The following is a 72,089-nucleotide window of genomic DNA, read 5'->3' as shown; positions in this document are numbered from 1 at the left end:
GGTCATATGAGTAGAAAGCATCTTCTTCAAGTGGTCAGAAAATATCCAGCACGTGGCAACCATCGCTGTAAATAACAATCAGTGTCTTAAAGAAACCCACCACTGTTCTGGCAAGAGCATCTAAAGATCATAAATATTGATAGGGGTCAGGTCTGTGCTGGAGGCAGTTCAGTACAATAGGTTGTTAAAATCACAGCTAGTTCCAGCTCTTCATGGCCACACAACTCTCTGTACACACTTCCCTGCCTGCACTTAAGCTGCGAGGGGTCCTCATGCCACAGGCTCCTTGCCTATTTTCTAGTCTTGGCAAGTTCCTGAAGCCTGAGGTGGGTGCATCCTTCTCCATACCACAGCTTCTGAAGAATCCTGAAGTCCACCTGGTCTCCGTCCACACACCTGCATCAGCACTGAAATAAGCTCCCCAAGTTAACTGTGCTGACCTCAGGCCACCCAAGGAAGAGCCCCCAACTTCTGCTAGATAGTGTATGGATCTGCTGATACTATCCCAGTATCAGCATCATCACAGTAGGATGCACACTCATCTGAAACCACCACAGGACTCCTGCCATACCCACCAAGAGGTAAGCACACCTCCAAGTCACCTAGTCCATGTATTCATCCCACCACTCCATCATACCCACAGCCACACAGCCTATACCTTGCCCTACCTGTTGATATCCAGGGACCACTGCACTAGCATATGCTGCAACTTAATTCTTCCCAACACCTTCACCCACACACCCCCAAAACATTTACTGGCCTCCTGACAGAGGAGCCCAGGGCCTTGAATTTTATGTACCTGAAAACTCAAACTCTGATGTACCCTCATGTAGGGCCATCCAAATAAACACAGCTCTTGCGACCCCAATCTTACAACACTACTCGTTAGTCAGACACATTTCAGAGGTGAAGACTTAGCTAAGGTAAGTTAATGGGACTTAGCTGCTGTTTTACTCCTCAACATCATAAGCTTTAGTCAAGTGGATGCATTGCCATTTCAAGAGGCTTTCTTTCAGGCACAGGAACACAAGGTTGTTTCTAGTGATAGGATAGTCAATAAAACAGGTAAATCTGGGGACAGAGTAAACTCAGAAGCTTACATATGCTGAGAAATAACTAGCCATGTTCTGGACTCAAAGTACATGGGCAGCTGATACAACAGAAAATTTATCCACTTAGTATTTATTAAAACAGCACTTGATGACATCCATGTGTTCAGCTTAATGGATAACTTGCCATACCTTTCCTCATTCTGGCCTCGATCCAGTACTACTCCCCACATCTTCTGCTAGTCATTTCCAGCTGTGGCCTAATTAGGATGAACCCAACATGCTTGATTTATATTTCCCTCTCTTATCTTTTTCATTCATGTTTTTGCCCTAATCAAAGTGTTGCTATCATTTGGAGACTCATAATCAAATCTTGACTTCTTAAAGACCACCTAAAGTGGTCTGTAGCTCTGCACATCACAATGACTTCAAAGGCAGTCTTTTCAGGGTGTATATCATTTGCACTGTCCATTGAGTCTTGTCAGCTAAATGCTTACAAGAAAGATGAAAATCTTCAGTTTCCTTTAGGAAAAGGGATATTAAGGTACAGGATATAAGACCTCCATGAGTGCTTATGTATGTGTCTGCCTGTAAATGAATGAAATGATGATAAAATACCTTTAGCAGCTGCTTTACTCCCCCTAGAGCCCTTCCTTATGTGCCAGAAAAATAGGAGATTCCTTTTCAACACTTTGCTGATCCCTAGCAAGGCTAATAATAAACCTTGTAGCAGGTGCTGATTATGATAATAAATGACATGAAATGATGCATATAGTATAGCGGAAAGCCATCAGTATTACTGCTAGTGGAAATAGTGGTCCTTCCCATGTTCTAAGCAAAAGCAATTCCCATTGCCTGGGACTAAAAACTATCTTACTGCATTAGCTTTCTTTTACCTGTGCTTATTCCTTTCTTTTCCTTTCCTTCCTCCCCACTTTCCAGCATATCAATATGCACTGCCACCTTCTTCTTTTCCATATCCTAAGCTCCCCAAAGCTTGGTATGAGCATAATTTATTTCAATTCCCAAACACTCTCAGCAAGCAGATAACAATACAAGGGAGTTACTGCACAGAGGCTGAAGGACAGAAAACCCCTCCATCATGCCACACTGTACACACAGAACAGAATGACAGTTAAACATGAATAGTAAAGAGACTTTTTTCCTTCTGCTATTCTTGCACAATACAATGAAAACCACCAAGAAATGGGGAGTAGAAATACATAGTTAACTCTACTTTGGAGCATCTCTATTACTAAAAGTTACCCAGGCAACATTTTTGCATAATAATCAGAAGCACAAACATCGGTTTGGCCACCATACTATGCCCTTTGTCTTATCCAAGGCCAAGGTCACCTTTTTCTTCTTTTTAGTCCTTCAATACTTGACTTGCAGCATTTCCGAGTAGCTTAAGGACACAAAAAAACTTCTCATACAGAAATATTTAAACTGCTGTAAGGCTAAACTGTGTTGGTGCCTGGTTTGTCAACAGATGCCAGAAAACACGAAGTTACTGGTATATAGGGCACTAAGTTCAAGTGACCTGCAAATGCCTCTTCTGTTAGAGCACCTGTAATTCTCACGCATGTTCAAGTCTGGCAAAACAGGCAGATACAAGGGGACCTGATCCCAACACAAGGAGCAGCACCTCTGTGGGGGAAGGGGCAGCAGGTTGAGGGGAAAGGTGGGGATGGATAGGTCTTGTCTCTTCACAAATTTTCTAACAGAAACAACTGATGTGAAGTATTTAATGTAACAACTCAACCTGCCAAATCACCACCAGCTTTATAAAGGAAAAGCAGTGTAAGAGGCACTTGTTCTGCATTCTTCCATGATGATCATTTATGAGAAGGTCATTCATTTCCAAATGAAAAGAATAAAAGGCCAACATCACAAAAGAAGACATGACATCATGAAAGGACTGACCAGCATCAAAACTGAATCCCTGATTCAAATATGTGAGACTTGTGAAAATGAATTGTTACTTGTTCCCAATATTGCTATTTCTTAAAATAGCCACGCACAAAACCAAAGAAAAAAGTGTCTGGGTGTGCCAGCTGTGTATGTCCAAGAAACAGAAAACAGACACTCCTGTGGGGACTTCTAACAATGAATACCTAATACCAAAAGGAAAAATTAAGGTGTATAAATTCAGAGCATAAACAATTTGCAGCCCTTATGTTATTCCCCTAACTGCTCCATATTCAGAATACCTCTACCCTCCGACATGTGGATTAAATCAGTAGGAATTCTTCAAGTGTAAAACAGGGTATTCACTGCTAATCCCACTGAGATGAACATGCAACATGACATCACTAATCTGTGGGGGAAACAAAGCAGCCACTGTATTAAGCAACTGAGGGAGTGCAGAAATTGTTTATTTAGCAGACATGGCTTTCTAATAACCGTAAAGCCAAACTGTACTTAATCTGTTTCGTGTGACCTTTAAAATACAAAGTTGTCTAAGAGTGGTCTATTGCACAGATTTCATTGCAATTAAAATTTTGTAAATCACTGGGAATGCAGAAAAATATAACTGCTATACAAAGTCAATGTATCGAATTCTCTTGTACTATAAATCACATTATATTTTACATTTATGTGACATATTTCATTCCTCAGCTATATCATGAGCCTATGAGAGTCTTTCCATTAAATTAATGCTGTATGTCTCCTCTACCATGATGTGTCTGATTAAAATGCCACTGTATTTTTTTTTTTCCTTAAAGGCCTAATCCCATAATACTTTATAAAGAACTTATTATGTAGAGATTGAGCTCTTTTTTCCCCAAAAACCTTTCATCTTATTCAGTTTGATTAGGGTCATGGGGCCAGGTTCATCCCAAGTATAATTCCACTATAGTCAAGTGCTACACCACTGATCATACTAAACCACATAAGCAAACATTTGGTGCCCTACATTTGGCAATACAAAAGGATAAAGTCATATTCATTCCATTTTCAGTCTGAACCATACTTTGATATATCATTCAAGATGCTAATGAGTCAAACAGACATTTACAAGAGTAAATACTCCAAATGTAACACACTACTCAAATTAATTCCCTGTTCTTCATACTTTGTCCAAATCTTCCAACCATTTCAGTAAACACTTTGGATGTGATGTGCTGCTTAAGCTCTCAGGATGGAAATTGTCTCAAGCAAGTTATTTTAACCAATCCATCTGAGACAGAATTGCTGGAAACTCCCTGTCTGCTTAATAGTCAGAATTCACCAGTATCATCTTGAAGACCTTTATCTTCCTACCAACCATGCAGTAACTTTACTGTAAATTACAACTAGTTAAAAATGCCTAGTTCTACATGTACTGACCTTTATTACATCTCATTTGACATAATATCATCTAAGGACTAAAACCACTGAACTATGAAAGATCAACAATTATTTTTTTATCTTCCTGCCCAATAAATTCCCAGAGTGCTGTAAATTCTTCCTTGTTCAACAAGTATTCATTGTACACAGGGACTGCACCAATTAATCCACAGCTCTTACTCATTTGAATGAAAATTTTAAAAGTGGAAGCTTAATGGACGAAGAAATAAGAAAACTGTGACAGTCCTTGGAGCCACACTGTTTCTGAACTGCAAATACCTGTAATCTTTATATCATCATATAAAACTTGGACTTTGAGATCCATTCTATTTAACATCCACTTCTAGGAGGTCGATAGTCCCCATTCAGTTCACATTCTCCACATTTATTCCTTTCTCATTCTGTTGATAATAAAAAGGTGCCACAGATAATTAAAAACAAACTCAGTCCCAGCATTCATTAAGGAAGAAAATATGATCTTCTGAAAAGCTGTCACATATAATAAAGCAGTGTTATCTGTCCAGAGTTACAGTGATTTCAAATGGATGTCTAGAGGAAGAAATCCACCAAAATGCAGTTAAATTAATTGCTATTTTACAAGGGGAAGCTTAAAAATGCAGTAATTAATTGACCTACTGTTTGAGACAATTTCCCTATAGTTAACAATCACTCTTGCAAAAGATGAAAAAGACAGCTTGCTCTCATTGAAAAAAGGCTAATGAAATCTGCAAACTAACATCGCTAGTCTTTCCAGTATACATTAAGTATAAAGGAAAAAACCAAATAATATCCATGGAATGGGATAAACTCTGAACTAATTTTTATGTGCAACTTCACTGCACCTAACAGTATTATTTCAAATTAGGACTGGGGTTCTCCCAGTACCCTGACATTTTGAATGTTTAGCCCAAGGCCCATAGTTACCTGGGTGGAGAACAGTGTAATTTGAAACTAATTGAAAAAGTCCTTTTAGGGGATTCAGAAAAATATATGGGTTTATTCACTATAAGAACATTTTACTTACTTGTTCATAACTCTGAAACAGATTGTTCAAAATACCTTGAAACACAGTTTATTAACCTATCTGCAATTGGCTTGTTATGTGTATAATTCCTAATATTTTTCATTGTTTCTCAAAAAAAATAAAAGAAATTGCACACACATTCCAAAGATCACTAAAGCCTGCAAATGGGATAAATGCTGCCACTACTGCTTGCACAACAAACAAAATTCACAGGCACAACATGAACATAGATTCATTGGGATCTGAAAGAAGAAACACAGGCATGATAGTGCCCCATGGAAGGGGCCTCACTCTCACAAGAACAGAATAGTGTCAAATTATGCAAAGAGTACATACAGAAGGGACCATTGCATTCCTAAATGTCACTATTTCAATGACAATGCAGATTTTGGAAAATGGGAACTACACAGACTACACAAGATGCGAGCACGCTGAGTTTTATGCAATGGCAATATGGTGCCCTCTATCTTACTTCTCTTCTTGAGGATGACTGACATTTAGTCGGTATTTCTGGCTGCCACTGAATACTGACACAATGATTTCAGAAAACTGTCAGTGACTACAATGTATCCCTTTCTAAACAGCAATTGTTCAGTATCAAGCATAATTTAGACAATTTTCCTCTAGATGCATTACCCAAACTCATATACACTGAAGTTCATCAGCTACCTTTCTGCCTGCTCAGTTCTGTGAGGTCCTCTGGAGTTTCTGGCCATTAACATAGTATTTCATGACTCAAAGGAGTTTCATGCCATCTGCAAAATTGGAGATTTCAGTGTTCACTTCAGTCTGCAGATCATCAGCTTGCATAAAATCAGCATAAGTCTCTAGCAGCAGCGACTGACACTTCTTGAACCAAGAAATGACCATTACGATCACTGATTCTTCTAAGTTAAGGATAACTGATTTTTAATTTTTTTTTTTCCTTTGGTGTGTAATCTTCTAAAGAACTTTTTAAAAATGCAAATATGTTATATGCCCACTGAATCCTTTATATGCTCATACTTTATTGTTATCTTCATGCAGCTCCAGCAGACATATGATTACCCTCAAGATCTTGTCCTAACAGACCAAATTTATCCATCTGCTTAGTGATTTTATTCTTTAGATGAATTCTTCCATCTCACCATGGACAAAACTTGTGCTTATCTGTCCACAGTCCTCTCTAGCACTCCACATAGAGCCTATCTTGCAGCTTCAATGTACATTTCAAAAATATTAGAACTGGAATCAACATGGATGGAAATTCTGATTTTGAGCCAGTCTTGATAGAAAACTTACAAAATGCAGGCTTTGCAAAACGCCTCCTGTTATTGAAAAAGACGGTATGAGAAAACTAACATTTGTTTAGTGTAATTTTTCTTACAGTTTATAAGCACCTAAAGATTTCAGATCAAAAGTAGACCCTAATGAAGAATGCAAATTTCACAGCTCACAGCTGTGAGAAAAATACCAAGTGTGAACAGCTTTTAAATTTTAGGGAAGTTCTCTAGAGGCTGTGGTTTTCTCCCCTAAAAATGGCCCTACATCTACCCACAAGAGGACATACACTAAAAAAATTATCACAGTTTCCATGATGCTTTTTAGAGCTATGCTAAGTATTTTTATAATAGCCTGATTCAGTGTTCAAGAAAGACCAATGTACATTATTTTGCAGTTTAATCCCATAAATTTAGACATTATTGACCTATTAATATCAAATGTCATAAAATCCTCTTAAAAAAAATGTAATTTAGTTTTTTGGTAGGTGCTGGGGGTGTGTGTGGTGGTGTTTATTTTGATTATTTTTTTTGTTTAAGTCAATATACATACCCAAACAAAAAAAAAAAAAAAAAACAAAACTGAGTTGAGGCAAACGCCAATACACTAGACTTGCATTTTCATGTTTAAATATTCTATTATTCATTACCCCCCTCCACACACAGTACACATTTAAGAAATTATGTCAATGGGTTTCACTTTAGCAGATTTATTAAAATATGTATATAACTGTTAATGTCTTTTTGGTGGGAAATAGCTGTGGTATATGCACTACCGGATCAGATCGTTTAACCAAACAAAAAACCGTCAGAGATTGTTCCAGCTAAGGATTAATTGAGCCAACTTAAGTCAGACAAAATATATTTTGGCATTGCTTCTGACAGATGAAATTAAAACAAACATTAGGGATCAGCTTGCAGCTAACAATATGCAAAATTAAAGAATATAAAAATTTAAACTTTTATGGGAGTGCTGATTAGCTTTTGTTCTAAAAACTGCAAAGAGACTTTGCTGTTAATCTTGTTTCACATCCACTTAGCAAACAGAAACAAGGATCCTTAAAAACCCTGCTATTCAAACAAGATAATAGACACTGAATGAATACTATGTATTAGTGGCCTATGCAAAAATGTCTTTTTTTTTTTAATTGGGCAGAAGTAAAACAGCAAAAAACTCAATTTATCTCTAAAGTCATGTATGACTGTGTAAGCTGATTATAATAAAGTATAAGGCCTATGCATTTTTCATTTGAAGGTTAAATTCTCGATTAATTTTTCACCGTGATGCCATCTCTGCTGAGTGCAGTTGCTAATTGCAGTAAAACAATAGCTTTCGCTGTTTGAATTCACACGTTGAATTCAAGACAGTCAGAGATGCAGTAGGCTCAAGAGTACTGAAGCCCAAACTAGAATTATTGCATAAAACCAAAATCCAAACATCAGTCTGAGTTTTCAGACTTTTTTAAATTCTTGTAAAAGAAAAAAGGCATGTTATTCTTGATTATGTTTATTTCACATTTTTCAGACACATTTTTCTTTTTCATAAAAGCAAAAGCTGACATCTGAAATACTCTTCAATAAAATGCATGAAGAATAAACAGAATGTATGTAGAAATATTTTGAAGTTGAGTACCTGAATGAACTTTGTCTACAAATAATAGGCTTAAAAATATAATCTATTGTAAAACCAGAACTAACTAGCATCCTATCGATGAAGAATATTTCAGAATACACTTTTCTTTGTTAAAAGCCATTTCTTGGTACTTTGGCGGGCACAGGTCTGAAAATGACTAATCAGAAACTGTTAGACTGAGTTATGTGCACACTCTCTCTTAGCAGTCTGGCTCCTCAGTGCCTCACAACAGCGCTGACAAAAGAGGTACCTATCACACCTTTCATGGTGTTTAGCCAACAAGCATCCCAAACTGCTTGTCTTGTGTTGTTATTAAAAAAAACCCCAAGTACCTATACAAATATCTAGATTCTCCCTCCTTCTCACCCTACATTTCGCCTAGGGCAGATACAGCTCCTGACCAGGAGAACTTCACTATGTTGCCTGTCCCTCTCTGTTTTTGCTAAGCTAGTCTAAACACACTGTTTTATAAATGACAAACAAGATCTTGCATTCAATAACACTTGCATGAAAGCAGCTTTAAAATAGATGCAGATTCTATGAAGAAAGATTAAGTTTGAGAAAGCACAAATTCTGAATTAAGCCTTCTGCTCAAGGTTGAAGCCCAGAAGAAATAAAAGTTTCTAACATATTACAAAAAGAGTAAATAGCATTTTCATGGTAGTTTATACAGTAGCATAACTAAATTATTTCATGGACTACAGTTACAAGCGAGGCAGCTTGAAATTTTGTCTTTTATCAGACAGTCAGGGGGAAAAAAAAGAAAAAGTGACAGGTTCAGGCCTAAGAATACTATAGCAACACCTACCACCACCCAGGTGAGCACACTGCTGCCTAGCCCCAAGATCCCCACCCAGCCTCCTGGAGCTTTCAGCTCCCCTGCTCAGAATGATGCTCAGTGATGAAGACACCCTCATCTTCAGAGTAAAATGATGTATGCAGAGTACTGTTGGAGTACAGTTCATTAAATTGACTATTTGACCAGTTTTAAGTAAAATTATAGATGAACACCTAACAGCCTTCAGTAACAGTTGGACTGTTACTGTACAAAACACATCATATTTTAATATATTTAAAACTTGTAAATTTATACCAGAGCATGAGAGCAACTATTACTTATCTCACAAAGATATTATGCAAGTAGATAAAAACAGAGAAACTGAGGTGCAGAATACCTTAAGTGATTTGTGGCTGATCAAAATGGAAACCTCTGCCTGAGCAAAGACATACATGTGGTTCTTTCAAGTTGCAATTCATCGTTCCAGTCCACAAACAGTCCTGTCCATCTTGCTGTGAACTAAGTCATCCTCACAGATTAATCTTGTCGACCACAGTTCAGATGCCAGGGGACATATAGAAGTTACAACAGAAGAAAAAAAAGCAATAAACGGAGTGTGTACTGGGCTGTTAATTAACATAGGCCCCCCTCAGCTAGGCCAGGTTTTTGGGTGGGGGGTTTGGGTTTTTTTCTGGTTGTTAAGTACATAATTTCCTTCTGTTTAGACAATGAAAGTCAAATTCTACTGCTAACTCCCCAGCGTTAACGAGGGAAGACATTCTCACTTTTTTTGAAGCTGACATCCTTATTATCCTCTTACACTCTGTTTACACAAATACAGTGATGAGGCAAAAAAATCACAAGTGAAGAGTATGAAAGAGGGAAGAAAAATCTAGGACATAAGAAACATTAATAAGATTCCAAGGCAGTAATGGTAGAAAAAAATACTTAAAAACAGTATCACGTGAGATAGGTTTTATGTCCAAAGGGGGATTATAATTTTGGATTTTACATCACTTAAAGGTATAGCTTGCTTCTACAGTCTACCTGCTTTCCTGTACAGCTACAGAAAGGCTCCTTAATGTCAGACCATTAATCTTATGACCCTTAAAACATTTCTTTGGTTAAAATTACAAAGAAAGACCTTCACTCAAGCACAGTCGCAATCAATGGAAAAAATATTAATCACTTGAGACGTGGTGTTTTGAGACTCATGAAACTGAAATGAATCACAATATGAAAAATGCAATTATTTTTAAGGGCTTTGTTTTGTTAACATTCAGTCACTCAGTCTGCTCTCTTTGCTTATGTGTTCTTTGAGGCGGGAGAAAAGTGTTTAACTGTTGTTTTGGTGCTAAGTACATCCTCTCTCCATCCCTGGGTCTGCTTCCCCCCTTGTCCCACCACTGGCTGCCTTAGGCACACCTCACCTAAACTGAAACAAAAAAATGCAGCCTTCACAACATCATGACAGTGGTCTCACTCCCATTGTTCCCTTCCAACCCAGCACCTCAGTTCAATTCCAAACACAAAGCCTGAATTTCCCTGTGGCATGACAGTACAATTATGTGCCCTTCTACATTGTGGGGTTTTGTTTGTTTGTTTGAAAAGACTCTGCTTTCATCAGAGGCCTACTAAGACATGCACTCAACCTTGTAGTAAGGGAGAAATTTAGTGCTGACTGTTGACCTATTATTTTTGAAAGGCCCATTTATCTAATAGGTCTGGATCCTGCAAACAGTAAATTGTTCAGAGCAATGTGTCAATGAACCAGTTTGCAAGTACAGTTTGGGACAAGAATAAAACCCAGCTGATGATGGATCACTTCTGATGGTTAGATGTCTCAGTGGGTAAGGAATTGGCTGGATGGCCACACTCAAAGAGCTGCAGTCAACATCTCAGCGTCCAAGCAGAGAGCAGTGACAAGTGCTGTTCCTCAGGTGTTGGTACAGGGACCAGTGCTGGTTCACATCTTTGTTGGCGACATGGACAGTGGGATCGAGGCACCCTCAGCCAGTTTGCAAACAACACCAAGCTGTGTGGTGCAGTCAGCACGCTGGAGCGAAGGGACGTGCAATACAGATGCCTGAGAGGTGGGCCTGTGCAAACCTCATGGGGTTCAACAAGGCCAAGTGCAAGGTCCTGCACATGGGTCGGGGCAATCCCCAGCACAAACCCAGGCTGGGCGAGGAGTGGATTGAGAGCAGCCCTGCGGAGAAGGTCCTGGGGGTATGAGCGGATGGAAAAATGACTGTGAGCCAGCAGTGTGTGCTCACAGCCCAGAAAGCCAACCGTGTCCTGGGCTGCATCAAGAGCAGTGTGGGCAGCAGGGCGAGGGAGGGGGGGGATTCTCTGCCTCTACTCAGCTCTGGTGAGACCCCACTTGCAGTGCTGTGTCCAGCTCTGGGGGCACCAACATAAGAAGGACATGGACCTGCTCAAGCAGGTCCAGTGGGATGGGATTGCACCCTTAGCAAGTTCACTGATGTCACCAAGCCATGTGGTGAAGCCAGCAGGCTGAAGGGAAGGAAGATGCTCAGGGGGCTGGAGCAGCTCCCCTGTGAGGACAGGCTGAGAGAGTTGGGGGTGTTCAGCCTGGAGAAGAGAAGGCTCCAGGGAGACCTTATATCAGCCTTCCAGTGCTTAAAGGGGGCTACAGGCAAAATGGGGAGGGTCTCTTTATCAGGGAATGCACGGATAAGACGAGGGGTAACAGTTCTAAACTGAAAGAGGATAGATTTAGGACAGATAGAAGGAAGAAATCCTTTACTGTGCAGGTGGTGAGACACTGGCAGAGGTTTCCCAGAGCAGCTGTGGCTGCCCCCTCCCTGGCAGTGTTCAAGGCCAGGCTGGACGGGGCTTTAAGCAACCTGGGCTGGTGGAAGGTGTCCCTGCCCAGGGCAGGGGGTTGGAGCTAGATGATCTTTAAGATCCCTCCCAACTCAAACCATTCTATGATTCCAGTAACTCATCTTCCCTGAAAAAGGTGGCTTGGATGAGGTAGAAAATCAAGATGCACACATTGACTTCTCAACTGCTTGACCAGTCTATCATATGTGATATCAGTTAAATATATTAAAGAGTCTACTTGGACAAATGTGATGTTATCAGAGCTACAGAAACATGATCTCGATGACAGACATATTTGAAAACCATTTTAAGAAATCACATTTACTTATACTAAACAACAGAAAAGTTTTACACAAAATGAAAAATCAACTCTTTTGTATAAACTGTTGTTTTATGTTCCAGTAAGCCACGAACTGGTTGGCAAAGTGGTCCAAGAAGCGTGTTGGGTTTTGTCTAATGCAGAAACATTAGGTTGTAGTCAGGAAGAACTTCAGTTTTCTATCGTGATGGTGATTTTCCTTGCAAGAGAAGATGACTACCTGACTGCCTTTCCTCACAGAAAACAAGATCAAAAGCATTCCTGACAGACCCAGGCTTTCCTTTTAAGCAATACCAAGGCTCTGGGGTCTTTTCTAGGTGGCAGAAGATTTGCCAGAGATTCTTAACATCAGAGAGGATTTCAACGGACAGAGCCTGTCTCTACTGAATTTGAAGGGAGTTTCACCACACAAGCAAAGAACAAGTGCTTTGCCCACAAGTACCTACAGAGATATCCTACAACACAAGTATATCTCAATAACTCTTTCAGGAACAGTCCTATTAATTTCTTTGAGACACGCTGTGTGAACAATAAACTCTGCCTGTGTTAAAGGATTACAGTCTATTTCCTAATAAAGAAAAATAGCCCTATCAGAAAAAAATATGTAGATTTCTAATATAGATTGAGCAAATGATGCCCTCAGCTGGATGCACTAAAGCCTGCTTTATAGCACAGTGGTAACGAATTAAATAATACAATGACTTTAGCTACAGGTAGCTAGATACAGGCAGCTCTCATCAGAGACCTAAGCTTTCAGAGGATGCTAATTCATCAGAGTGCTGTAGTAACTGACTATTAAAAAAAAAAAAAAAAAACCAAAAAAAACCAGAACAACCAGCCACACAACAACAAACTTTAACCTTCATGATTTATGCAAGAAAAAGAATGGGAAATAAAGTGCCACCTCCATAACCCTCCACTTCCATTTGCCTTTTTGTGCTCAGAGAACACCGCTAAAGACAGGTCTTTGGGTTTTGTAAGTCTTAACGGTTAGACCAGAATCAAAACCTGTTGAAACTAAGGCCAAATATAATTTGCCTTGTGACATGAGACAACTGCTAACATTTTGACCACCAATGAGCAGTGATACAAACCCATGACTGCAGGCTGTTGGCACTGCTGGGTGTTGCAGGGGCCTTAGGAAGGGTGTACGCTGGTATCTGTGTGTGGAGGACATGCACGAGGCAAAGAAGATTCAAAGTTACTCTAACAGTCAGATGTCTTCACAGTCACTCCTCCTCCAAAGTGGAAAGACTGTTACGTTAGACTGCCCACAGACCTGGGATAACCTAAATGCTTCAGGAAGACAAAAGATCTTCAGAATAAGATGAAAAAGTCAGTAGCTGCCAGCAAGAAAATTGTGGTGACACCATCAAGTCTAGAAACCATTTCACAATGTAGGACACAGAAGTTGTGATGAAAGGTGGGTTGGTATTTTTATTTTTCCTCTTCCACTATAAGACTTAAAGCTGATAGCTTGAAAAGAAATATAAGTAGCTTAAATTTTATAGCCAGAAATGGAGACTAACAGAAGTAATGAGCTCATTAAGGATAAATTGAGAGGAATGCTCTTTCCTATCTAGTAGAGAATTTGAGCTTTTGATGACAAATAATAAAAGCACATTGTAATGTAACAAAATTTAGTAACTTGGTGCTTTTAAAATCTTTAAAAAAGACTTTTCATGTACATGAAAAGTTCATTTACCTGAAGAACCCACGTCCTATACAGAAGGACCATTTCAATGAAAAAGTAAAAATACAATTTTTTTAAGTTCTGTTCCTGGCAAGGCCTTCTACCATATAATGCTTGTATTTAACCTCTGCTACAAGCTTAATCAAACAAACTTAAGATGAACCCTATAGTCCTTTCTTTTACTAATCTTCTCTGTGAGCTTGCCTAATGACTCAAACTCCAGTGTGCCAATCTGAAACTTCCCTCTCTAAACACCTGTAATTAACAGTACAGAAATCTGACTGCAAACTCTAAATACACAGCACCTGCTCTGCCATAGATGTTTTCAACTGATGTTTTTGAATTCCATTAATTTCAATATATTTAGATTTCATTTCTCTGGAAGAGGCATATCCACACACATGCAGCTATATAAGTATTTTTGTTATTGAGATCAAAGGAATCTTTGCAAAATAATGTACATTTGTCCCTCATTTTTTGATAAACATACTTTTTTTATATAGTGTTCAATAAATTCTTACTCTCCTGTGACTGTACCGCAGAACCCTCCCTTTTATTTAACAGCTCAGTATACAGAATTTAGGATTTTTCACTCTTTTGCTGTCAGAGCTTACAATCGATTTATAAAAGACCATATGACATTGCTACAAAGCTGCATTTTCTAATTTCACTTACACATCAAAAAGTCCCACATGCTAAAGAGCATCACAGCTAACTAGAGGCCAAATACGGTCACTCAACTAAATGTTTATCTTTTGCTAATTATTTTCAAATTACATTTAATCCAAATAATTTATTTGTTGGCCTACTTTTGTCTCATTAGCAACACATGTAATTTCGATTAGGTTAATTAACTAAATTCCACCAAGCAGGCAATATCAGATTTTCCTTTCTTTGACAAGTCAAACAAAGGTTTTGTTTGAAGCAAGTTTGCTGGTGATGGGGGAGGAGCTTTAGGTGGGGGATGGTAACAATAAAGATTGTTTTGTTATTTGTTGATTTGATAAAGCCTGGTGGTGCCAATTCAGTGTACCAGTCATCAAGTACAAAATGCAACTGAGAAGAAGGAAAAGTTGCCATGAGGTGTAAATAGAAAAAATCCACAGGGGAAGAACTGATGCAAGGGGATCACTGATGAGAGAAAATTTGATCATGGTGTGCTTTGCTGTGTAAAGGATGCTGTTGCTTAGATAAGCTGCAAACTCAAGTTTAGCAAGACATTTTGCTTTATAAGTAGATTGAGGGCAGTGTGGAACTTGTAGCACAAACAATTTCAACTCAGACTTTAAAAAAAAAAAATCTTCATTTGTTTCACTTTTTCTCTGCATAATTTATAGTACCTAGCATGTAGATGTGTTGTCCTCTGGATTTGTTATTCAAAGTCACAGTTTTTAAGAATTGCTTTCTGCATGTGAATACACCAACGATCAGGTCAGAAGAGAAGCAATGGGCTGCTTTTATCTGCAAGTTTTTAACCTCAACTATAAACCAGAAATGAACATCTTACTTCTTTCTGCAAGGCTGTGTGAAGCTCAGCATCACTCTGGTATGTGATATTAATCTACATACACATAGTAAGAAACAAGCACAGAAAATAGCAATAATACTTAGCTAGTGAGTAGATACTTTGAGATTTTTCTTTCAGACTAATACTTTGTACAACTGGGATTTGCTATACATTTTATCTAAGACACATTCAAATAGGGATTTAGACAGAGAAGTATATTTGTGTTCATCTCTATAATGACTAGACAGCAGCAGTTTATGTATTCTGGTGTTATACTTTCATACTGGAAACCCTAATACAGATCTGAGAATCATGTGATTAAAGCATGATAATAATCATTTAAAGAATAATAGCCTGTTCACTACTCTGTGTGAGTGCACAAAATTTAGGCTAGAACACAAGCCCTGTACGCTATACAGAAGCCCTGACTGAAGATACTAAAGGCCTAAAGTGTATTTCAATAACTCTTAGTTGACTGGGTTCCACAATACATCCAATTGTGTACAGCTCTGCACAAATATATCTAAATCAAAGTTTACTTTTGAAAGAAAACGTTACAACAAAGTAGCATTTATTTCTTTGGCTTTTTTCTTTCACTTTGAATGATGTAGCCACACGAGCATTCAGCTGCCTTTACTTTTAACAACCACTTACATGGGGGCAACTTAGTACCGTTAAGATTATTCAGCAAGCTCTTGAAACAGACGGTAGCTTTATGCCTACTTGAACATTGCTAAATACTCTTCTTAATACTGTTCTTAATTCTAGTTGCTATTTTAATACTAACCAGGTAAATCTGCATAACACCTGAATTAATTATACTCTACTCAATGACAAGCTGCCAGGCCAGCACTCTGCTATTTTTTTTCTTGTAGTTTTTATTAATTTCTAACTTGAATAACTTCCATTGAAGACTAACTTTATCTAAGACCTGGATCATTTCACAAAATAATAGTAAGTAGTATTTAATCTTAGCAGCTCCTGAAATTTTTCTAAACATTATTAGGATGAAAGGCAAATTCCATTTTTATCACCTAGTCTTGAAGTATAACAGCATCATGGATGCAACTTCTTGCTTTCTTGATGTTAGTTTCTTTTCTGTAACATGCAGAAGAAAGGGCAGTTGGGTGTTTGGGGCCATGCCTGGAAAGTATTAAACAGTGTTTAGGTAAATTCAGACACTCAGCAATATGGAACTTAAAATCATGAGGAAAAGTCAGTTTGAAAGCTTTGGTGAAGGGGGAGTCTTCTGGAAACATGCCGTGCTCTACATGTAGTCTGATCACTCTGTATGCATCTTAACAGAAAAGGATATTACTGGATAATCCTTTGTTTGGGATCCATTCCAAATTTACAATATCAAGTAACTCAAGTTGGTGCAAAACTGTAGCCTTGGGGATTATCTCAAGAGATTTGATTGAAATTCACTTTTGTAGAGAAACTTCTTAGCACAACAGCCTGGAAATCAAATATAACCCAGCCTTATTTTTAACATCTCTCACCTTGAATTTCTCCATGCTCCTAACAGTCTCACATTAAATGGTCTACAAAGTAGGAATAGTAACCTATACATGTGATCTTTAACTTTGCTAATCCTGTTACGGCCCAAAAGACCAAAAATGCCTTATTTGATGCCACTGTATCTTTGTTGAGCTTTTTCAAGTAGTGTGTGCCACAGTATATCCTGGACTTCCAGCAGATTTTTTAGTGATGAAGTAAATAGCAGGATTTCTCCACCACGTTTTGTGGAAAACAATATTCTAGCATGGGGGGTAGAAGAATATTTCTTTCTCCTCCTCCTTGTTTCAGTGCACTAAAATGTTACTACGCAACACAGTATGGTATCATTTTATGATGCATGGGTGAAATTCTATAATGAATTAATTCATTTTACTGCATTTCCACAAATGCGGACAAGCCATTTAATAAAACAATAATATGCCAACACTTATTAAAAATATAACTACTTGTTGTATCAACAAATAAGTACTAGAAAAAAAAAAAAAAAAACAAGTAAAAAGAAATCTGGAACGATCTGAATCAAAAAGAGTGAGATCTCTACATACATGGCCATACCAGCACAGGATGATAACTCAAAACTATAACGGATCATTTAAACTATTATTACTGCTAATTAATTATAAATGTAATATATTAAAGCAATAGCTTCTAAGAACATTATTCTCTCCTGAAAACTTATACGAAGCAGCATCATTTCTTCATTTCAGAGTCATCCTAACCTAGACTACAAATGCTCACAATAAGTATGAAGTGAGATTTTTTCACTAAACCGATAGTGACTAGTTCAGCAGAGTCTTAAATCTGATAAACATCTCAAAAGAAGTTAGACCCTACAAAAGCTTGTATCAGTTAATATACATGTAGATAAACAGATACACACAAAGAAATATACAAACAAGTAAACACCGATCCTCAATTCAAAAGCTCCAGCAATATTTTAATGTCTCCTTTAGCTATAAATTTAGATCTTTAACTTTGTAATTCTTCTTCTTTCACTCATGCTTTACTGTCCCTTCCTTTCAAGAGTAGATATCTCCAATAGAAGACACTACTGATATAACTAACTCCTGTTGTCAAGAATAAACTTGCTTACTTGACCTAATGGTGCAAGTTCTCCAGAATGACCATATGAAAAAAATCATTTGACTGGTCTTTATCAAATGGTCTGGAATCTGCATACGAACAGAGCTTAAACAACATCTTTCTCTAACCCATGTGATTGAAATACTAAGCCATTTTTCCACCTAGTTACAAAATGTTAATTATTGATATAATACTCCAACCAGAGATACTCTTCTAGATGCCTCAGGGCTGATTCATTCAGTATCCCTTTCAGTGAGAAATCTTTCAGAAGAATTCTTCATATGACAGGAATTTTAATTATTCTAATTGTGAATTTTATTTCAATTGAATGGCAGCTGAACGAAGTGGGTCTGAATTTTAGTTATATGTGTTAGTTGTAAAAGGTCTAATTCTTATGCCAGTAGGCTTAAAACTTTCCCATTAGCTAGTATTCCTACACTAAACTTCCAAAAAATGTTAAATGATTGTAACAATGTCAAATAAATGCATCTTCACAAAAATATACACAAAAGCAGTAATTTTCAATGGCATTATTATGTAGAAACATCACACTACTCATCAACAACATTTTAAGAGCTCATTGAAATAATAAAGTGGCTACAGTTATTTCCATTAGAAGGTTTATAAATAATATCTGCTGTTTGGTACATTAAGAGAGCACAACTATGTAATAATTGAAATGTCAATACATCTTCCCTGTAAAATTTTCTACTTCTAAAAGGCGGCATCTGGCTTACTGTAGCAAGAATGCGCCATTCCCACCTCCTCCTTCTGCCTCAACATTTGAACTGTGGAGCAAAATAGCGTTTGCCATTCCTATTCAATTGTCCCTCCAACATTAAATAAAACCATATTGGAAAAAAAATATATATTATTACACACTTACTCGTGTAAATACAGTCTCTTAAAAAAAAAAAAAAAACCACACACAAACCTACTGCCTTCTGGCTTATTTTTCTTCACTTTTTCATTTTGAATCAACAGCAATCTAAAAAAGGAGAGAAACAAACAAGGGAAAGTATAATTCAGATAACTGTCAAAGTCTGGTAAAACAGCCACTCCAACAGCATAATAAGAAATCATGAAGTATCTAGTCCATCACCTCTATTGTTGTGAGGAGTTCTTTATTATGCTGAAATCTTACTTATGAAGAGTTTTCATTTATATAACCAGATTTTTCCTGAACAATTTGGAAGATGGTATTCTGGGGGAAAATAAGAGCTTTCAGATACTGGTGTCTCTAGCTATTTTACTGATACGTCTTATCATTTTAATACTAGCAGATACTCCTTCAGAGCCACCTTGACATTGCATAGAATCTTACTGTTCTTTAGTTCAGGTTATAGACAAAGAAGAACCTTGGGCTGAAATTTTCCACAGCAAATCTGAGTCACTAGCAAAGAAAAATTTTAATCCCACAAAACAGGCTTTCATTGCTATCCCAGTACCCACTCTTCAGTAGACTTCAGTATCCTTCTGCACCCAGATGAATAGTGGAGATTTTTATGGTAAAAATATATTGACCTTCATCCTCCTCAGCTCTTCGACTTTGCCCAACTGACACAAGGTACTGTGTACTACAGTTTATTACTGACAAGTCTACGTGTTCCTATTATTTACCCCCTTCTTCTCAAGCCAAACCTCTCAGGTTCCAGATTAGTCAGAGGATAAATGGAAGGAAAGCCAGTGGGATTTTTTACTATGAAAACCAGGTCTGACTGAAGTCGTCTTCAGTCTCAGATATGAGACTGAGCAGATAAGGGCATTTTTTCACTGAAAACTGATGAGATTTTTACAAATATGCCAAAATGAAGTACTCTGTATTTTTGCGATACCTAATCAAAGTCCCACATCAAAGTTTGTGAAGGAGAGAAATACATAGGATGAAAAAGAGGGCTCATTGTTTAGCAGTGTTCTGGCATGATATGAAAGTCTGTGAAGTGCTGTCAGACAGTTTTAAAAATAAGATCTTATGTGGCTGATGTCCTACTCAAAATTTCAGAATAACATTTAAAAAAGAATGTCTGCAACAGCGCAATATGAAGATCACACAGGTATATATTTTTGCTATCTCACCAGTATTACTACTGTACTCTGTAGGCCTATTCTCCAAATGTGAATCAAAACAGGAGAGGTCACAACAGAAAAATTTATCATAACCCAGCATACTATTGTGAGTCCAGTTTTCAGTTCTGTTAAACCACTTTTATTAATCAGACAAAAATTTGGTTTAAAGTATTCTTATACAAATTTCATCTGCATGAAAGAATTTTCAATTAATGTAAATTTGGCATTGTTATCGGTGCAAGTGGTCAGAAATGGATCTTCCCCACCTAGAAGTCAGATGGCACCACAATGGCACAAGTTGTAATGGAAAAGAAAGAAAAATGACAAGAAAACAAAACAGAATTTGGCAGAGAATTGGTGATTCAATGACAGGCAGAAGCTATCGGTAAGCAGAGAGATGCCCAAGCTTGCTGTTTGATGCTAAGCCATGGTAAAGCACTGAATTTATGCTGCATCACAATCCCAGAACCGAGACTACAAAAGAGCTGCTTACAGATGCTCGTACATACATTTTACACATCTTCAGCTACAGCCAATACATCCTTTATCACACACCTCATTTGACTGTGCTTCAAGGCTTCCAGTAGGACTGCAAGGGATCACAGGGCCAGTGCTCACACACAGCAATAACTTCAGGCTGCAATAGACCTTGGGCAGGTCACAAAGGCTAACACTTGCAAAAATACCATCTCCTTAAAGCTAAGTATTCAGGAACCAGGTTTTATATCACCTGGCACATCGGTTTGGATGTATCCTAAAAAGTATTTCCTGATTCACACTGACACTTTCTTTGCAACCATACAAACCGAGAAGGTTGCTAACAGAGAGAGCTGTATCCAGTTCTGAACAAAATTTTAATTAGTCTGATGGCTTTATATAACTACAACCAAAAATGTTAAGGCTATCAGTGAAACAATATTCCCGATTTTTGAGAAAGGAATAATATTTATTCATCTTCCAAACTAATTAGGCTGATAGTTCAGACTGCAAAATACAGCTGTTTTCTTGACACCTTTAAGTTCAGCTAACTCTGAACTCCGTTTCATTGAACCCTTTCCACACTTGTTTCAATGGCAACAGACTGCAAACACAGAAAAATACCCACTTTAATTAACTTTTACTCCTTTCCAGGGGGTGTTAAAAGAAAACCAAGAGCTATTACAGAGACAAAGTGAATGAGCCTTCCAGGCAGTGAAGGCTATTACATTCAATTGTTTGGCAACACTTCTATTCAAGACTAACAATTTCAGAGACTTATGTTCTTAATAGAGCAGACTAAAACTCTTCTGATTAACAATTTTCCATCAGAAACTGCTGATTTTCTGGATCAAAACGTTCTATGGGAATGTTTATTCCACTAAAACTTCTGAAGGAAACCAGGCAGGGCTGGCATATCAGCTTGGAAGCCTGCCTACTAGCCAGCCAGGCTGGCAGGAAAGCAGGCAGGCTGGCTGCCCAGCATGTCCTCTGCCCAGTTTGCTAGTCCCCCTCCTCCAAGAGGTCAGGCAGATTATGTATTATAATTATATTTATTATTAAATTAGTCAACATTTATAAGAAAAAACCACAATATTTCAACCTTATTAAACAAATACTCCAGTAAGGTTGGCATGAATAGATGTTCCATTTTTTTCAGAATGTAGTTTAGAAATATTCTTGTGTGAAGAATATTTGAGGAATTTTTGTTCCAATTCAAAACAATAAGAAAAAAAAGCAAGTGAAACACTGAAGTTTCTGCAGAGTAGGAGCTTCAGGTTTGAACCATGTTGAGCCATATCCAAACTCCATGTCCCAAGACAGCAGCCATGTAAAGCTATGGCATTTTTACAGTAACAGACAGAATTTGAAGACAGTTATTGCACAATATTACTTTTACTTTTCCAGTAATCTAAAGAATTTTTAAATTTGACTGAGTTTAAGGACTTATGAAAACAGTTACTCTCTTTTCTTATTAATTCTGAACGGATATATTTTTTAAAAAGTGAATCGTTATCTTTATAACTACCACAGGTTACACTGGCAGAACTTGAAAAACACAAATTCAGATCAGAGATTGTTTCTAGTATCCCCCAAGAGCAGCTGGGATACTTATTCACATGACCAGGAGCACACATCTGGCAATTAAACACAACCACCAATTGTCACCACATACACAAACACAATGATCCATCTGACAAGAGTGAATTTTGCATATCATTTCTTGACAGAAGTTACGGTTCTGGTGACCAGCATGAGTGGAAAAGTAAACCAGCATGAGCGGACAATACATATGTTGGTTATGTGACATGAACATCTAGGATGTGCAGACTCTACATCCCTACAAGAGACATCCCTACTACCTGGCAAAGTGCTAGATATCACTGTGTTTAACTTAATAATATCCTTTATTTAATTATACTGGAAGAAACAAACTCCTATAGTAAAAAATCCCGATCGCACTTAAAACTACAAGAATTATAACCTGAATTCCTGAAAACCTTGTAGAAATTGTCACAGAATAACTGCACCTAAAAATTCTCATGATGAACAAAGAGACGTTACATCACTATGGCTTACTTTGCAAACTTTCAGGGAAAGTCTGCATTTTATTCATTTACTTTTATGGCACTGGAGCCGTACTGTTATGGAGGTTTTGGACATTCTCTTATATGAGATCTATTTCAGCTTTATTATGTTGTACAGGTGAGAGCCATGAATAAACTGAACATAACCAAAAGCATTCACAGATATGCTACCCAAGATATCTTGCACCACTGTTAAAGTATTTGTGCCAGAAATATAATGTCTTTTACCAGTTTGATACCACCATTATGATCATTTCTACAAACATACATCAGCAGCAGTAGTAGCCTGCATTTAAAGAACTAAAAGTTGACTTAGAATTCGCAAAAATCTGCTGTGTTGGGTTTTTTTTTTCCTCTGCTGAAAAACCCTTGTTTCTGTAATCTTCAGGAGTCAATGCTATCTATGTTCCCAGCATTTAAAAATAACTTTGTACTTACCACATCTAGCATTTTTACTCCCTGCACTGCAAATACTATATATAGCATGCATGAACTCACGTTGGAAAGTAAAGGTGACACAAGCACAGTGACGCAAACAGGACATATAGATTAGGGAGCAGTTATAGACTGCAAAAAAAAATACCTTGCCAATATTGCTTGACCCATGAGGCAAGGACAAAACTGAAATTTCTTTGCTTACATATTACATATACAGATCAACTGAAATATATTCTACCTCTACAGTACCCAACCACCACAGAAAAACCCAAAATATACTACTAATATGATGGTGCTGTGTGCCACATATCAAGAAGATCTGGAATAATAGAGAAAATACCTACTTGAAAGTACTGACATTGCAAGTAGTAGTGATTCCACATGGAATATTCACACAGTTCAAAACTTAGAGCTCTATAAATTGCAACAGAAAGAACTCCTAAATTAGGTATTTAAAACCTGCAGCTAGAAACGTAAATACTTCCCTCTAAGTGGCACCTTCCTCTGAGTCAATATTGATTCAAGCTTCCTATCACAACTGTATTATTTTTATAAAATAAAGCTAACTCTGGAGTTAATCACAAACAGGCTTCCGGAACCTTAAGAATAAATCTCGTGAACATTTGAAATATTAAGAGATTCCATAAAACTGAGTTTGTACTGGGTTTATATCATTTAGTTAACCTTCAGTTCTCAGTATGAACTAATGTATAACTTTATTGTATGCTACTCAACAGCTTCCACTAGATGCGAATACTAAATCTCAAGTCACTGTTTTCAGCTGGAACATCAGGGCAGCAGGATGCTCAGGTCATTCCCCCTTGTTACCAGTTGTATGAACCTTGCACAGAAGATGAATACCAGCTTCACCCCAGCAGAGGAGCTCCAGAAGGTGCTCATGAGCCCCACCATGGCTGCCTGGGCAGACAAAGAACAAGTTACTCTTCAGGAAACCAAACCCAGCCAAGTTGTTCTGAAAAACTTTGAGTGAAGCGTGTTACATTGCTAATAATCTGCTTTGTAAATGAAGTTGAACCAAAGTTACAGGGTGAAGTCTCAATCTTTCTTTAGTGAGAGGTTTTGCTTTGTTTTTAATCACTTAAGTACAGAAATAAGGCACGATAGAGAAGATGACTTGCCTTCTTACTTGCAAGGTCTTTAGATAAGGCAGATATAGTTTGTCCAAAGTAGAAGGCGGCCAAATAGCTCTTTCTTCACCCATGTGAGTGAAGTCATGACATTTGCGATAGTTTGTGACTACACAAAGCAGAATTTACCCAGAACTACCCACTTCAAAAGCTGTTTAGCTATTAAGATTTTTTTCCTCTCCAATCCATTCCCCAGTACCTTCCTTCACCCAGAGATCTTAAGTCATCTGCAGCAGATCCTCAGCTGATGTAAATGACCATAGTCCATATAAACTAATGGGATTTTGGCAGTTTATATCAAGTGAAGATCTGCCATAAAATTCACCTCAGATTTAAATCCTGCACTGTCAAACCCAGGAACCATCTGGAAAAGTTTGTAAGATCAAGGCCTCTAACAATGGTCCGTAAGTTTAAAAGTCTATACTTCTCCAACAAATTTCCAAGCGTAAGTCAATTTTGACAATTAACTTCGGTAAAAAGAGTTCATGATAACTCAATTGGTTTTGTTACCCAAAAGATTACATCACTTGCTGCTTTAAAAACTGTGTCTGATTTCTGCTCTGGTACATTATTAAAGTGCTACAGAGTGTTTAACTGTTGGGCATGACATGAAGGAAAGAAAATCAATCAGGTTTAGCACCCAAGACAGTCCACAATGCAGTGCCAGTTATCTGAACAGAAACAGTAGAATTTTGTGACTAGAATTTTACTGATTAAGCTGCACAGGGAGCTTTTGTGGGTTTCTGTCTTTTCTTAATCCAATATAAAAGTTTTACTGGCTCATTACTGCCAATTAAGAAAGACTTGACTTTAAAAATTTACTGAATGCTGATGAACAACATGAACTCTTATGAAGCGCAATATTAATTAGATGTCAGACTCTAAGTAAACTCAGATAATGCATAAACAAGAGTAAACATTCAAGTTTTTCATAAACTGTTATAGCATCATAGCAACAACACGCTTTGCTTACGACTGAGGAAGCATTTTATTTAACCCACGGCTTCAAGGCTCTTACCTGAACATATTTCAGTATGAAGAAAGGAACACATGAAGACTTAAAGCTCTACTGCATTGCTGGAGTCATCCACTTTTAAAATCAACCTCTAATCAAACCCAGACCAAGAGTGACAAGCAGGACTTACTAACTGCTGTTCTGTGGCCCAGGTGAACTCAATAAATATTTTCAGACCAAGGTCTTAAAAGACTATTACAGAACAACCAAGACAGCAGGTGCTAACAAGAACTCTTGCAGAGGCTGTTAAAAACACAGAGGTCCGTGACTGAATAAGCAGAAACAACCTTCCTTGTCCCACTGCCCTTTGTGAGTTTCATCTTGCCACATCTTGTGCCACACCTGATCTATAGTTTAGATGACATTACCAATCCTTAAGACTCAGAGAGTCATAATTTATTTTAAAGATTTCCACCTGAGTTGAATCATCCTATATTTCCTCATGCATATAACATGAAATTGGGGAACTACGTAATTAGTAGTCCTTAGGTTTGTCTGGCATAGTATGTTTTCCTGATTTTAGATGGCTTGCTTCCCCTGCCATAATTCAAAATGCATTTACTTAAAACAAAACTAAAATACTTATAACCTTAAAATTACTTAAAGGCATTTTTTCTTCTTTTATAATCACCTGAACAAGCTTCAACAGCACACTAGCCGTATTGTTTCATTTTCTAATGATGTCGTTTCCATGGAGGTTTTTTGTTGCTGTTGGGTTTTGGTTTAGGTTTGTTTTTTAAAGGAGCTCAACAAAAAAACACCCAGATACAGTTATGACTAAGTATCAGTAAACCAGTCTTGTATCTGGCATTTAAAGTGTGTGGGTTAACGTAAAGTATGTGGAAGTGCATTACATTTGGAGAAGGACGACCAATGTTCACAACTCTGTCTTTTAACACAGCAATTCTCAAACCCTACACAGAATTGTTTTATTTACTCATCAACTAAAATGCATATTTGGCATATTAGACAGGATTTTGTTACTCTCTAATGTCCATAAATAAAGACAATTAATCAGTTAGTTCATAGCTAACTGGAAAAAAAGCTCTTTTTTTTTTCCCCCCACCTGAACACCTGTTAATTCTCCCATACCTTCCCACTCCATGATCTTTAAGAAGTCTTATTAAATGGAATTGCTCAGGAACTTCCTGATAAACTATGTTCTGGGGTTGTGGAGGGAGGGGGAGAAATATTAGCAAAAACAAGATTTGTAAAAAAGCTGTCATAGAAATGTAGTATCTGTAAAATTCTTCAGGCTCAAAGGGAATTTCTAGTCAAAATCAAAGTCTAAAATAACCAGCAACCCAGCAGTTAGGTTATGATATGACCACGCTTCCTGGCAGGAATTAGCATCAGCATGTCTAACATTTGAAGCGTATGTCTCAATCAGCGGGTGTATTGACTTTCTGTGGCTTTTACTATCTGCCTTTTCACTGACAGATAAATAAAATTAAAGGCTTATTTTATTTTGATGTAGAATAAAAACAATTTAGAACTCATCAGAAATCTTGTTTTCCAGCCACCTAGTATTCACTGGATTAGACGCTGACAGAATGGTGTGAATATTACTTATTATCTATACACTTTTTAATGTTACCCCTTTCTACACAGATATTGAGTAGTATGTAAATTCATGTAATTCTCTACTGATGGAAGACTATTTTTAAAAATTAAGAAAATTGGCCCCAAAATATTTCATTTTTTCCTTAGAGTATGGGTCCAAGAAAAAAAGAAAAAATCAAAATAAAAAAAAAAAAACCATATGTATGCTAAATTTGCACACTCGCATCCATCCCCAAATCCTTACTGGAAAACAAAAAAACAGAAGATCTTACTAACTTAGAAAAGTAGTCCCAATAAAGTTAATGAACAAGAACCAAATGTGTATGAGGGCCGTTTGCAAAATCATATCCATGTACTGGTCTGTAGTAAGAAGCTTCTTTTCTTCTTACAATGTCATCCTCTGAATATTAGTGACAACTAATATAAAGTTTTCTGGCTACAATAAAGGGCTTCTCAAAAGCAGACAACAATTTATAATAAAATTAAGCATAGATTTGGAGTGCATATAGAGTGCAAATGCAAATGTGGATCTTTCGAATGTCACATATTTCAGTTTGTAGCACCATCTCATAAATTAGCTATACAACACAAACACTGCGTGCTCATGAAAATGAAGCAGCAGAATCTCCTAAGTCTCTTATTTGTGTTCTATCATGAAGCCAGCAACATTTGTAAAATCCCCAGAAGCACAGCTACTAAGATATATTTATCAGGTAGCGTTATCTGTTCCATAATTTAACACTGAAGCTAGATTTCTAACAGTAAACCCAATTTTTGCAGTGGTTGCCTCCTCCACCACAGCTTCCTCTAAAAAGGAATCTGTTTCTCTGAAGTGTCACATGCCACATCACAATCAGGATAAAAACTTCCATGACATGCTTTGGAAAAAAAGAAAAAAGGAAAGAAATATTTAAATATCCCTACATAAAGATTTCTCATCTACATAAAAAAAAAAAACAAACCATGACCTGAAAAACCTTATGTGTATATACAAATCCTTACGTACAACTTTAGTCCTGACAGGCACACAAGGTCTCCAAGGAAAAGACTTTTTAATATTGGAACATTAATGTAGAGAATGTCAGGGGCTGAACAAACAGGCTGTAAAGCATAGGCATTAAAAGTGACCCCAAATGCAGGCAGTGGGGAAAGGCTGCTTACCTTGACCATTTCTAGGTTTTCACTATTTTTTTCTTCTGTTTAAAGCAATGACTCTTTATCGTGCAGGTAGCTGGAAATTCTAAAAGTACATCAGAAACAAAGCTCTGAGCACTGTCTATAGGAACATCCAAGTTCTGGCTGCAGAGGCAGTTGTCCCCACACATTCCCTGAAACTTGTCCTCAGAGGTTCTGTAGAGGCTGTAAATAGCAAAAGCAATATTGTCCTCCAAACCAATTTTAGCTTCAGGATTTTCCACAGCTCCCTGGCTACTTTCTGCCTAATCTGCACCCTGTGTCAAACTGGTGATCAATTCATACTTCCTAGGGTACTGGAAAAAAATCCTCTTGTAAAATCACCGATGGATATACATTTCTAAGGAGTTTCATATTAAAAAGGAAAAAACTGTCATCCCTTAAACCATCCTTTGATCAATTTATTCTCCAAGGACTTTGAGTAAATTTATCTGACCTTCTCATTAATTTTGTCAAACAATAATTTTGTATGACAATGGCTTTGCTGCTCTTATTTCATCCTCTGGAGTCAAATCTTGTGATCTCCATGCAGAAGAGTCCAATATGGGATTCTGAGAATGTTTGTCCATACATTCCAGAATTTTACCCAAAGTAAAAGAAAAAGCACCATAATAAACATTACCATAGAAACAAACTTCCACAGACATAGCTATTAAGGAGAACAAAAAGGAAAAGCTAATTTATAAAGAAAACTCAGAGTCTTCAGTCTGTTTAACAGATACAATGCTAACAGAATAGAAACAGATTGTATTAAGCACTGAACAAACGATCAAAATAATATTACTATGCCCTTTATTTAAACAGGCGTAACTATAATTGATAGGAAGATCAAATAAAGAGCCTGATTCTGCAACCATCATAGACCTTCAGTAACATCCTCCTGCTTAAATTCATCACATCATTTCATATCAGCCTCTGATTTCCTTCTGCCTGACTGTACTACAATTTTCTCCATGGCATCCCCTCCATACACTGAAGGTGAAAATGTGATCCCAATAAGTCACTAGGGCTAGGGGCAACAGACCTTATCTAGAAGTTATTTTTCAATAACGCAACACTGTGCTCTCTTTGTTTTAATCTCCCTTTATATATAAAAAAATACTACTTTCCTCAAGAAAGAGAAACAACTCTTACAACATAATTGTCTCAGATATAGACGTGTCTAAATTAAGGACACAGTTATGGTGATGAAGGTTTGTCCTTCCCTCTTGCAGCTTGTTAGTCCCATATGCAGCTTCACAGAAAAAAAAAAAATAGCTCAAAGTAAGAACTATAAGGAAGATCCTGACTAAATTCCACTCACTTCATATTGTGCACTGCCTTGAACGCTTCAGGATTCCATAAATTCATCCTAATAATGAACTTGTCAGCCTTTCTGCAAATTCTAGAAGGCTACACACTACAGTCTTTACTATTTTTCCCTCAGTGTCCTGTTGTTGACCTTGATACACATGTGCTGATAAGTTATTTCCAAACCTATTAGATGATGAATTTTTTCTTATAGTTGGGCCTTGAAAACTTGAATTTTCACATTAAACTATTATTTTGGTGAGACTAGGATTGCATATTTAAAAAAAAAAAAAAAAAAAAAAAAAAAAAAAAAACCACAAAGAAATAGCAAAAAAGCCCACAAAACAAACCCAAGACAGAGAAATGTTTTACATCTACTCTTATTTGCACCGATGAAGACAATTTTAACTCTGGAATGAACTCTGGAATTTTAAAGATCCTTTAACTGGTCAAGGAAGTTCAGTTGTGGACTGTATTTCTCTGAATGCATTCTATAGATTTACCATGTCTTAAGTATCAAATCACTTCAAATACTTGGCAAAAAACATTCAACCTCTCAATAACAGCAGAACTAAAAATACAAATCTCACTGATTTAGCAACTCTGGTGGACCAAATCGTCCTGTTTTCCTCCCACTGCTGAACATCTGTATGTATTCTAAAGTTTTATCACTAGATAAAGGGAAAAAAAAATACAAAGAAACCAAGGAGAAAAGAAATATGCATTATTCTCTGCTTTTGAAAAAGGTAATACTTAAATCTTGATACATAGGCCCTATTTTTAAATAAGGCAGTGCTTATACACAACAGTTAGCCATGAACTGTGTAGAATCATAAGTAACTGAATGTTTTGAAATAGACACACTTTGTTTATATTTTTAAAAAATTCATTTATACATTTTTGTTTGAGATTTTGTACACTTACTATATGCATTTGCACTTAAACTTTTCCTATAAAAGATTCTTTTCAAATAATACCTGTTTGGTACAAGTAACTTACAAAGTAAGGGTAACATGAAGACTTGCTTATACTGGCTCCAATTTAATTCTAACAACAGATTCTTTCAATATGTAATTTCTCAAACACTGTGATTTCAATACTCTCATAACTTAACTGGGAGAGCTACAAGCATTTTCAGTCTATAGACCATTTGGATTATATTCAAGAAATAAGAAAAGCTAAAGGAAGACCTTTAAAATACATATACAAATAAATGGAGATTAAGAAAATGGGTTCATATTCTTGCTGTCAGTCCTCCCATCACACCCTTCCACATACTGCTTGCCTTTCACTCCCATGTTTTAGATCTGCAGTCTTCTCTTCCTAGGCAGAAGCAGTATTGATCCCATTCAGATGTAGCTTCCTCACCTTTGGGAGAGAACTTCAGGCCATGCTCTTGCTACAGCCTTGGACACTGTATTCAAGACGCTGAAATCCCAGTCATCTATTGACTGAAGTGCAAGAGACTAGAAGGGGTTTTAGGTATAAATCTTGCACACTATCATCTCCATTAAAGTGATGAGGGGAGAGGACAAGCTTTTAACAGTTTTCCTCTCCCCAGCCCCTGTCTGATCATCACTGTACTGTAAGACAACACCCAATAAAACACATTTTCCTTTTGGCAGGCTGCAAGTTCAGGTCTTTCTGGAAAATGAGAGATCACAATTATTCCTCTTTATAGGTAACTGAGGCCTTGATTCTTCATATAGCTTTCTGCCTCTTTTAGTACCTCATGCTACCTGCAGTTATAAGAGATGAGAATTGCCCAAGCCTTTTATGTAGCAACACTTCCACAATAATTTAAAAAAAAAAAAAATCAAAAAAACCCCCGAAAATAAAACACAGATGTGTGACACTCAAATTCTTGTATGGTCTTAAACTGCCTGAGAATTAAATTTTTATTGCTCTCCATAAGACCTTGTACAAAGTTGCTGGTTTCTGCAAAGGACCTGGTTAGATCTTTCATCCACTCATGCTGAGAGAACACAGCAATTGAAATCACAAGGACTGCAACAGATAACTGCAATGCCCAAACCTTGCTTTCAGCTGCACAGTCATCTACCTTAACATCAAGTCTCCAATGCTGAAAAAATATACAGAAAAAATACACGTATGAAGAATGAAAACACAATAAAAGGTGATGATTTTGTGATGAAACACTCATGTACATACATGTCATATATATGTAACAGTACTGAATAATGATTATTTCAAACCGATGAACAATTGGATAGTTAAAAAAGATCAGTATTCACTGCACAATAAAAGTTGTTAGATCTTTGCGTATGCTTGAATTACAGCAAACAAAATACTGTGCAGATACTGGTCATCTGACATAGTAAACTGCTCATTGACATGGTAATTTTTTAGGTAATTATAGCAGGGGTTACCAAGATCTTACACATGCTGTGTTAAATCCCAGTCTTGACAGATGGGCTATAGACTGCTCTCTTCTGAAGCTGAAATGGCCAGTTCTGGGCTCCTTGCTGGTGACAGCTCTGCCCTCTTCCAAGACTGTGATGTGGCAGTGCTGCATGAAGCACTGAATAGGCAGTGCGGGACCACAACACTGGCTCCACTTGAGGAGGGCAAACAGACAGGGGTGGAGAGGAAGAGACATGTTTGAGACCAAAAATTAAACCAGCTATGAAGAACAGATAAAAATATAAGTATCAATTTCAAGGCCCGCTCTTCATAAACTAGACAGTCCTCCAATATAACTATGCTAGTTATGCTTCAACTCCCACTGAAGTCAACAGTTCAGACAGCACTGCTTTCTACATTTCACATACTTTCTGTTAAAAAAAGAAAGTGGAGAAAGTGAACATGAAAAAAGCAGTTTACTGATTCCTCAACATACTGCTGATGAATTTTTAATGAATAAATTTTGAGTTTGTTCTCTATGCTGCAGAGCTCTCCCCATACTCACGGTTTTAAAAAACAGGAAAACAGAATGATATTACTATTTCCTAAGACTTTAAATTATAGAAGAAACCTCTTTCACTTCAAAGTTTTACAAATCCATATTATATTTTGAACAAAATCCTCAGATTTTATACCATTCCTTCTCATTTATGTTGTCAGATGCACCGTGGCATTAGGCTTAAAAGCTAGACAGCAGTACTGCTCCAAAGGCAGCATAGGAAACAAGAAAAACAATTAAATTTGTATGTTTACAAGTGAAAGTCTGCTGTAAATAACCATGTCAAGTAGATCTTGCTGTGGGAAGGTGGGATCAGAATATCGATAAGAACTGTGAGAAGGAAGGAATAGTGATCAGCAACAGACTACAGAAGGCAGAGCTGAAACAGGAGAGAAAACTAGATTTAGCCAAGATATGGGATAAAGAAAAATAAACAAAACAAACAAAAAAAAATAAAGAAAACCTAGTAAGGTGGTTCAAGGGTAGCAGAATGTGATGGGGCAAGAGAACAGATCATAACTCTGTGTTTTTCCTCTTCCTCAAATGCTTGATTCCCCATTTATTATCTCATTTGCAGCAGACTGCTTCACTCTGCCAGCACTGAATCTGGAATAACCAGACTGGAGGAACTTCCAGGTCTACCAACCCTTCCTTTTACTTTGCAGTGGGAGAAAAACTATGCTTACACCTGCCTGCAAGACCTGAGAAACAAGAACAGAGCAAACCAAGGCCATGATTACTTTGTACTGTACATTGCTGAATAACTGTCATAGGGCTAAGGGATATTTACTCCTTAGGCTCCTAATCCAAAAATACTCCTTTTTCTCCAACAATGCCTAATCCTGAAGAGCATGTTAACCTGACAATAGTCACCACTCCAGAAGTGAGAGTATGTCAAAGTACTTTGAAGTCCTCAAAGTGAAAGTTCCCAGCATATTTAGTCCACTCTTTCTGATGTCCTCATTTCACTCTCATGTGTCCTCTTTGGAAAAAAAAGCCTCTGATCAGTGATGAGTGTGGCCTTATTAAGAGTAACGAAACTATAAAGTATTAGGAAATAAACAATGCCAAAGAGGAGCCAGACTGCAAGGTTTCTACTTTGTTAGCCTAGTCTGGCATTTAGAGATAATACAATAATACAAACAGTAGCATTCATTACTAAATGTTTTGTCAGTAGAGTCACTTAAAATAATCACATTTTACTTTTTTTTTTTTGTACTCATAAAGGCTTTCACAGCATAAAACCCCCTCCAGTTCTATTCAAATCTTACATTGTCTGATAAAAAACTCTCACCATGAGAAAGAACTAGCCATATCTCAATTCTCTAATCATTGTCTGGCATTAAGAGTTATGAGAAATCAATTATAATTACTATTAAATAAGGGGGTCATCATCAATATGCCAGTAGCCTTGACAGAAAATTGTGTTAAGAGTATAATCACTAAATATAATTTCATGTGGATATCTCTCTTGTGACCTGTATAAATGTGGGAAGCTGAAGGAGAAAGGAAAATGATCACTACATGAAAACCTACAATAATGAATAAAAGATAAGTTTATTTAACAATGCCTAATATGGCATCATCACTGCAATTAAGATATTCTCCATAAATAAAGAGATCACTGGAAGCTATGCAATCATTTTCATAAACTTGCAAATCAAAATAATCCAGCAAATTTGATGTCCACCATTAAACATCAAATGGACGAGTCTAAAGTATCACACAGTTTTGGCTGGCTGGATTTCATTGAGAAGTTTCAATTTGGCCATTTTAACTTGCTTTTTTTTGGTAAAGTTACACTAAAATAGATGTTATGTATCATAATCTCTGTGTGTATGTGTGTATATACACACACATCATGTACACAGGCACACATCAACTGCTGCTGAATAAAAAGGGTGACTGAAAAAATACAAAAGAACTGTGGCTTTTATCCTCACCCCTCACCCTCCTCACACACCATCTTGTATTTACATTTGCTGTTGAGTTTCTTCATAGAAGCCAGGCACTAAGCTGCTACCCTCTGGAATATTCACAATGAAAATTCACATAATTTCACTGATAAATTCAGGTTTCATTCATTTAAAAACCTTAAGAAATGGCCACCTGATAATTCCAGAATATAAAACTATGTCATGTGCCAGCAGGAGCATCATTAGTAAAACAGTTTAATATCAGTCTTAGATTTTCACTGATACTTTACTATACATTTGAAATTGTGAACCTGTCTCCATCCAAGAATGCACCTTCAGAAGAAAACAATGAAAAGCAAGGAATTCTAAAGAAGTAAAAAACAAGGGCTTTATTTCTCTTCAACTTTTATTTCCAACATACTGTTCTGAAGTGTTGATGGATTTTTTTCGTTGGGTTTTTTATTTTGGTTGGGGTTGGTTTTTGTAGGTTTTTAGTTTTGTTTTTAGAGTACTAAACTAGTTATACAGATTAGAACTGAATGACTAGCAAAAAAATAGTCATAAATTTTAAGTAACATTCAATTCCCCTGTATATATGCATGTCAGCTAACCAACAGATACTACGAGAAAGCCTAGATAATAGTTGTGATTCCTTTTTCTGATAGCAGGCCATCACTGTAAATATTTTTCTTCAACATATGACCCAATAAAACCACACTGTTTACCCTCCTCTTGGTATTATAATGATGTGATAGATAACACATGTGGTTTCATCTCAAACTTATGTCCTCCACTTTTCAAAACTGATTCTCTGGAATTAAATCATAGTTCATAATAATCTAAAGGTACTTTATCATACTCTTAAACAACAGGAATACTTTTTGCAATTCTGCCACTACACTCCTACGTACATTCTTGATGTTCTAATCTTGAGATACAACTTCATTTGTAGAAGAAAACACCCTCAAAAGATAGCAATTTAATTGCAAATACCAGCAATGGTAGAACCAAAGGTCTTGTAAGAAAAGCAAGATTGAACCAATAGATGTTGTCCTTCTATTTGAACTCTGGCTCTTGAACAATTAGGGTCTTAAAAGATTAATCCTTACAAGCTCCTCTCGCACAAAGAAACAGCAAAATACTTCTGTGCTCATTTGAATCTCAAATTGGAAGCATAGTTGTTTTTATTCTGCAAATGAATGTTACATCCTTGGTATTTGACAATCACTGTAGCAGATTAAATGGCCTGTGCAACAAGATGTACCTGCATTCAAAGTCAGTGGAGGGAAGGATATAGAAAAGTGATAGCCGCAGGATGCAATGATAGCCAGACCTAAAGCACTTTGTTTATTTGAATTTCTTTCTAGCCATCTGTATCTTGCCTTTACAGAGTAGAAGTATTGTCTCATTTGCCCTGGACGAGATATAAATTAAGAAATGCTGCCAAGATACGTTCTTTTTAAACAATTGCATAGATTCTCATTTCAAAGGACATTTTAAAACCATTCTCCCTTACAAAACATTAGCATATGCTTCTTAAGTGCTCCTGAAATAAAATTTGTATCACTACAGTCACATGGCATTATTCTGCCTACAATAGCTAGTATCAGCTGCCTTGTTGTTAAGACTTGAATCGGAATTTCCTTGCTGCAAATGTTTTCTCTCTAGGGTATATAATTTTACCTCTCACTCCTCCTGAAAATTGTAAGGCAATCTAAAAACATCCACCACTCCTGTTCGCTGTATGAGTATCTCACCAGCCTTCCTTCCAGAAAGAAAATAGCATTAATTCAAAAAATGGATGAAAACAAAATCCCTGGTTTCTTATCAATAATTACAAAGTTTCATTTTTAACCTACCTTTAAAAGTAGTATTATTTTTAACATGCTTAATAAAAGCAATGAATTAGCATTAAAAAAACGGAATTACATACAAATATTTTTTTTTACAAACCCTAATAAAATAATGCTAAATCTTGAAATTTCATTGTGTCTCAATATGCACAACTCCTGACCTTAAAACCTGTAATGTCTATCATTACCTCGCTGTCAGAACTACCATCTCTGCAGGCATGTGAAATCTCATATTTAACTAAATCATCAGCATTGACAATTATTTTGTTTTTAAAATTACCCAGTGTTTCAATTTCCCAGTATACAGTTGGATTGATTAAATAAAGGTATTCATATTCATAATATTGCTTTCCAAGGCAGGGATAAAAACAGACATTTACATATTTTTAGACCAACATCTATTCAACAGAAATTCCTATAATGGCCCATGTTGGGCTGAATTAAACTTCTATTTCCCCATCAGCTCTGGTTAGGAGAGATTTTGTTTTCATCTGTTGCAGAATTATGCACCTATAATTACTTTAAAATCTTACATAAATAGGCTTAATTTGAGAGTCCCAAAAGAAAACAAGAGCACATTATTTACCACATAGTTCAGCAATAAATTGAGGTAAGCACAGCTTCTGCTAAAACAGATTTAGGATTCTGACAATTTTATAAAAAAAGTAGGATACTAATTTAAAATAGGCAATTTCCCTTGGGTTTTTTTGTGCTAAGTATCAGTATGGAGTGGCCCTGCTACAGTAAAGGCAATGCTGAGCAGATTCCCTCCCCAAATTTATGTTTAATCATAGCTGACTGATTTAAAAAAGCAGACATGCCATTTAAGAGAAGTAAAAGGAGGGGCGTGGTAGGAAAGAAGCAGCTGATAAGTATAATAGTTCAGACAGTATCCATTTGGGAACTGAAAATCATATTTCTTTAGAAACAAAGCAATATCGTGCTGTAGATTTAACCTGGATCGGGGAGTTATGCAAGACTTACACTTAATATACAGGAGTCTTTCATTTGGATCAAAACACGTGGAGCCTTAACAGCACAGGACTTGTGAACTGTTCCCCATTATCTACTATCCACATCATAAACGTCTTTGAATCTGTCATGTAAAGCAAGCTCCCGCATTTCCTGAACTACTCCATTTCTACACAGTGCTATGGCCATATCGATTAGTGATAAAACTTTGCAAGGACAGTTAGCAGAATGCAGAAAACGTAAATCAAATCAGCAGGACTACTTCTGATCCGGTAGAAAGACCCCTATTAAGCCCATTTTGCAACTAATAAGGCCTCATGTGAGTGAGACTCCTCTTCTTTAATTTCATGTTTATGTAATGTATAAACACACCAAATTTTTTTATTCCTGGTGGCGTATCTGCTGCCTCAGCAACATGCACACCTTTTCAAAATCAGAATTCGGAATATTGAACTTATCCTCAAACACTGTTTTTCCAGAATAGCCGTATTATAAACATGACTAATGTCTGAAATATTTAATTACCATCACATTGATCCATAAAGTCACTGGAATACCAAGGTTTAAATCCAAACACATCAGCACAACAGGTGAAAAAGTTTATGCCAAACTTGACTCATGAAGAGGACATATTTTTGAGAATATTACAGATGGCCAAACAAAGATACCAGAGATCCAGGTCTATTCAAATTTCAGAGTGAACTTCAGAAGTCTGCAGTTGTCTAGATGAGGACACACACAGAGGCCCAGAACATGTGAAGATTTTACCACATTTCATACATGCCCACTCAGATATATCAAACATCTCTTTAATACTAACGATCTTAAGCCTACAGTTTACAGTTATTTGACAAAAAAATTAAGCAAGGCACCATATAGAACAAACAAGTAGTCATCTTGCTAGGAACTTAAATGTCTAAACCTTTGCTTTTTCTAATCTAGTTACACTATTTCACTGTTGAAAAATTCAGTTTACATTTTTATAATTTTAGTCCAGATGGATTGCAGGCTTGGATAACAACATAAAACTGGTTAATCAACTTTCATGCCATATTTATGCTACAAAAGGGAGGGTTTTACTGTTGTCTGCAGTTTACCAGTGCATACAGTGGAATAAAGCCAGTGTTTTATGTACCCTTAAAATGGCAAGCCGTAGCCCACTTTGCCATCAGTGACCCTAAGCCTGCTACTAACAACAATCTCTTGTCTTTGCCGAACATAGATTCAGTTAAATTTAATTCAAAACAAACTTAGCACCTTTCCAGCATCAGAATTACATGTCACTCATGAAATTTATTACTTCTCAGTCCTACTGGTTATCTTGTGTTAGACAACCGAGTTAAAGTCAGGAAACTTGTATTTCCTAATGAATTTGTTATGGCATCACTATCCCCATGCCTAATGTAAGTTTTTGGCTGAATAAAGAAATCCCTTTTCCAGAAATTCCAGTGTAACTGTAGCTCTGATTTTCATATTTTGATAATAGTGCTGCTTTGGTTTTAGTGGAGTTGATTTTCCCCAGTATGCTGAATGACTTGCATGAAAAAAACTGTCAAAAGCTGGTATGGCATTCTGTGTTTTATAAATCATTTGTGGACATTTACGGCAGCAAGTAACTTAGTAATTAAAATCAAATTCTATGGCTGTTCAGAAAAGTCAAGACTGATAGCAGACAACAATTAAGAGCAGATATTTGAACCATACCAATTACATATAGCTTGCAATTAACATTATTCTCATACATTATAATGTGTAATGTGTTTTGCCTAACATGACCAAGAAGCAGAAGAGTGGATAATTACTGAAACTGGCTTTACTGCACTACCATCACTTAAGCACTGGAAACAAGCCAGTTTACCCAAAACTACAAAGGCAATACCAGTGGACTTTGGCCATTGCAATCAATTAAAGTTTCTTCTTAATAGATCATTTCACCTATACATGAAATCTGGACAACACTAACCTATTCCTCATAGTGGTTGGAGGGGTTTTGGGTTGGTTATGGGATTTGGGGTTTTTTACGGGATTTTTTTTGTGTGGTTTTTCTTGGGTTTTGTGTGGTTGGGTTTTTTGTTTGGTTGATCACAAACCAAGTACCTATGGAGCCTCTATGGGCTACATAATGTATATGTTATTTAGATTAATAAAAGTAGAATATCTGAAGGTTTTATGTAATATAGAAACATGTTTTATTTAACATAAAACAAAGGTAGTTTATTTCATTAACTTGAAATACAGCGACAAGTGATACCTGTCACAGTAGCACTGCAGTTTTATCTCCCAGTAAGAAGCATTCTGCCATTCCCAATGCTAAAAAATAAAATTTAAAATCTTATTTATAGTTTAAAAGTACTTGTAACACAGGAGGCTATAAATTAATCAGCAAAGCAGGGCTAAGTATTATCTGCAGGTGCCCTGGATTAGTTTGATTTTAAGGAGAATGAGAAAACGCCAAAAACCCTACAGCCACAAGGTGGGGGGATCATTTGAATTGTCTCAAAATTCAGAAACATTACAGTGAGTTCCAGCAGCAATGGTTTAGCAGAGTACAAATGAAGTAACTGGAAGAAATATTTTCTCAGACAATTGAAAACTATTTTTATCACATGGCTCTGAATTTGAAACGGGTACTATCTACAAATTGCTTAAACCCCATCCTACAATAGTACTTCCTGATATTGTATTTTCCTGCTCTTTTCCTTTCTCCATAAATCTCTTATGTTGCACTTTTTAAAGCCAGATGAAGCCAGGTTATAGCCTCTCAATAGCTAATCTGAAATTCATAATATTTTATTGTCACAACTAATTTTGGCCTTTCAAATTTCCAAGATGCTACATCTGTTTATACCAAACCAGTTATTTCCATAACCCCACTACTTATATTATGTTTCAATTTAATATTTTTTACAATTCAATTAAGTATCAATAATGCCTTTAAAAATTTGTAATTAAAAAAAAAGTTTCTAATTGAATAAACTGCACTCTAAGTAATAAAAAGCTGCTTTAAATTTAGTTTATTTATCATGTCAGCCACCACAAGCAATATCTAATTGTTCTCTAAAATAATAAAACTATGCTAACCTCTAAAAATCATTCCAAACTGTGTTTTCATTCTTTTCTATAACAGTGCACTCGAATGCACACCAGCAACACCTGCAAATACATGTGGGATTTAGTAAAACTGCCCTACCACCTTTGTTAGAGGAGAGGCCTGTAGTACAGGTCCAGCACTGACTTTAATAAAATGCAGAAATATGCAAGTTGATTGGGTACCAGTAACAAGAAGGAGCTGCAAGCCATTTACCTTGCTGATGTGCCTACCTTGTTACTGGTAGTCAAGTTGACATGGTATTTATAACTGCTAAACTGCAGTGGGGCTGTAATACAATGTTTAAATCCTCTGACAAGAGCAAGAACTATAGAAAGCTTCAAAAGGATGAAAGTAGTGTTAATTTAATCAAGGAGAAAGGTCTGCTTTGCAAAAATATTATACTGAGCCAAAAGGTGATTTGTTCAAAACAACACAGCCTAGGATACTACTGATAGCGGGCTGAATACATAAGCCCTGATCTCCTTTTTTTAACAGTGACCTCAGAGAAAGGTACACAAAACCCCATAACAAGCAGTGAAAATAGTCTGCTTCAGCATGTTTTTGTGATTAGTTAATGACCAAAACAAGAACATTAATCATGCATTTATTATTAAAACAAAATGTGTTTTTGTCAGAGTTTGAGTGATGATGCTAGAACAAATTAGATACTACTTCCACATGAAGCAGTACTTTTGTTTCAAGGAGTATGTAGGCCATACCAATTCAGCACAATTCAGCTCTAAACAGAAACAAAATTAATAAACATTTTATCTACTCACCTTCCTCACCATTCACATTGCACTGCTTCGCTGTATTACTGTCTGTCTCTGCTTGACATTTTTCCCCCTACTGGTGTTCCATTCTTCTTCCATGTTTCTCCCCTTAAAAACAGAAGAAAAAAGTCTTTCAGTCTCTTATAATTGAAAGCATGCTATTTTCAGATGATTAGAGGAGCTACACATAACTCTCCTCCTTTTGTCTTACCAGTTGAGATAGTTGGCTTCTTGCAGGGAAGAACCTAGATTGTGCAAACCCAGCACAAGACCCTAATCCTAGTGACTACCTAAATATTAGCGCACAGGCACTAAATTTAGCAGCATAGTTGTGGTTCAGTAAGGATTCACCTTCACCTCCAAAAATAAATTCATTAGATGTATCTTACCCTTGTCTGTGAAAGATAAAAAGATCAACTTCATGCTCTTTCTGGAAGCCTTTTTCCAAAATGTTCAAAAGCAAGGAGCTAGAGAGAGACTTCCAGTTCCAGACCAACAGTATTTCCAAGACTAGGATCTGCAGAATTGTTCAACTTTTGATACAGAGAGGCATGCTTTCTGTCAGTTTCCATGTTTTACTGATCCATTAATACTAAGAAATCCTATTTAAAATAACAGAAGACTCTGCCTTGCAAAAACCTGTTCTCTTATGCTCCGACATCCTTATTTCCAAAACTGCCTCATTAAATCATTTCATAACAAATTCTTTACAAGCTGCTGCAGTAAGGTTTCTCTACAAATGAAACTCCCAGATTTAACAAATATTGAAAATAGGTTCCATCATTACTTGATAAAGAATGATAAATACTGTGTTTAAAGCTTCAGTAGTGTTTCAACTGTGGAGTACGGTTGCTGCTGAAGTTTCAACCATGAGTACAGGGAATATGACCACCCCTACTGCCACACAGATGTGACTGTTACAACCAGTAAATGGCACAGGGTATTAAATCTGGCACTACAGAAAAGCAAAAGCCATACCTACAAGGCTTAGTGGAATAAGCCATCTTCCTTCTGCTAAAAAATCTCTTGTCTAGAATTAGGCCAATAAGATATATCTTAACTTTATTATTGTGTATATTTTAAACTCGTATTGGTTTTGTATTTTCTTTGCTTTTTTATTATTTCTGCTGAGATATTTCTATAATCATACAGAATATAATATACTTTGTGTACCTGAATGGTAAGGGAGAGTTACAGAGCTTACTAAATCATATGTACATCTAAGGAACTCTTGCTTTTGTAGAATGAAAAAAATTAATACTGTAATTTTACAGGGGTTTCTCCAGTGGTCCTTAATCAGCCTTGTAGCATATAACTAGATACACTAAAAAATTAAAACGTTAACTCATATACCCAGGCACCATTATGTTAACTATTTTAAGTACCCAGATACACAGTATTAAGGGTTGTTTCACCTCCTCCTGTCTGAGAAAAGGATCACCCAAAAAAAGTAGCAATATGAGTGGGAAACTTAAGGTTTTCAAAGTGTGGTTCTTACAGGAACATTATATTAAGTCAAACAGCATGACAGGTAAAGTTTCTTAAAACAGCCTCCAACAGTCTAGGTGCCACTGAAATCACATTTCCACTGAAATCATATGAACTCTGCTATAGGTTCAAAGTAGATTCAGGACTGAACTTTTTAATGGCAACAAACATGTTACAGGAGCATAATATCAGGTGCGATACTGATTTCATTCATCTGAGCACCAGAATTATGATACCTCAGTGCCTAGAGTGGAACATTGATGCAGTCACACTCACAAGTCTGAAGAGCATTGCTATTCGGTTAAGCAGGCTTAGCAGCTCACATCATAAGGAGAGAGAATTAGAACCAGAAAAGAATATAGGCCTCTCCAGTGCTGAGGACTAACCACAACATTTTGGGTGTTTTATAAAGAAGAGGAATTCATAATTAAACCTCATAAGAAGGAGAATTAGTTGCTTTAGAGAAAACGGGCTGCCATGGGAATCAACAACGAACATTAACACGAAATGCTGAGATGCCTCTCAAAATCACATACCTCTCTAAAAGCTAAATAATTTATTCCGGGATGCAACAAAGTAATTATTTTCAAAACAAGAGTCATAATTCTGTCAGAACATTTTTGCAAAACAATGGTAATAATAATGAAAGTACCAATTCCCTTTCATTAAATAAGTCAGGATAAGTGCAGAGTGCATAATATTCATACTCCCCAAAATCTCCCACTCTAAGGTAGAGTACACTAGACTATGCAGTTACTTGAGTATCTAGTTCTCAGTTTTTGATCCTGAATATTCTGCTATTTTATCTAAGTATTTATTGTATTCAATAATTACCATGAACCAAATTACTAATGGAAACATCCTCCTTTTCATAGCAGATTTCTAACTGACCAGCAAGCTTTTGGCATAACACAAACCAGCTGCAAATGGATCATACCAGAGCCACATACTGACACAGCTCCCCATATCATCTTTTCCTAGATGAATATGTCAATATTAATAAACTAAAGAATTTAAACTATTTATAACCGCTTCTTATCTAAAATGGTTTCAATAAAAAAAGATGTTGCTTAAATCAGTGGTTTAAATAAAATAAATTTAGCTAACACTGTAAATCTGTTTCTAAGTTATTTTGTCATGTTTTATAGGTCTTCTCTTGACATCAGTTCCACTGTCAGGCATTAACTATGTGGTTAGTCTTCTGAGACTACAAAGTTTCCCCCAAATCCCTCTGGTTTTCATTTTAGCTATTTATTGCCACCTCCTTCTCTTTAGCCTGGGTCTATCTTTGTTGAAAACCTCACACAGTCCCTAAGAAATACCATGCAAGTACAGGCTCTGTATTTTGGAAGTTCGGCATATAGGTATAGCGTGGGTTTTCATTATTTTTTTCTGCTATTTCTGCAGATGGGTCTCAGTGTGGTGTGGATATCCTAACTTTCAGTTTCTTTGGAACAATCAGCATGTGATAATCTGTGCTATATCATTAACTATTCCTGACATGGTTCAGAGTTAGTAAGCACCAGATTTCTTTCACCCTTTTAACCAGTCAACTCAACTGAAAACCAAAATCAGTCCAAACCCCTGCTTCATTGCAAAGTGCTGAAACTTTCCAGAGGGTTACAGACATAGAGTCTATTATAACTGTTTCATTGCTTCTGGTATTTCCTTCAATTATTTTTGTCCTGGTATGATATATAGTTCAAAGTAGTGGGATTAATTTGAATGAAACATCTATTCACAGCTGCAGGGTCTCCATAAAGCCAATGGTGACTTTTAGTCCTACTTGTCAATGTCCTATGTTTTTACACATATATCTAGCTAGCTAGCTAACAAGAAGGGAAAAACAATATTGGGGAAGGAGTAAAATCCAATGGTTTAGGATTTTAGCCACCATTAAGAAACAGAAATGAGGACACAACCTTCCATTTAAGTGGAAAGGCCCATATTACATTTTCTTGCAGAAACACTTCTGAACCTGCCCCTAAGGCACAGCTTGTTCTTCTCAGTATCAGTCACACCTGATTAAGATATCAGAAGAGAATTCTAGCGAGCCCTAAATTATGTCAGAATTTTTCACAACCCATCTCTCCTCAACATCAAACACATGAACGTCATGGACAGACCCACAGGTTGAAGACATGTAGTTTGAAAAACAAAAAAATTTGAAGTGGCCAAACTTAAGATGAGGCAAGTCCTAGTTGAGTTAGATAAGAAAAAGGATGAAATTCTAAGAACTTGACTATAGTTACGGAGGGCATCATCTACCTATTTGCCAGACAACAGTGATATTGAGGACTTTGGGGGGTTTTTTAGGATCTTAATGTTATTAAAAATTTAATAGCTGTAGTATCACATAATGCCTACTTCTATTTGTGAGTCAACAGAAAAATGTCATCCCTCTGCCAGAAACAGACATCAGTGCTGATCATAACACTGTCCTGATCCACACACCTCAGGCCATGGGAGGTGAATTCTCTAAACATATGATGTAATAAGGCTGCAATTCAGCCAGGAAACCACTTTCATATTTTAGAAAAATTAGGAATATAGTGTTATTTTCTAACGAGTCACACAAATATTTCTCCAGATGTTGCATTTTTAAGTATAGACTTTCTATGATGCAGTTCACACTTCACATGGTGAAATTAAAAGCCATGTACAAATTAAAATGAACGTGTCTTTTAAAGAAACCCAAAAGCTTTGCATAAGCTCTTAGTCCATTCTTATGAAGAAACTAAAATTTAAGACATTTAAGTGTCAAGCAAAACATAATCCATACAATTTCTCCTAAATATACCTTGTGTACCTATACAAATCATGCTCAAACAAAAGGATATTGTACACTCGCAGGATGCACTACCACCCAGAGCGGAGCACAGCAGAACAGACACGAGCCTGGGTTTTTAAACAGCTTTCCATCACAAACTCCTTCCATGCCCTGCAGGGAGTGATTTCCAATCTGCCTTAAGCACAAGAATAGAGTCTCTCTGACTATTCTATATATTATTTTTTCCAGTATGTTCAGCCTACAAATGATTGCTTAATATTTTTCTTTCAGCTATCTGTTTAGGAGATGTGGCAGTGAGGCAAGGTAAGGAAATTCTATTTTCACTAGAAGAAAGCTATTTTAAGTACTGTCATCAAGATTCAACTACATAAATTTAATTTTATCAACATTTTTAACATCAGACTGTATTCTGCTCATTCCTGTTCTCAATGGGTGGAGGGCTAAAGGGCTTCATAACACAAGTTTCACAGTGGCATGGCATCCATCCTCTTACCCCTGTAAGAAAATTTACAGAACAACTTTCAGAATATGAGATATCATCCTCTCACCTGTTCTCACCACCACCACCTCCCAACCCCTTAGCTGAAGAGCTTCCATGGACAAGTAACCTTAAAATAGCTACTTTAAGAAAGATGCCTCTTGGTGTGTGGTCGTAGCTCTGTAACTGAGCACAGATTTTCTTTTATCTTGATTGTTAATGATCATGGTGACACTAAGCACACAACAATGGTTGGGAAGCAGGTCTGCTTGGTAGCTAGCATCTGCTATTAAGTACGTTAAGAATTTCTGTATGTGGAGAAAGAGTCATAAAAAGAGGGTCTAAGTCCTAATACCAACACTACAAAGAAAGTACTTATGGTGTTTCAAACGGATTAGTCATCTGAAGAAATCCTATAACATCTAACTCTACAGAGTTTCTAAAATACTTGAAATCTCTGAACAGTAAATAAAATTCTGTGGGTAACCAAACCTCTTCCCAATCCTTCATTATTTTTCATACATATATGGGATTTATTGGGGAATTTCTTTATTCAAAAGATTCATCAGCATCTTATCAGAAATAGGCCCATACAAAAAAAAAAAAAAACCAAAACACTTTGGTATGAAATTAGCAGCATTTTCAAAAGTAGTTATTCTACTTATATTAGCTATGAAGCAAACACCAAAGTATTGGCTTTATATTCTTATGAAATTCATACAACTGCACACAAAAAAAACATGCCTTAATTCCACACACTTCCAATCCTACCAGTATGAGCAAATACATTTGCTAATTTGATATCTGACAGTAGAAAGTGATCATAAATTATCTGAAATATGATTTTAGGAGCACCTAGTTGTCCAGATTTTCGTGTTTTGTAATAGTAGTGTCATTTATTACAGAAACATACCTGACAATACAATATAGTTCATGTGGCACTCGTGATAATTCTGTAATAGAAATCAGCTGTTATGATTTCCTGTAGAAAGCATGATTCATTCTGGACCAAAACCAACTTAAATACTTTTTGCTTTCAGCTAAAAGTTAGAGGTTTCTGGCACAAAATGTTAAAATTCATTAGTAGACTGTTTTACTGCACTTTTAACCCTTCTGCTCAAAACAAAAAGCCCTGAAAACTCAAGACCCCACCTACAAATTTGCTTAAATCTAAAAAAAAAAAAAAAAAAGACCATCAGCAATGGAGCTTTAATAGTGAAGTTTATATTTCATTGAAGGTCCCAGTGCTAAGAGTTATGGACTCCTATAGATAGCAAAATATACACTACAAAATTTAACAAGTACTCAGCTACCGAGAGATTATTTCATCCAGTGAAAAACAAAAAGACCAAACGGAATTATTTGGCAAAGAATACAGTTCATTTTTACCTTATGGTACTAAATGTTATTAAAAGTGTTTTAAGAATCATATTCACCAGATTGCTTTCAAAAGCAAGCTATATAGCAGCATAAAACCTTTACATTTTTACACTCAGTCAATATTTAGCATTCAATCTGAGGATCTCACACTCCCACACTCTTAAACTAGATATTCAAAACTCTTCCCTGGTCAAAATCCAATTTAAAACTTGGGACCTTCTCCTCCAACTCCCAGGAGGAAATATGGAGAGTAAGATGCCAAGAACCCCTCAAAATCTGTCCCTATCATTACAAGGTCAGTGAGCAATTCTGTAAGCGGGTCCTCTAAAACATTATTCCCATATTACAGATAAGAAAAGACAGACAATAAATGCACATGCTCAAGATGAAAGTCCATAGAAGAAAAAAAAAACACCAAGAGATAGAGATCTACTAACAAACCTGTTGCTTTCTTACATTGATTTCTGGTTTTGATTTTATTCATCATTGTTAAAACTTCCTTCACAGCAAATAAACACTTTCTATTGCTTTAGGTTCCACAGAAAGAGGCATTTGTAAACCAAATCTCCCAAGTTTTTATCCACTAAGGACTTAACACCTAACAAACTGAAAATAGCTACCACACATTGGAAATATTATTTAATTTTTCATGTAGAACTTTCTGGTTTCATAGTTTCTATGTCCCATTTGATTACTTTAAAAATATATTGTTTTGTCTTTTTCAACATTTATGTTTCTTTTAGTATCAAAGGAAGCTGAAATCCATGGATTTCTAGGAAAATATTTTTGTTCACATACAAGCATCAGTGCAGCCATAAGTTTCAGCTATAGCCCTGCTGCTTTTATTTTTCACATTTAGTTAAGAAATAAGTATGATGTTCTCCCTATTTTTAGTTGGCAAATCTCTTCTGAAATCTGAAGCCCTGCTGATGCAAAAGGAAACGAAACCACTGCAAATTTATTCTAAACAGACTCTGATTTCTACTTGTGAGACAGTTCTCTCGAGTTTTAGAACTATAATTTAACACACTGGACTCCATAAGCTTTGAATAAGATCACATTACAATGAACAAGTAAAAATACATACAATTTGACACAGACATTCATCAGTCTTTAGTGTCTTCATTTCATCTTATTCTCTGTAACATTTAAAATATGCTTGATTGGGAAAACTAAATTCAACTTGTAGTAACAATGCAGTAATGTATAAAACACTATTTACAGATGTTTTTAAACTATTTGGAGTTTTTTTAAATACAACAAATACAAAATAAATATCTTAAAAAACCAAGTCAAATCCAACTTTTCTTTTTTGCATCTTCTCTACTTTAGATATGTCCTGGATCCTTCTGGATTTGATGAAACAGCAAAAATGTCCAAGAAAGCATTTTCATTTGCCCTCATTTTTGAGTTTTACAAAATTAAAATTCCATCTTTAAAATTTTTAAATACCACTCAAAATATTATTTATAGCACTTTTAAGAAACTTTTCATGGCAAACTTACATAGTATGTAAGTTCACTGTCCATAAATTTGGTTTGGGTTTGGTATGCCCTTGTCAAAATCTGGCCTTGCTAATTTCAAGTGAGTATCTGTAGTCTACAAGAGTTTCTCAATAAAACAAACTTTTAGTAATCATCAAGCTCTACCCATTTCAACCACCAAAAAACCAACACATTTCTAAAATCATCAAGAATTACAAAAACTGGTCTTGAAAATAATTATTGAAGCACTTAAGATAGAAATCCAACAGTGTTTTGCATTTGTGAAAGTGATTCAGAATAGGATTTAGGCCATGCAATTTCTACACAAAGAGAAACTTCTTGGGAGCCAAGTATATCACCTAGATTCTCCAAAACGTCACAGAAGAGGCATTGCTCACATGATGAAATTACATTATAAGATTCCTTATGTCGTAGGCTGAAGACCACTGATAAGCTTTAAATGCTTTAATACCTGGTTTGATTTACACAGATAGATTTCAAGCACAGATATTAACATCTCCTTAGCTGGAAGCAATAATACATTATCGTCGACTCTTCTCTGTCTAAACAAAGCACAACACCTACTGTTTGGTAGTCACAGCTGTTGAACACCTCATTGTCAAGAAGCTGCTCATTTGTTGGTAATGGTAGTTGGCCATAAATGATCTGGCAGGAAAATGCCTCTGTCTGGTGTCAAGAAATAACTAAGAGCAACTCTTTTTTATGGTTTAGTTGGTGAACTCTTCACATTATTCTATATACATGTATTTGGATTAGTTTCAAAGTCCCATTCAAAGGTTCCATCTCTGTGAAAGAGGCAACCAAAACAGTCCAAAAAACCCAAAGCAACATTATTACCTTCATTTTCAAACATTTATGAACATTGATTTTTAGCCCGTACTTCAAAAACTAAATTAAAAAAAGCGTTCTTAGATACTATGAGGTATTACTGCTTTATTAAGGGCATTAATGTTTATTTAGGCTATGGAGACATGCTGACAGCCTATATACATACCCTAATGTTTAGACAGTCTAAGACATTGTAGCATCATAAATGAAATTAAATTTCTCCTCCTGTGTCTCATAAAGAGACCTTTGTTTATGCCACTATCATCATAATTATTTGTAAGCCATATTACTTGCCATATTACTGGCCCAGAAATAACTACATAAGAAAGAAATGAGTACACATTTACAGAGAAGAGCTTCTAGAAGCTTTATCTTAACATTTCCTCACATCATTTGATATGCTTGGCTGGACCTCTGAGTAAAAATAAATTATCACTTTAAATTTGAAGGTGTACTTCTGTAGTGGATTAAAATTCATGCATCTTTTCATTTGCTGACTGCTTCAGGCTTTCTTTTTGCGCAGCTTCAAAAGGGGGAATATATATATATACACACACTTTTTTAATGCTGAGCTGCCTTTTTAAGCTGGACAAATATGAGTTACAATGTGCTCCAAGGGAAACAAAAAAGAAGCACATTAAAAACTATCACTTGTATGTAGAAAATAACTCCTGAAATAGACATTTCCACATTTTCAGGACAAATTCATCCCTATCACAAACCAACTTTTAAAATATTTTTAAGTTTGCTGGGAAAGTAAAGAATCTATAGCAAAAAAATCCCACCTACTTTCAAGTTTAAATATCACTGTGCTAAACATCTGACTCATTATTAGGATGACTTAAGAAGCCTACATAGTCTTTGATTTTATCAACAGAAAATTTATTATTTCATTATAATTCAGCAGAATTACTGAGGTATCCATTTTGAAAATGCCTACAATCTTCAACCTTGTTCAGAATGCAATTCTGTGCATAATGTTTAGTCATTTATGCCTACAGAAAGAAATTTGGTCAAGAGAATTGTGACATAGCTTATATAGCTCCTAGAATCTTCATTTATTTTGTTAGCAGCGTGATTTTTCACTGTAGTAGTTACATCAGTATAGTTCTTGTTCTGGTTATCCCAGTACCAGAATACTGTTTAGTCCTCTGAATTTACCCAGAATAAATCACTTCAGCACAAAACCTTACTACAGAAATGACTGTATCCAGTCATGAAATGAACACAGAATATGATGTATAGAAGCATTTTGAGAACCTTGTCCCTAACCTACAGGTTTTCAATTCATGTCGCGCAGGGGCACAGAGAATTATGCAAGGCATCTGAGAACAAGGATCGATGACTGAATTTTCTTGTAACAAAGTTAAACCCCACTTTCACAATTAGTTTTTGGAAATATTGGAAAGGCAGACAGGTCTGATTCAGTAGGGATTCGTGCACATTCAGTAAAGTATTAAGGTCTGTAAGAAGCAAACCAGGAGAATAATTCTGAAGGATTGGACAACTGGTAAATAGATTCTGAAGGTAAATTGTCATAACAATTTCCAGGGGAATAAAACTTCAAAAATTCTTTTATGCAATACTACTCTTAATGGCAACTAATACAAATATTGTGCTGTTTCAGCAGAACAGATGGAAATTTCTCATTAAATTGTTCTATAACACTTTTCAGAAGCAGACTTTAGAATTTTACACCAAATGTCCTTTTATATCACTAAGAAGAGTTTCTTTGATTGTTCTACAAAAAAAACCCTCACAAAATTAAAATAAATAAAAATACTATTAACTTCTACCACCACTCAAGACAGGTCTAAGGACTGTTCCAGCAGACAGTAGGATTGTCTCTGATTTAAAGAATTCAACATTTATAAGCTCTTCAGAGGAATCACTAAAGGATGGCATAGATATCTTACAACCACAGCAAGGGGACGGAACTATAACATAACATAAAAAATAGTACATTCTCTAACTCTTTGGCTAAATGGCACACGTAGTTTTGTCTGTTTCCTGGTGGGCTGTTTCTAAGAAAATATTTAGCAAGACACTGGGGAAGAGTTTCTAAGAGTCTCTTCACAGCATTTTCCTTTCAGCAGAGCTGATGTGCAACAGCCAGAGTGCAGAAGACAGAGACCTCTGCAGAATTCCCATTGTTGCATAGCCAATAGAAATTATGGACTCCACAATTTAGATGGATAAAAACCTTATGAAATTCCCAAACAACATCATTTTAAAATAAAATTTAAAAATATTTTTGTAATTACCACATTTCAATTCTGAGGAAAATAAACTGCCTTCAACAGAATCACCTGACAGAAGTTGCAGTGTACAAACTCCAACAAAAAAGAATTGTTTACCATGGTCAAGATGCTTGTTGTGTCTCAGCTGCCAATAGCACACAAAGAGCTCGTATAATTTATCTGAGATCAATTCTTTGCTCTAGCAGGGAATCTCCATATTACTTTCCCCTCATCTTCACAGATATGTGTGACCTTTTGTTGTTTCACTACTAACAACTTATAAAATAAAACAACATATAACTTAAACGTGCAAATGTTTACTACAACAATTACAGGTCTGGCCAAATGAAATTCCTGATGCTGCAGTCATGGAATACATGAGCGGGCATCATAAATCTAGAATCAATTCTGTATGCTGGGTTGTTCAAATAAACTCAAAACAAACACAAAATCCTCTGAAATTGAGAGATTCAAAGTAAACGAGGCTTTTGGATAGAACTATAGTAGTTTAATGTTCTGATTTTATAAATGTTGAACAGCAGAACAGGGAGAGAACTTCCTCCTAACTAATACATTATCTCAAGAGTAATGAAACAGAACTGACAAATGCAACAGAAAGTCATGCTGATATTTTCTAAAGATGTATTGCTTTTTTGTTAGTAAAAGAAAAATGACAATGCTTTCCGGGGAAAAGCCAGTTGTGTATACCAATATTTTAACAAGGTGCAAACAGGACAAAATATTGATAGGCCCCAAAAACCAACAACAAAAATCCTTAAGAACTGATAAGACAAGTATCTGAACTAGATAAATTTACTAGGCACAATAAAATTGTCTACTCTGTACGTGAGAGTCATTTAAGGCCTACTCCACTGTAGCTCATTAAGGATTTCTATTGACTTCTGTGATCTTTGGTACAGGAGCTGAGATTTTTGTAACTATAAAAAGAAATCATTCCAGTTTGCACAGGTGCAAATTAGAATGCAAGGTAGGAAAAAATCAAGTTGAGACCCTAATGTACCCTTTTATGGCATAAATAACTATTTAAAAGGTTAATCTAGTAACACTGTGCAGACGGCTGTTAAATGAGACCTTCTCTGGGTTGCTGAAGGTGAAGAGCACTGTAGAAAAATCCAGGACTTGTCCCTCCGTGCTGGAGGAGATGGCATTGTCACATTTTAGGACAAACTTCATGTCACTGGCTCAAAAAGCACTGAACTCCTCCTTTTTTGGTATATTACCTTGATAATGCTATCTCTACAACAGGCTATTTTAACCTTGTCATCTCAATTTTTTTTATATATACCGTACATATTCAGACCTAAGTTAACTCATTTTCTAGACTTGCTGCAAGAGCTCGTTTCAAAGTTCTGTTAAAAAGTGACAACCATATATATAGTGATGCACCTTTTTCTTTTGGTGCACAAAGTTGGTCTCCTTCTGTATGGAGTCTTGCAGCGTGAGGCATAGGCTAGAACTTCACCACAAATGATTGATTCGTAAAATCATGTAGGCCAGAAAATACCCCCACAGGTCACCTACTCCAGCCTCCTGCTGAAAGAATGTCCAGGTAGACAGCAACTGACCCACATTTTTCTTAGCATTTTACTTTTGCTGTCAGTGCACTCCTGTAAAACATTACATTTAATGTAAGATGTTGCCTTTCACATCCCTCTGTTTTTTCAGCTCCATCGGAGTTTTGAATTTCTTAATTCTATCCTTGCATGATGATACAATGCCTCTGTACTCCTCCTGGCTAGCCCATTGCTGCCTCCACTTCCTCTGTACCTCCTCCTTGTGTTTGAGCTCAGTCAGGAGTTCCTCACTTATCCATGCTGGTGGTCTGCCATTCTTGGTTGACTTTCTAATCATTGCAATAGACTATTTTTGTGCTTTGAGGAGGTTGTCTTTGAATATAAACCAGTTGTCCTGTGTCCCTTTGACCCTCCAGGGCAGTCTTCCATCAAGCCTGTCAAGAAGATCCCTGAATAAGCTAAAACCTGCTTTCCTAAAATATAAATTTGTGATCTTACTCCTACTTACTCTATTTTACAGGATTTTAAATTCCACAATCTCATGGTTACTCCAGGGAAAGATGCCCTTGCCCTTCATATCTTTGACCAGTTCTTTCTTGTTTTTGAGGAGGAGGTTCAGCAGAACATCTCACCTGCACAGCTCATCATTTATCTGCCTCAAGAAATTGTCTTCTGCTTGCACCCAAGCCTATTATGCTTTTAACAGATCTGGGGGCAGCTGAAGTCTCCCATGTATACAACAGTTGCCTTCCCTACATATGTGAACATTACAATTTATTTCACTTTCACCAACACAGCAATTCCATGTCTATTGGAAATAGCACCACCATATCCACTTTCAAAGGTGGCAGTGCTACTACCTTGTCCTGTTTGTCCCTGCGACACTGCTACTCAATGGGAGGATATACTACCACTATGCCACCTCCTGTAAGTTACAGAGGTAAGGTCCTGCCATCAGGAATGAGTTGAACGATCAGTGTAGCAAAGTGGAGAATTGCATAGCTCATTTTTATTTTCTATTAGCTTTCACTGCTTATCTTCCCACTTTGGCTGCTAGTTCATTGTTTAGAGATTGTTTAGTCTGGAGGAGGCTGAGGGGAGACCTCATCGCCCTCTACAGCTACCTGAAAAGAGGTTGCAGAGAGCTGGGGATGAGTCTCTTTAACCAAGTAACAAGCGATAGGACAAGGGCTCAAGCTGCACCAGGGAAGGTTTAGACTGGATATTAGGAAGTATTTCTTTCCAGAAGGGGTTGTCAGGTGTTGGAATGGGCTGCCCAGGGAGGTGGTGGAGTCCCCATCCCTGGGGGTGTTTAAGAGTCAGGCCGACACAGTGCTTAGGGATCTGGTGTAGTTGAGAATGGTCAGTGTTAGGTTAATGGTTGGACTGGATGAACTTCAAGGTCTTTTATAACCTTGATGATTCTGTGATAGTAACTATGCTCTGATACAAGATGCTATGACTAAAAGCCAAAGTACTTCTTCATCAGCTTGACCCTCTAAGTCACATCCATAGATACGCAAGTTACCATATTTTGCTGCAGCAACAAAAAGTGTGACAACAATAATTCAGGAAAATAAATACTGTAGGAAATTGCTACCCTTGCCTTTAGAAGCAAGCAAAATATAAACACCATTTTCTCACAAAATTTTTTGAACAGCATAAACAAGAGACTTACAAGCCACATGAGCTTCCCATTTCTTTTCAGCTCAAACTAGGAGTATTTTTCTCTTCTCACTCCTCTTATCTCTTCATGTTATAGTGACTTTTTCCTCCTTCATGCTTAGGCAGTGGAACTGAATGCTGATGAGACAAAACTAAGTGCAACACTACACAGACACTTTTAGTCTGATTTCCTGAGCTACTACCAACCCAGCTCAGGCTATTTTAAGTGACAAGTAAGGCAGATTTACAAAACTGCAATGAGTTTTATTCCTATATGCTAGGTTGATCAGGTCATTCTGTCATTCTTACCCAGTGATGAAAACATGATTGCTTGGGGGGAACTGGAAAAATAAAAATTTCTTAAAATTCTTATTAATACATTTTGTCTTTGTGAAAGAGGTAACAGGAGTCACACAGCCAAATCCCACTGAAACTCCCTGTTCACAAGAAAGACATCTTGCCTCCAAAAAGACCAAGATATTTTCAATTATCTTTACATGAAAGCTCAACAGATGGATGACAAATATTTTAAAGCTCCTTATATGATGACATGGGCACTGTGCTGGCAATGTCTTAGCTTTCTAACAAGGAGAGTATTGACAGATCATCATCATGCCAATCTAATAGAGCAACTCAAAATTTATGTATGAAGACTCAGTAGAAGGTAACATTAGAATCTAGGGTCAGATTCAGCTTTCTCCAAGGAAAGAAAAAAACCTGAAAAAAGCTTCTGTTGTCTTGATTTACAAAATGGCTGACCACACACATAAAAACCTGGTAAAACTGCTAGAGATTTATAAAATAACACAAAGATCAAAATAAACAAAGCTTAAAATCTTCCGGATTAGTTTAAAAAGCTAATGCAGTGTCTTGATCCAAGTATCCAATCAGTAAAGTGTATTACATTACTTAATGTTAAACAGAGAGCATAAATCCCTTTTTTCATTTTTCCAGTAATTTACATTCATATTTGGATACTCTCACAAAGCTCCTGTGATGAGGAACCAAAACGCAGGGACCTTTCTTTGGAGCCATTTTAATTATGTTAGCTGGCAGACTAAAAGTGCACAAACTTCTATGGGCAAAATGGCTTAATATCTAAAATTTTAATTTTTGATGAAGTGAAATATAAATACATTGAGCATATTAAGTTTGATAATTTATTCACATTCCAAAAGTAAGCATTGGAACCATTTAAACACATCTTCAGACATGAAGCTGTGAATCTGTTTTTAACCAAAATGATTGAAGTTTCTGTTACCCACTCTGCCAATCAAGTCAACTGGGCTTTTATACATTTTAGAGATAATGCAGCCTAAGGTCTTGCGTGAAGTTGGAAACACTGCAGGTCCTTTCAATTCTTGATCATCTTTCTCAGGCCATTTTCACATTTCACAACTAGGGAACGGCCAGGATCTCATACTCACACACTCGTAGTACAACAAATCAAAATTAATGTAGCTCTGATGGTGATAAGGGATGAACAGAGGAATGGACAAGAGGGTGAAAGCAAGTGGCACACCAAGGAAAACACAAAGCATACTTTATAAGGCAGTGCAGCTCCTGATTTCAGTGCCACCACTCCAAGTCACAGTGTTTACATGAGCCTTAGAGTCTGCCTTTCCATGGCTATATAACAGACTAAATGGAACAAAACCAAGTCTTCTGCAAAAGAGCAAAGCCCCAAAACTCATACTGTGCTACAGTAAGATCAACAAAATTACAATATCCTCAGCATGTCAAGTGATCTTTCTATAAATTTATCAAATACTACCTGACATACTCTGATTTTATTTTTTTTTTTTAATTCAAAACCAGTGTGGAGGGCTTTTCCAGAACTTCATTCTTCTACCAGCAACGGAAGCACATTCTAATTCCCAGTCTAAATGCATTTATGCTTAATTCATATCAATTGAATATCACAGAATTAATATTTTTAATATTTTAATAATTCTACAACATTTACTGCACACAAATTTTCAGAAAATAGCAGTCATTTCCCCTCTCAGCCTTTGTGTTGGTTCATTAAATAAGCCAAGATCATTTTATCTCCTCTAGTAAAACTAGTTCTTCATTTCCCTCATGATATTAGTAGCACTTTTCCACAACTGCTCCTGTTTCCCTGCATGTTTCTAAATGAACACACAACTACTACCAATAAATTATTTTCTTACATAAATTAATAAAATGTTCCAGCAGCATTACAAACAAACAAAAAAAACCCAAATGAACCGTTCTATACAGAGTTCATGCATCATATTTGGAAGTTACATTCAGAAATGTGGATTTTAGAATAATGTTCTAAGCAAATCTCAGAATACATTTCATTCTAGAATGGCTGGCAGTGCTGGCAAAATTAAGGAAAAAAAAAAAAAAGCAGCAGTGTGGGGGATGGAAATTTGAAATTGGGAGGAAAAAATCACCCATGACAATAAATATTCTATAAATCGGCATCTCTAATTTTTTTCTCTGCTTATTTTTGATATATAGAGTAAGTGATGGAAACTGATCTGCTGCTTTTCTGAGCTGTGTTATACAGCTTTACTGTGAAAGTCAGTTTTTCTCAGGTTTAAATAAAAGTGTTTAATCTCTCATCGACCTGGGCCATTAATTTGGAACAGTTTTGCTTTCTTATGTTCAGCCTCAGAAAGAATTCTCCAACTATGTGAACATATTCAACTAGTGCAACTCACTTTAGTGATAGGATCCAGTATAATCTATTACTCCCAGTCCTCAAGACACAGATCATGACTGTAACTTTTATTTTCGAATTCAGATTGTCATAACCTCAAAAAAACCCAAAATGTTCTTAAAAGGTGTTGCACAGCGAAGACAAATGATAGAGTGCAAAAAATAAAAAAGGGTGGCGGGAACAGGACAGTAAAAAAGCAAAGCAAATGACCATGCTTTGTATATTTTTAGCACTCTTTAAGAAGGTTTTTATTACCACAAGAATATATATTTTTATGATGCATATGGCTTAAAAATAAGAGTAACAACCCTTGAAAAACAGTTTTAATATTAAAATTATCTATATTGATTGATTATAAATAAGGAATGGAGTATAAGCAAACAGTATCTTTTGGTTAGCAACACAACTGTCTTTCAGAGTTCAATATTACAGGTCATGGTCCAAAAAATGACCATTTTATACACATTGAATCTACCCAGCATAAATACCTGCAAGTACATATCAATCACCATGATCTTAATAACTCTTAAATACATTTATGTGTTTCAATGTAGATATATCTATTAAGGTGTTCAATAGTCCAGTTTCTATTCAAAATCTATCTGGAATTCTGTTGTATGATACAATATGAGTCTCCTGTATGTCTATTTGATCCACATTTGTAAATACTTCTTGAAATTGTATTGATGAACCAAACAGCTATCAGAATTTTATCTTAAAACACTGATGTTAATTTTTTTTTTACTAGGGTAAGGTAAAACAATGTGTATGATCAACAGCACTTTCTTTTTAGAATGTATAGCTTTAAATGTACCCCGTAGCATACCTCTGGGATACAACTTTCAGCAGAGTTCTAAGAAAGTCAAGACTCAGAAATGTAATAGCTAGCTCAGAAAGGGGGGAAAGGGAATTAATAAAAACATTTTATAGGCTTGTGGAAGAAGACTTAAGTGACATTTCTTAAGAGTCCCATATAGAGTTTGGAAAATAAGGAAAAAAGTCAGTGCTAGTATAAACCAGCAGAAGTTGGTTATGCCCCTGACCTCCTAAACACCCACTCCTCTGATGCCAGTCCCACCTCACACCCTCCTCCCTATGATATCATACAGCTGATACAGTATTCTTAGTCTGCTATGAGTGCTTATGAATCACCTGAAAATAAAAATTATTTTTCTTCTGCCACTGACTGGTTCTGGAAAAACAGTTCCCCATATATTTGCTGGGATCTGGTCTATAGGTCAAGAGTTAAGATGCAGGTTCAAACATGTGCACAGGTGCTACACATTGTATACAGTTCCCTGTTAAATTATAATGGAAAATTATTTTGACCTTTTTCCCTGAAGGTGGGAAAAAACATGGATACCCTACTTAACAGAAAAGGACTCTTAAATTTCATATAAGCCAAGTGTACAGTGGTCCCAGTAACAGACTGTGAGAAATAACACTGGTCTTCTACTTGATGAAACTTTTTAGGAATTACGATCTGCATCATATGAAGTTCTGCCAGATAGTTCCCTGAGAATTACATTTTTAAAGTTATGCCTTAATTAAGCTATATTCCTTCCAACTGGCCTTCTTCCTATGAGTCTTCGACAGGAGGGTATTTGTCTGCCTCTAATCTTGAACCTAGGCCTGAAGCAGATCAAGACTCTTTAAGTACACTGTGTATCTCTTCCATATTTACCAGGAAAGTATCAGAAGACAGCCAAACAGTTTAATCTCCATTTTCAGAAACACTGTATGGCTGCAAAAAGCAACTTTCAAAAATACTTTCTATCGTTTAACAGCTTGCATGAGCATTAGAAGGTTAAGATTAAGAAAAGGAGCTCAAAGAAAATATATTTTAATTAACACTGATTAAAATTTAAGACGTGAAGCAATACCATGAATATGAATTACAATTCATATGCACAATAATTGTCCTTTGCTAAGTACGAATAACACACACAGAAAAATATTACAGGAGAAACACATATCACACCTTAGCTATTATGCAAAGTTAAGGACATGAAAGTAACCTTTTTGATTTGTTATGCCTTCCTAATTCAATTAAATGAGAACAAAACTAAGATGAGGATTACATTTGCAAAGACATTTAGCATCGTTAACAGTGTCTGCCAGACAGCTTTTTTCCTTTTATTTCCTTAAAGAGAAAACAAGAGCATGGCCTTTGAAACTTTCTGGTTTTTAAAACAGAAATGATAGTACTTAATAGTGAAAGCCTGCACAACAAAATTTTAAAACATAAAGAGTTCATGAATTCCACTGATGAGGAACTCATCTGATCTAATACCTGCGACAATGACATTAACTCGCATCGTCAACAGAAAATCAAAACAGTGTCCGTAATTTTAGTGCAACCATCTAGCAGTGCCACAATTTCTCATTGCCTTTTTTTATTGTTAAAAACAAAAGAAAAACTTGCTCTCTTCCAATGGTGTGTCCTCAAGAGGACATTAATTTAGAGAAATTTCAGCCCTTCACAGGTACAACAGACATATGCTCTTAAAACATATGAATATGAGTGCGCAATAAACTATCACAAGTACACACAGCAAGCTAGCTGCTCTGCCATGTGGTCACACCCAAAGAGAGCTAACGGACTTCAATTTGTGCACCAAGGTGAGACATCTAAATCATCCCTTCTAGGAAAAAGCAGTATGTGCGAGGAGCAGGCTCACCAAGCATGCTCAAATGACAGCCTGAGATCACAACACTGAAACAGAGCTGTACCGGTGTCTGTCTGCAAGGAACCAAACTTTTGTGTGCCAGTCTCAGATACAGCTCCTCCAAGCACCTAAGGCCAGTTGTGCAAACAAAAATATTTTCTGTGCAATACACTGTGTAAATCAGAAACTTAAAAAAACACTCCAGATTAAAAAAAAAAAAAAAAAAAAAAAAAAAAGATAGCTTCTTGATGTCTACCCTTAATAATTAAACTAGCTACAAGTCTGAAACGGAAGAAGTATATCTTTATTTACACCATTTTTCTCTTACTGGCTTATCACAGATTCTACAGAAGAACATCTAACCGCATATCTTGTTAGCAGTACACAGCACATTGTCTACAGACAGCTTTCCTGAGTGTCAGCTTCCAAACATGAAACCGATGTTATCTCTCACCTTCCTTTTATTATACTGAATAGCTGAATTTCTACTGTATTTTTTTGCATTTGTTGAAGATTCCTGTAGAAACCATATTTATAACCCAGATACTTCAAATGAAGTGACATTTCCATTCCTAGGAATAGGAACAAATAAGAAGCAACAAAGAATTTCCTTTTACAGTATTTGTTATTGTCTCTGTCTTCATATTTATACTCAAGAGAGTAGGTTGCATATTATGTATGAGCCGTGTATATGATAATGCTGTAAACAATCTGCAAAAATCTCATAAGGCTTGGTCAAGCCAATCTATTCTTCAGAAGGTTCAGAACCAGGCTGGTGACACTGCCCCCCCACACCTGTCTGAAAAAAGTTTAAAACTACCTAATGGCTACTTAATTTTATCTTGCCACACCTACATTACAAGCTAAAGAATGCTTCTTCACTATCTTATATGAAAATACAGTAAACACCATCACAAAACCATTCTGCCTTTTGATTCTCTTTGAATGTTTCAACTGACTACAGTATGTCTTCTTAGACTTGCTTGGTATTCCTCATTATAGCAATTTCCGAATACAATTTTGTTTCCACTGATAATGCAAATTTGTTACAAACTTCATATTCTAGTTAGAATTGCCTACAGCGTGCGTGCAGAGAAATGTCCAAGCTAAACATAATAGACGCAACCTAGACTCTAGGAAGATGATGCTGTTGGTTGCCTGAAAAATCACTGCTCTGCATTGTCCCACTCCCCCACACACACATCCACCCCCACTCCTGTCCCTGTCCTTTACTCCTCATTCACTGTAGGCATTTGTCTGCTGAGAAAATAGAAGCTGACAGGGAAGGTCATTGTGACCAATTGTAAGTCTCAGCATACAAATGTGCCTTTTAGCTGTTGGCTCCACAAACAGTGACCGTGTCATATTATTGATAAATCCTTGAAAAGACTCTAATGTATCTTCATTTCAGAAAACAACTGCCTTCAAGGTTGCTCCGAGAAAATAAGCAGCCAGAATGCTGAAGAATTCTTAAAGTTGGCATTCTCCTGAAGATTAAAAGATAATAACACTTCTATTAGAATCACTCTGCTACGCTGTATTGATCTCATCAGGGAGGCCACTGCAGGTCTAATATGAACAGAGCAGTTTTAGAATTAATCACAGGGGTTTTTATTATGGTTCATAGGGCTCCTCATTCAAATGGCATCGTTTGCAATATTTATGGCCTAGATTGGTTGCCATTATTAAGTGCAAGTGTGCCACATGGTGTCTGGCCTGCTGTGTTAAAACACAAAGTCATTCTTCAAAAGTAAATCTTATCTAAACTATGCACAAAAAGCCAATTACTTTTTGATTTACATTTTAATTTCACATTCAGCTTTTCCCTTATATACAAAAACCTTACTTAATCTTTGTTTTGGATTAACTAGCACAGGCATACAAGGTACACTTCATAGTTTTAAGTAGACTGTTACAGCATATTAATGCACTCTGCTCAGAAAGATATCTATTTGGTCAATGACAAGCTACAATTTTTCCATGAAAGAAGCAAATGAAAAGGTGGAAGAAAAACAGCATTTTGGAAAGTGGACTGGGCACTGATCTTCAAGATAAAACTGACTCATTAAGGCTCTCAACCTAGACTGGATATTTGAAAATGAAAAAAGTGTTCACCAATGTCAGAGCAAGACCTCACTGACCAGTTCCAGGAGTAATTTAAGGTACAGCTCTAATTTCCGTGATTCTTGATTTTCTTTTTTTTTTTTTTTTAAACCTTATTTGCCACTTCACCTATGCTCAGATCATTCTTGTTTACCCATTCTCAACAGTATTTTCTTGCCATGATGGTGAAACAAGTTTGATCTGAACAAAGGTGAATAAACATATGCACTCCTGATGCTGTTATTAAGTTACTTAAAGTCTTGGGAAAATGTTTGTGAGGGGTTGGGGGGGGGTGTTTGGTTTTGGCTTGGGTTTTTTTTAAACCAGCAAGAACCTTAGGAAAGCACTCTCCTTTTTCTCTCTGAATGCCAGGATGGTCAAGTGAGGCCCAGAAGCCTGCACGCATATGAAACAATTAAGCCCTACCAAGCACACTCAAATTGTTTTACATTTATACCCCTATGACAGGGTTAGCTAAGTTACTGTCATGTTCTTAAAATCATTCCATACAAAAGCAACAGCAAGGACCAGGAGCTGAAGGAGCCGATTCAGGTTTGTTGTTGTTGGCCAGTGTAAAAGGCTGCTAGTTTTGTCACTGACTTGACATCTTCTCTAGAACGTATAAGCTCTCTGAGTTTAGCAACAGCAGCACAGCAGAGCTGCATCCTTCTCTGGGGAAGCAACACAAATTAGCAACCTTTGCATAGGCTTCCATGACTGGCAAAGTGAACTCTGCAAACACTCGATTATAATGAAAGATGAAACATTTCATAACGCCTCTCTTACCACCACAGTTTCTCCATGATGAATAATTCTGACATTTCAGCAACCGACTGGCCCACTAACAATGCGAAGAATGGCCACACACACAGAGAAAAGGCTGCGCCTTCCTTCATGCCATGAATGGCACCTGCGGGAGGCTGCCATGGCACCGAGGGCAGCCTGGAGCCCTCCCCTGCCCCAGGGAGCCCCCAGTCTCTCAGGGGCACAGGCCAGGCCGTATCCCCAGCCCTGCCCGCCGCGCAGCGGTGCAGTGCCTCGCCTGCCTCCCTGAGTAACCTTGGGCCCAACTCGGCAGCCCTCTTGTGCCCAACTCCCCCAGGGCCGTCAGGACAGGCCCCCTCAGCCTCGCTGCCACCTCGCTGCTCCCGAGTGGGGCTCCTTGCCCTGAGCATGCAGCTGGGATCCAAGACTGAACTTTCTCAAAGAGTAATGGCAGATACGATGCTTTGGTCAAGAAACACATGAAGGGAAGGGGTGGGGGGGCCCTTTCGGCTGCATCTCTTGTCAGCAACACAGGCTTGCTCCTGAGACCATGCTGGTGTGTCAACTGACTGATTTACAAATAGATTCCCCAGTGCAGATTTAGGCTAAATCAAGTCAGAAAATGCATGTATACAAACAAGGTCCTCCTCCATAACCGAATCCTTTTTGTGCCACATAAACGCATCCATGCTACCATCTGATTTTCCTCCTTTGCAGCTTTTACCTCTTTCTCCTTTATTTCCTAATCAGAAATCTGACTTAAAACATTTAGCTTTTGGGATGGTTTGACTGTGAAGATAAGCCTTACTGTCATAACCCCCCCAAACCCAAAGTTCACCTTGATGTTTCCATCATATCCTGGTCACTCTCAACTGTGCATTGAAAACAGGCTTGGAGAACGTGGGCCTGCCTCAGATCTCTCCCCACACTGCACAGTGTTTCACTAACAACCATCAACGCTAACTGAATGTGTTAAACTGGCATGTGAGGTTTTAATCATTATCAACATTTCACTAACAAAAAAATCCTTCCTGAAAATTAATTATTTAAATAAATTTTGTTATTCAAAAGGGTTTCCAGCATCCTGGTAAAGTATGTTTATAATTTTTGCCCTAAACCTCAGAGTCCATTGAATTTTTAGTGAATTTTGGGCAAGAAAACTGCACTGACCCTTGCAAGGCCATATAAGGAATCTACAAACCAATTTCCCATTAAACCAAATCATTAACCTATAATAAAATAAAAAAATTGCTTGTCTAAATGTATGTTGACTTTAAAATCCCCCATATTTTCTCAACTCTATTTGATAGAAAGCCTTTATTATGACATTAAATTAATTTGAGGGACTAATTATATATGGTAAGCACATACCTAAATGCTGTGTAGGATAGAAATACATTTAATGAACTTAGAGAATAATTGTATTTATCTGCTTAGTCAATGCAGAACAGGTATGCTGCTCCATGCTTGTTTTTCCTGAAAGCATGAGGTATGAAGTAGTAATACAGAAAAGACAAAATAAAAATGAATTGGCAAGTGCCTCCCAACCCCATTAAGACTGCAAGAGATATATGGTTACAAGCTCCTAATTCAGTAGACAAAACCAACTCCAAGTTCTGCTGAGATGCATCTGCTCTCCAGTCCCAACCTATGCACAGCATTCCCTGTCTCAATTCAGTCCTTCCAGGATTCTGTTGAGAAGCATCTCCACATTTTTGTGTTCTTCTAGACTAAATGACCTGAGGTGCAAAATAACTTTTACAACAGTATCACATGCCTGAATACACACACACTTATTTTAATCTTTCACCTATACTGACCCACTCATTACTTCCATAAACAACTCTCTTAATGGCTACCAATGAATACAGCCTGATGGCCAACGACAGTGTAGCACAACATGCTATTAAAGCTGTTTGATTCTGCCTTCTATGTATTTTCTTCACTTAGTAGCTTATCCATATCTACCTTAATCAGTGCACTTTAAAGCCAACATATAGTATATGATACCTCCTGACTATGAACAAAATCAAAACTGAGATTAGAATGTAGAGGTCTGAACCTCTTCCCTCTCACAACATCCTAGGACATCCACCTATTCTCTTATTTAGATAGCTAACAAAAAGAGTTGTTTTGTTTTGTTTTTTAAACAACTACAGATTTTCTGTGTAACAGAACTTCTGAAAATAAGCACTTGGATCTCAGCACCATCTTATTTACCCATCTTTACCAGCTAGGCTCCTGAAATAACATATTGACTATCATTCTCACCTATTACAGGTTCAAACCTAAGTCTCTTGGAGTGAAAGATTAGGAAGTTAATACAGTTTGAAACCTTGCTGCAAGATATTAATGCTTTAAAAAACAAAATTTATGGATGAATATTATTCAGGTCAAATAAAATCAGAATGCTAAGAAGAGCTAGCCTGTTTGCAGTTCCAACAAAAAAAACCCAAAATATAAAACAGGAACCAACTTTGAATCACAATGTGAATTAAAACACTCATATTATTACTAGTTACTGCCCCATTTAAGGAGATATTATAGAATTAAAACAGTAATGAAGTTATAATACAGTTTCTAATAACTTTATTCATTATCTACTATAGCATGTTTTGGGGTAGACAGCTCCAATAACAACAGTTTTCAATATGTTTCCATAACGTCATCTTCAACAATTTGCAGCCTCTTCTACACAAGTATTTGTTTCTAGATACACAGTGCATATGTATATCTTGATATACAGACACATAATGGTGAAAAGGTGCTGTGTTTAAATCCAGCTTTCTCATATATATCTCTCCCTATGAAAATACAGCTTTCTGAAAACCTCCAAGTACTGTATTCAATACCTGAAATTCATATTTCAGGCTCTATTAGATTTATGACTTTTTTTTTACTGAAATTGCCTATGCAATATTGTTCAAGTGGTTGTCATTAATTATACACTTGTATTTATGTCATAATTTAGTGTGCACTTGAGAACTGTAATTCAGATTCACTTAGATTTAGTTGCCCAGCTAAAGGGAATGAGAGTTCCTGATATATGAAAAGGGTGACACGCTGACTGGGTAAGACGGGAACTCCCAAAACAGATATAACCAGAAAACATCTCAAGAGGATGTCAGGAAACGCAGACTATTTCAGGCTGAATACATGGAAACTGGCCAGAGAATATAAAACAGGGCAGCATGCTTTATTGGGGCGAATTATCCACTTCCACCCAAGATGCAAGTACTCTGCATTTTTACACATATTTAAGATGTCCATTAGAGATTTAAGATGCATACTACCTAGGAGTCACTTCTATGCTTTCTGTAGGTTTCTAAAGCAGGCAGGAGTTCCTGAAGAACATACAAACCAAATGCAAGACAAAAGCTTTTTCTTACACCAAGTTTTAAATAAAGCTGCACTGAAACTGAATATATTTTGACAGAATTTTACTAAACAATAAAGAAGTCAGCAACCAAAAAAAAAAAACAAAACCTAGAAGAGATATCTCTCTAGGAAGAAGTGAGCCTTGTGAATGAAGAAGGTATGATAGCACACAAATTCTTGCTGTAAAAGCCAAATTCTCAATGGCCTTGGGCACCAGTTACTTAAAAGGCAATGCGGACTTTTGCAGATAGTGACCAGCACCATTAATTTTACTGTTTAGCTCACAACACAAAGCATGCACCAACAGCCTACTAATGCATACCAGCTGTGACACAGCAGTAAGTATGTATGGCACTCTCTCTAACAGAGAGCTAATCTCCCTATATTGTATATTTGTTTAAGAATCCTTATTAGTGTAAAAACATTAAAGATAAATACCAGGAATGTTGTTATAGTTTGTGAAATATGACTCTGCCATAAAAAGTAAGGCATTTACTCTGCAGTTTGACCCAGATACTATAACGCTATAAAACCAATCTAAAGGAGAGATATGTCACCATTTTTACTTGAGGCTATTTTATAGGTAAAATGGTAAGAAACTACAGCAAAATTATGAAGGCACCCCTTCAAAATACTTTCTTCATTTTACCTGTTTTCTATCATACGTGCTGCCCTAGAAATTGCAGGCAACTTCCTCAGCTTGAGTAAATCCATATACCTCTGTTCTCTATAATGAGTTTCAAATCACCAACTAAAAATTATTTTTAGTCAGAAGCTGACAGGCAAAATCAACCCCTCACAGACACATTTTTATTTTACTGTTGCTGAAAGTAGTAGGAACTAAAGTGTAGAACTTAACAATAGCAACTGTTTAAATACAGCAGATAAACACAACTTCTCTTACACCAAGATACCCTAAAACAGCACAAGTTGCTGAACTTCCATCTAGCATAGCCATGACTTACAAGTACACAGCATCATCCTATGAGGAATTACTAAAAGTACAGTAATGTTTAAGTAGGAAGGCATTCAAGGTACATTTCTAATTCTCAGCCAAGATTGTTAGCTCAGGCACTGTGGTAGAATAACACAGAATCCCAATCCAAGCTGAGTCACAAAAATCCAGAACGAATATCTTCCCAGACCTTCAGGTTTTGCAGCTGCTCCAGGAGGGAGCCTGTGTTTGTTCACTGTTACCAAACAGTCTCATGGCTCTGATGATGTAACCGGGAAACGATTTGAATTCTTCAAGTAACATAAAGTTTCAAAGTATCAGAGCAATCTGAATCCTAGGCACTGTCAAAATACATAACAAACAAAAAGGCAGGGATGAGCAGATCTGCTGAAACATGCTTAAAGATGCACGTATATACCAGTGCAATGATTAGATATTTTACCCAACAGCGTTAGCTACAAGCCAGCTCTGTAGCTCGCAGGAGTTCAAGCCTTCTGCACAACCATCTAAGCAGTTCAGGTATAATAAGTACCATCACAATTAGCCCAGACCAACAGTGACACACACAGAGTCACTGCTCAGCTGCCTCTGCCCACCTGGAAGCAGCTGGGGAACCAAAAAATTCTCCAACAGCCTAACACTGCTTTGTCTGGACTGGCTATCTGCTCTTCTGCCATCCCTTACCCTGCCCCTCTGGGGTGCAGTTCAAGATCCCATAGCTGAAACACTGGCAAAATACCACCACCACCCACCACGCAAAATACCTGGAGTTTGGGTTCAATTTCAAATGCGGAGTTAACCCCCAATTTCTTCCCAGCAATGCTGTTTCAAGGAAAATATAAAATATTGCAGTGAAGAGCATACCATGCATACATCACATTCTTCCATGAGTTACTTAGCTTTTATTTTGGTGCAAAAAATAACAGACAGTTGTGGACAATGACCACTTTTTAACATATTTAAAGAAGGAAGAAATCCCTGAAATAAGATGCCTCCAGTCAATTGACAATGCACTATTTCAGCAATAGTTTTAAACTGTCAGTGATTTATTTCTTATATGCTTGACTAATTTCTTGATCAGAGGAAAGCCATGCATGGCTACAGAACAGATATAAAAGGCAGCCACTATACGGACTTCCTTTTGATGTAATCTGATTGCTGTTTTCTGTAAATATGAAAATATATTTTTGTGATACAAGCAAAGGTAAAATATGACTTAGCCTCCTAGTCTGCTTCAAAATGTGAAGGTTTTTCTCAGTGAGAAAAAGCCTGGACTGTGCCTTGGATGGAATGATGAACTAATGCCTCAAATCCCTGTAGTGCAAGTCTGATTATATATTTCTAACTCCCGTTCAGGGTTTTAATATGGCAGAGATTCACTGGGAATACATGGACTGAGATTCATTTTCATTTTCCTACTGGGAGGTGTTTACTGCAGAGAAGCTCACCTTTTGCATTGTACATTGACATTCTCCCTAATTATTTTTGATTCCCCATGCCCTCATCAAGTTCCTGTGATCTTCATCTAGGGATCACATCTAAAACCCGAGTCATCTCAATCTTTGAGATCAAAGTGTGGACTGAATACATTCCAAGTCAAATTATGGGATAAACTATTTTCAAAGCTAAAATCATAAATAATAGGCAGAAAGTGTGTAGCAAGGGGAGGTAGTAGCAAGCGTAGCAAGCACCTTTCAACTGAAGAACATGAGACTTTCTCTATGTATATTACATAGAGAATCCTCCTTGTTAACAGAGCCATCACTGAAGCGTAAAGACCACCTGATTAAGCCCACAAATGACAAGGCAGCTTTAGAGGGGAGAGCGGAGATACGTGGAGATGGGCAGGGGGGTAGTTAGACTTTTTATCTTTGCCAACTCACAGAAAATTTCAAAACAAGACCCAGCACCTTGGCTTAGAAATTAGATGCACTTTTATTTAGGCTGACAGCCTGCCTGTTCACCTTCCAATGAAGAAATATACTGGCTGGCAAAGCTATTTTAATGCTCACAAAACTGTTCTCACAGTTTTCATGCCCAGAAGCAGCTAAGAAAACCCAGGTTACTACAGTACAATAAATATAGGATTCTTCCCCTGTGGCCCACCACACACATTGCCACAGAGCATCAGTAGGACCCAACACATTTACACTAAGAGCACAGACACTTTCTACTCAAGCTGCTTAGCGGCTTGGAAAGCTCTCTCCAGCATGCTCTACCAGACCACACAGCATAACTCAGGTTCAATTTATCTGAGGCCACTAAACCCATGCTGTTCACTACCCCGAGTATGTATCATTCAAGCTGAACATTAAGATGTTTCTACATCAAATCAACTCTCAGTCAAGCACAAACTGATAAGTCTCCACTACCTATAGTAGAGCTACACTATTTCTATCAGATACAGGTTTGGTGCTACTGCTGTAATTATTAGATCTTCCTTATATGCTCCCCAATTCACTATCAAACTAACCCTATTTCAGAAGTCAATTACCATACCCGAACACAAATTTCTAATTACTAGAGATGGGGAAATTGTTATACTCCATCTACAGTTCCTGACAACAGTACCACACCTACTTAATTTCAGCTTCTCGTATTTGCCTGATATAATGAAAAGAATTCACACACAAGAAATGCTGTGCCTATTCAGTGCCTAGATGCATATGTCCGATTATCAACTGCCAATTCATACTGGTTGAATTCCTTTCATCAATGATAATGAATCACTTCTGTTAGCATATGGTTACACACCATGTGTCTGACTATACTTTTGCCCTCTGAAAAATTATCTGAAGAGCTATTTACTGAAGTTTTAGATATGGAGAATTCAACATTAAAAATTATTGATGCCCACCATTATCTGTTTGCATACACAGTCGGCAGGCTGGGCATGGAATGTTCACATAGCAGCAGTGGATTAGTATTTTTAAACTATTTCTATTATTGATTTAACCACTTGAAGCTGCTGGAAGCAGAGTTCCTGTCACAGCTGTTAATGCAAAATGCATTAGGGAAAATCCCTACTGTGAAGGTGTGCAAAAATGTTCACACATAAAATGGTGAGATTCCACTTCTCATCAGCATCATGTACAACTGAAAATCCCCATTTTTATTCAGCTCAGCTAGATAAGAAACATGAAAGGGGAAAAGCTACTGTTTTCTTTGTCTCATTTACTTTAGTCCTGTCTAAAGATCAGATCCTGCAGTCTACCCAAACTGAGTAGCATTTTTTTTCCTCCAGTTGTTCCATTAAAGCTAATGCAGCCACTTGCAGAGCAAGGCTATTCAAAGAGAGAAAGGGTATCAGTGTAGCTCTGCGTGATCACAAATCCATTAACAAGATCCTTAAATATGAAGAAAGTAGCTTTGTCAGAAGTTGGAAGGGACCAGACCCTGCAACACTGTTACAACAGCTCTTGGCCAATACACAAAGCAAATCAAGTTTCTTAATCAAGTTAAAATAAAAATTACTAAGTAAAAACTGACTTCCAGACAACATGAATCAAGATAAAAGCCACTTAATTTTATGTTTTGTCTTCTCCACAGCTTAATACTCATTCTGATTGAGGCTGGATGTGGAGTCATGGTCTAAAAGCTACTCTAGAATAGTTCCACACTTGACATGTCTTACTTTGAATACTCCCTCTCTTAATTATGTATTCTAAAAGAACTCCTCACAATGTTCATGAAGGAAATGCTTCAAAAAGTGTAATGATCTTCAGATTCACTGATGGGCATTACATCCTTCACTTATTTTTCATGTTAGTGCCTCTCTATTCTAAGTGATTATTTCATTGATGCAAACAAAAATTAACATATTATTGCCATGAATCAACTTCATTCATTGCCTTGACAACGCTGCACTTCAATTCTGTAAACACTTGAGAACTAAAAAGTACAAAAATTTGGAATTTGGGGAAAAAGGTTCCAAAATTTAAACAATAGGCTTAAGTATCAAAGCCCAAGCGCATACCACTCTCACCACACAAATCCAGAAGGATTTCACATGTGCAAAATAAGAAAGTAAAGTAATTCTCATATGTAAGTGCAAAAACCTATGTCTACTATATCTATCTCTACTTCAAAACATTCCTCCATACTGAATATCTGTGTGTGTCTGTGCACTGTAATTAGCCACCGATTAGTGCACTAAACTACTTCAACTAGTTCACCAACACCTGAGCATCTGTAGCTCTGTTGACTTCAAACGGCATTCAAAGCATCAGCAGTCACACTGGAATGAGGGGCATTTCATTACCTACAGACTTCAACAATAATATCCTGAAAAGCACAGGGGAAACACTGAAACAGGTTGCCTTTTTAAAATGTTACTATTCTATTCTGGTTTTATATACAAAATTCCTATGACAAACAATGCTTCACTACTAAGCTTCTAGCATGCTTTGTTTAAACCCACTTGGTCTATGGGTCCAACTGATATGTAAAATGTGTCCATTATGCTTTCAAATGCATATCTGGCAGAACTGTGAATTTGTGGAGAATGACTTTCTATTTAAATTGAAAACAGATAAATTACAAGAAAAAAATAAAATTAACCAGAGCAGAAATGAGATAATTGCACAAATTCAGCTACTAATCAGGGAATTTATTATACAGAACTTCGGCCTGTAGAGATCCAAAAGTCTAAGGATACAGCACAAGTTAAACACAAAAATTGTCTCTTTGCATGCAGTATTTCAGTGGTGCCGATCAAAAAATACTGCATCTGAAAAGCAGTATGACTTCGATTTATAGTGC

This window comes from Athene noctua, chromosome 9 (assembly GCF_965140245.1).
Source record: "Athene noctua chromosome 9, bAthNoc1.hap1.1, whole genome shotgun sequence".
Taxonomy (NCBI): Eukaryota; Metazoa; Chordata; class Aves; order Strigiformes; family Strigidae; genus Athene; species Athene noctua.
The sequence above is the reverse complement of the archived record's forward strand: the minus strand, read 5'-3'. Positions refer to the sequence as shown.